The sequence below is a fragment of the Eschrichtius robustus genome, chromosome 15 (assembly GCF_028021215.1).
Source record: "Eschrichtius robustus isolate mEscRob2 chromosome 15, mEscRob2.pri, whole genome shotgun sequence".
In the NCBI taxonomy this organism is placed as follows: domain Eukaryota; kingdom Metazoa; phylum Chordata; class Mammalia; order Artiodactyla; family Eschrichtiidae; genus Eschrichtius; species Eschrichtius robustus.
This window is the reverse complement of record NC_090838.1, coordinates 278,384-350,472: the sequence shown is the minus strand read 5'-3', so window position 1 is coordinate 350,472 and position 72,089 is coordinate 278,384. Positions and strand designations below refer to the sequence as shown.

Here is a 72,089-nt window from a genome sequence, read left to right as displayed (position 1 = left end):
ATGAAGAGGCCGCGTTTCCTGTAAGTTACCATCTCTGAGGATTTGTGGCATGCTGAATAAGATGTGCATCGACTAGAATACTTTCCTTGAAGATCTCAGAAAATTTCAAAATAATATTTCTTTTGTGTGAAGTTAAATAGCAATGAAACTTATAAACGGCATGCAGAGGATTTTATCAGAGTTTTGTCCTGGGAAAGTAGCACGTGTAACGTACTATGTGGGGAGCTAACTCCAATGCCTTGTTTCCCATTCCATGTAAATTAGATATCTGTGTGGTTTGTCAGTTCTACATGTTGGGATCCTTCAGGAAGAGTGTGTAGCCATGTGGATAGTAAGTTTGGGGGGGTGTGTCAGCTGCCCGCATGCCGCTGTATCAGGATGCCCGTCCCTGCCGCAGCCTCGTTCCACTTACAGAGAGGACAGTCTAGGCTCCATGAGTCAGCTGGTTTGCTAGTAAAGGACTCAGAGCGTTGTGGTTTCCTGACCCGCTCCTCCTCCGACAGTCACCAGGCTCCTCAATGCCAGGGCGTCTTTCATTCCAGGGCATTTCCAGTGAGCAGCTGGGCCCCCTAGAATTACGGCTACACAAACGTGTGTGGGTTAAATAAGTGGGTGCAGGAATGGCAGAGAGATAGAAATAGAGAGGTGGATGGATAGATGGATGAATAGATAAGATAGGTAGATAGATAATGTCCTGTCTAAATTTCCTGCTCTGAATTCTGGGATGAATGCACCATAAGTCTCAGTGCACAAAGGATGTCGAGAGGCTTCTGCCATGGCTGTTCAGCAGATGCACAGATGTTCTCTGGACACGGCTCCTCAGTGCGAATGACCCTCGATCTAAAAGCACATGTTGAATTGTGATTCTGTGACAGCATTTCTACAGGGAGCCAAGTTGATGCCATCTGAAGTATGTTTCTTTCTGATGATTTAAGATGATATCAGATTGAGCTCAAAGAAACTAGAGAAATGAAGGATTAGCCTGTCCCGAGGGCCCTACCTGAGAAAGCCCTGTCTCGGATGGTCCTTGACAAGAGATGATACACATCCTGGCAAGTGCCTCAGGAAGCACCCGGTCCTTGCTGGCTGACAAAGAGGCGCCATATGCTTTAGCGATCATGAGGCCAGCCTGACACAGCGCTTTCACTGTGGAGACGGGAGCTGGCTGTCTCCCCGAAGTCAAGCGTGGATTGTGGCCTTATTCGCAGATTTTACTTCTTAGATGGAATAATAGTTTCAAATTTTCTCTCTACATTTTAAATAACCTCGTGTCTTACTAACAAGTCAAGAGGATGACCGAGTTGCTCTCACCCTAGTGTGTGACTCTGCCGTGTGATGCCGTGTGACACTCTGTGTGCCCGTCTCCTCCTCTGTGCCCCTGACACACGAGGGCAGGAGCTTGTCGGTTTAGCTATATCAGCAGTGTTAGGAGACCAGCATTTCTTACTTGTTTATTAATTAATCCTTTACCAAAAGGCTCCGGACGCTAGGTGAGGAAACACTTTTTAAAAAATCTGCTGATTTAAAAAGTGTTGAGCTATTTGACCAGATAGGGAAGAAGGCAGAGAGCACAGCAGGCTCAGGGGATGCTTGGCGCTGGGGCTGCAGGGGGACGGCGGGCGCTGGAAGGTGCTGCGGAGGCACCCAGGTGTCCGAGTCCGCCCTGCAGAAAGTTAGGGACGCTGGGTGAACGTACACGGAGAAGCGACCCGACCGCTTACGTGTTTAAGAAGAGCGGTGAGACCGAGATTAGAAAGGAAAGGGGCTGCGGCAGAGGAGTGCTCCGCTGGGCACTAGGATGACCCAGGCAAAGGAAAACAAAGGCCCCAAATAAAGTGATGCTGAAGGCTTACAGACATTTTACTACTTTTCACACTGTGTGTCTGTATGTTCATGTTACATATATTTTAAATATAAATCATCTCCAATAATTTTTGGAAATAATGAACTTTATATAAATAACATTTTCTCTTTCCCTTAGTATCACAGCAGTTTTCTATAACAAGCCATTGGAAGGCACTGTGTACTTAATGGGACAAAAATTAAGAGGATGGTCCTGTCACTGACTCAAGCCCGTGTCCCACGACACACATGCAGAATCAGAGAAAATGAAATGATTGCTTTTTAAACAAGACCCATTTCAGAGACCGTGTGATGTAGGATTTTACTTTACATTTCTTATGAGGCTCTGAATCCCTCCGTAATGTCACTGCGACGTGTTCTCTGAGATGAACAAGGATGACGGGACATGAAAACCTGCTTAAACTACAGAGAAGGACGGGGCCTCACGCCCGAGCTTCATTCCAGCCCTAACGTTAGCGGGGCGCTCTCCCGCTAAGTCGCCTCCTTCTGTTTCTTCACATGGGAAGGTCCCGGTGGGCGTGGATGCGGAGGCCTGTGAAGACAGCGGTCCCCTCCCCTCCAGGGCTGGTCCCCGCGCGTCTGTGTCTCCAAAGAGCAATCTCTGCTTTTAAAAATAGAAACAAGGCAGGAGCTAGCTTCCAGAAAACGCTTTTTTGGGCATCTTCCTGGCATAGAGCATTTTGCCCTCTTTCTCCAGAGTTCTTCTAGCCATGGAGACGCTTCCAGGAAGGGCTGACCCACCGCAGGACGAGAGGAGTGCCGGGTCCAGCGGTGTGATCGGGTCCAGCGGTGTGATCAGGTCCAGCGGTGTGATGTGAAGCGAGGCTGGACAGCTCAGTGCCTGGAACTTCTCAGCGCCCCCGACCCCCACAAACACCCCCTTCTCCTATCCACAAGGAGACCTGCCCTCAGCCTCAGGTGCGTGACAAGCAGCAAGGCGGGTCACCCCTCTGGAGACACCTATTAAAGTAATACCAGCCGTGTCCTCTTTTTTCCAGTTTTATAAGATGTGACTGACGTACATCTCTGTGTAAGTTTAAGGGGTACAGCTTGATGGTTTCACTCATGTATTTCTGAAACGATCACCACAATTAATTCAATTATCATCCGCCATCTCATATCCATACAATGGAAAGAAAAAAGAAAAGAATTCCAGTGCTGAGAACTCTTAGGAACACTTCAGCCTTATTCTCCCAACAAATCCACAGAAGTTGATGTTTTTAGCCAGTTTTTGAGATGGGGAAACAGAAGGCTGGGAGCAGAGGCCCAGAAAATCTGGGGCCCTGAAAAGACAACGCCGGGCCAGAAAGGGGGCACGGGCTGGAGGGGTGGTCAGCGGCACTCGGCCGGGGATTCTCTGATTCAGGGGTCCATTCAAGTGGCTGTCCCAGCAGCCAGCCACGTGCCAGGCCCGTGTCAGGCCCCGAAGTGAAAGCCCCGTGGTCCCCCCATAAGGAGCTCACAGGCAGATGGAAAGCGCTGGGGAGGAAAACGGTTCCAGTGGAGAACGAGAAACCCAAGAGGTGCCGGCCCAGGTCGGGGGGAGGGTCTCCCCGTCACGTGACCAGGCGCAGGGGCAGCAGGGGCTGCGGGCGCCGGGCCTGACTTCACCGCCCCCCTCCACGGATCCCCTAAATCTCGGCCTCCTGGGATCAGCCCTGAGCCTCCTCTGTGACCCGTCTCGTAGCGGCTGAGACTCACCTCGAAGGCTTAAGCTAAAACCGTAGGCCGGTCACCGCATCCCTAAGTCCTCACTCGGGAGCCAAGTCTTGGATACCGGATCCCCCTTCCAAACCTGGAAAACAAGCCTGTTAAAATGCGCAGGGGGCCCTGTGGCGCGGGTGCCCCCAGCCCTGTAGCTGCTCCTCGGAAAGCGGACCCGCGTCCCCCGCCATCACTCTTGCAGGAACCGGGGATCAAGCCTGACCCCGTGCAAACCCCAGAGCGGGACGGGCACCCTCGGGCCAGTCCCCGAGCCACCGCCCTTCCCGGTGAGTCCCCGGGCTGGCTGACAGGGGCTTTGAGGGGGGCTGGCGGGGGAGAATCTCCTCAGCCTTCATCCCAGCCACGGCCGCCGGAGAACGTCGCAGACACGGCCACACGCGGAGCGAAGTGTGCTGTGAGCGGCGCCTGCCTGGGGATCCGGTGCTGCGGTGAGTCTGCCGCCAGGCCCGGGAAGGGGGGAACCCTGCCCTCCAGAAAAGGCGCGTTTTCCGGGAAGATAAGGTCTGTTTCAGGGCCTTTCACCTGCGTCCATCTTAATAGCGATTTGCTGATTCTATTACAGGCGTGTGGTACAGCGAGACAGCAACAAAAACATAAGAAAAGACCAAAAATACATTTGAATGGGATTACATTTAAATAATTGGGTTAGGGAGGTGCTATTCAGCAGAGATTTTTTTCTGTTTTTAAAAACTTGTCTGACACTGTGATTCACAATTTTAAAACATAAAAAAAAAATCATTTTATAATGGCCATTCTGACCGGTGTGAGGTGATACCTCATTGTAGTTTTGATTTGCATTTCTCTGATAATTAGTGATCTTGAGCATCTCTTGATGTGCCTCTTGGCCATCTGTATGTCTTCCTTGGTGAAATGTCTATTTAGGTCTTCTGGGGCTAGTGAGAGTAGCATCGACATATATACACACTATCAAATGTAATATAGATAGCTAGTGGGAAGGAGCCGCATAGCACAGGGAGATCAGCTCGGTGCTTTGTGACCACCTAGAGGGGTGGGATATGGAGGGTGGGAGGGAGGCTCAAGAGGGAAGGGAGATGGAGACATATGCATGCATATGGCTGATTCACTTCGGTGTACAACAGAAACTAACACAGTATTGTGAAGCAATTATACTCCGATAAAATCTATTAAAAAATCATTTTAAAGGCATAAACTATACAAATCCTTGAAAAAATGCCTTACTTAAAAAATAGTACTTGAAAAAGCTATTAAAAACATTTTTCTGCTTTAATTTTTATACACATCTAATTGATATATATATATTTTAATTATGTATTATACGTCTGTTTCTCAATGTCTCTTTCTTGGTGAATAACCCCACCCAGCTACTCCCTGAAATTCCTTCTGCATATCAGTGTCTTTGGGCTTGTGTGGACAGCATGGAAACCCTTTGGGATTGTGAACACAACTGGAAGAAAAAATGATGGAATTTAAAAGAAAGCTTGAAAAGAAGAAGCAGCGTTCATTTATATTATTTTTCCATCTTCTCATTCTTTCCCTTTTTTTTGCCACCATAACTTTATCTGTTTCTCTCTCAGTAAATTCTTTCCTCTTTTCTTGATCTCTACCGAGAATTTTCCTTTTTTAACTAAAAAAGGTAGGACTACTCAGGATTTCTTTTCAAAATAAGTACAATTTCAACCTTTGAACATGAACAGGTTAGAAAGAAAGACCTTCCACCAAAGGGCTGTCAGATGACAGAGCCAGAATCATGGAGTTTGTGTTCCCCTGGGACCCTGACTCGAAACAAGTCGGACGTGTGCATCGGAATCTGCTCTAGAAAATATCAGTTGACCTGCTCACACTGTCCTTTGATTATCACTAAGTTATTTCTGTGTATTTTTAATGTCATTGCCTTAACGACCACTCTTGACAGCAGCTTGGAGCTCGGTGGGGTGGGAGAGCTGAAGTACCAGGCTCACTCCCCCTGTTTCCCACCAGCCAAACCCCGAAGACGACGTGGCCACAATGAACCCATTCCTGGGGCTGGGACACTTGCTCTGTTCACCCTAACCGACCGTCCTCAAGAGTCAGAGGTACTGGGAGGGCTCCTCCATGAGCTTCCATTGCTAGTGGACCCTTTAATTCACTCACTCATTCACTTGCTCACTCACTCACTCACTTATTCAATCACTCACTCATTCATCATTCACTCATTCACGCACTCATTCAATCACTAACTCACTCATTCATCATTCATTCAGCACTCACGCACTCACTCATTCACGCACTCACTCATTTGCTCATTCACTCATTCATTCACTCACTCATTCATTCATTCTGTTCATGTGTCAAACCCTACTTTGTTTGAGCTGCTGTGAATGGGAAACTCTGACCAGAAAGCATTTTTCTTGCCCTCCTAGGAGCCTAAATTCATTCAATAACTCTTAAGAGGAGAACTTTTTTTCTGAGGTGAGAATAAAACATGTCACAGCACCAAGAAGAACATATTGTTTTAACGATTCAGTTTTTCTCTTACTGTTGCTTTGTGGTCTGTCCACGTTGATACCTGTAACTCTAGTTCATTCATTAACAACTGGATGTTACGAATTGAGCACCATTTAGATTATTTCCCTTATCCCACTGCAATACACATGTAATTATTAAATAACTGGGAGGTGCATGAAAAGTGCATTGTTAATAAAAGTGTTCACCTTCTCCTAAGTTAGAAGCAACCCATGAGAAAAGTGAGTAGCAGGAAGTTGTGTAATGGCAAGAACAGTGTAGGAGAAGTGAGAAGACAGCAGTGGGTCCCAGCCCTGCAGGCCCCGGGCAGCATGAGAGGGAGGAGGGCCCTGTGGATCCGGAACACCTTCCGCGGCAGGTCCACTTTCTCCACTGCAGAAGCCCGGGGGCAATGCTGTTGGTCCACGGGGGGCCTGCAGCACAGACCCCTTAGAGTGCAGGGTGACGTCGGCTCAGGAAGGAGGGAGGGCGCCCAGGTGCGCAGAGCCCCTCAACACTGCACGTAGGACATGGATCTGGCCCCATGTGTCACAGGCTTTCTTGGGGGAAAGGGTCCCAGGTAATATGCACATCAAGGTACTTAATCTTTAAAGCAACTTACTGAGGTGTTTCTATTGTTATTCTATACACAGAGACACTATCACTCAGAGAATTCAGATAACTTAACCAAATCACGTAGATCCACGCGTGGGTGACACCGGCCCCTGTGCTGGGATAAGGTGGCCATTGGTAACCAGCCACAGACAAAGGGCTTCATCAGACAGTCACGTGCAGATAAGCTGGACAGGTGTCAGATGTGGGGTCTGTCCTGGCTGTGGGTCGGGGTAGATGTCCGAGAGGGAATAACAAAGCTTCAACCCTGGTTATGCACTCCTGTTCCTCCAGGATAGCAGGCACGCAGCTGGACCCATGAGTGGCAGCAGGAGAAACTGACTGGCCTATGGCAAACGACCCAGACTGAAATCATCTCACGGAGGCTGCAAAGCCAAGTCTGTTTTGTGCCCGGAGAGTTGATTAATGGGATTCTCATGAGAGTGGCTGATTCCTCCTAAGAATTTGGCAGCCGACGCAAAGTCTTTCTTACAATCAATTTCCCTCTCTGTAGATCTGTAGGGTGAGGCTTATTTGAATTGCCAATTTGGGGTCCAGTTTGATAACTAAGCAGGTGACATGAAGGAATACCCCTAATTTACAAGCCCTCGGCTTTCATCCAAATTCTCAACATCATCTGCTCTGTAATAAGGATTTCATTTCCTGTTACTTCTTCCCACTGAAAAAAAAACTCAGAATATTACATTAACTCATTGTGACAATTTTTTTGTGATAAAAAAAAACCTTTAGTAGAAAATAAAATTGTTCATTATAAACAAGGCTGGTATGTCCTGGGAAAATAAGCTAAGGAATTAGCAAGACAGTTGCTTTCCAAAATCTCACGAACTTTCCCTGAGGATGAGCCGTCTGCTGGAAATGCAGCAGACGTGGACACAAGTGGGCGAGGTCGCCTCCTGCCTGTCCTGGGGCTCGGGGAGGGGGTGACCCACAGAGACACCCGCGATTCACGGGGTAAACGCTGCGCTAAGCAGGAGAGCAGGGACCTCCCGGGCACACGGGGGCCACACAACCCAAGCTGCAGGGCCAGGGAGGTCTCAGGAGGTGACTTTTAAACTTGATTTTGAGGAATCCCTCTGAGTAATTTCAGTGCAAAGTGGTGTGTCGACTGTTATATTCGCAAAGACCCCTCCAGGTGGGAGAGAGAGTGGCAGGTGTGGGCAAACAACCCTGTTTGCACCCCAGCATTATTGCTTTAAGAAAATCAGAATAAACGTTAACACATGCTGAGGACGGAGTGTGTTAAAGCAAAGTGGAGGTGTGGTCAAAACGCACTGCTGTGATTGGCTGAAAAGAGGGTGTCGAATTATTAATGTAAACTGTTCAAATAAAGAAATGTGAATATGAGTGAGTCCATATTAGAAGACAGAGTTTGGGAAAAACAGGAACAAGGCAGTAATGTAGAAAATTACCATGAACAGGTTTTTGCTAAGAAATAAGCCACAATGTGTACTCAAGGAAGTGTCCCCGCCCCCGCTCTGTCCCCAGCCCCCCAAATCCATCCCGAGCTCTGCTGTCCAACCCCCAGGTTATCCCCACTCTATGTGTGTTTTACACAGTCACGCAGAGACATGTGTCTTCCTTTCCATGTTTGAACACGTTTTGGCCCACTTAATGACACATCCCTTTCTGTCTCTCAGCTCAGAGTACAGTATTGCACGGTGTGGACCCAGCCATTTCTTCAGTTTCTCTCCATTGTATGGACATGCAGGTTACTGTCAATATTTTGCAGTTTCACTAAGGCAATCAGTAGCCCTGTGCATTTGTGTTCTGTGTTGCTGAGGTGTATTTTCAGGGGAAGGTCCTGCGGGAGGGATCACTGTACCAGGACGCAGTCGCACACGAAGTGTTGATGAATGTTGCCACATGTTCCTTCAAAAGGGTAGCAGCAGCTCTCGTTCCATGGGCCGTGCAGCACAGTGTTTCCCCCACTGCTTCCCCAGCCCAGTGTGTCATCTCGTTTTTTGCCCAGTTAATTAGGAGAGAAGCGGTAGCTCACTCTAATTTGCATCTCTCAGGTGATGAGCGAGCTTCACGTCCTTTTGTATCTTCGGGTGCCGTCTTCCCCCTTTTAATAACAGCTTTATTGAGATACGATCCACAGACCACAAAATCCACCCTTTCAAAACACGCAGTTTGGGTGTGGGCTTTTGTTTGTTCTGGGTGAATTCACGGTTGTGCTGCCCCAACGGTAAGGATGCTTTCATCGCCCCGTCAGCACGCACTCCTTAACCCCCTCTCCTCCAGGATCCCGGCCACACCGACGCACCTCTGTCTCTACCGAGAAGAGGTGTCTCTCTCGGACGTTTAACATCAATGGGCTCATACAATCTTTCGTGACAGGCCTCTTTCGCTCAGTATAACATTTTTAAGGTTTATCCATGCTGTAGCTGTCATAAGCACTCCATGCTTTTTTATTGTGGAATAATATCCCCTTGGACGGATATAACACATTTTATTTGTCCATTCATCATTTGATGAACTTTTGGGTTGTTTTCCCATTTTACAGTAGATGTTATGAATAATGCTTGTGTGTTTTTGTGGACATATGGTTTTAATTCTCCTGAACATATACCTAGGAATGGAATTATTGAATCACATGGTAACTTCATGTTTACCATTTATAGAAAACACCAAAGCTGGGCTGTTTTCCAAACTGGCTGCACCATTTTACGTTCCCACAAGCAAGGATGACAGTTCCAGTTTCCTGCATCTTTGCCAATGTGTGTTTTTGTCTTTTTGTTTTAGCCTCCTAGTGTTTTGATGTGAATTCTGCCAGGTAGCTTTTCATATGTTCACTGGATATTTGTACATCATCTTGGGAGCAATGTCCACTCAAATCATTTGCCCATTTTTTAAAAAGTGGGACTTGTCTTTTCATTGTTATTTGCAGCTGTTATTCACGTAACCTAGACACAAATCCCTTATCAGATATGTACTTTGCCAATATGGTGTCTCATTCTGTAAATTTTTACTTTCTTTGGATGAAGAACAGATTTTTAAAATTTTGATGAAATTCTGTTTAAGGGGCACAAAAGCCAGTCAGCCTTCTTTTATCTTATCTTTGTGTTATATATGTTATATTATATATGTGTGTACATAAATTCTGAATTTTCAGTTGGGTCAAATTGCGGACCTCTGTCTTTTCCTCCTCCTCCTCCTGTATTCCCAGGTTTCATGTCCTTCCTTCCTTCCTTCCCTCCCTCCTTTCTGGTCACTAGGTGTATCTGGGGACACGATCTCCAGCCTGCTCACGTTTCTAAGACTGTTCCTCGCGGAGCTCAGCATGTTCAGGGTAAGGGACTTCCCCTTTGGCAATGGTTGCTTCTCTGGGTTTCAGGAAAATACATTTAAATCAGGCTTGAAGCAACCTGTTTGCTGTGCCCTGGAAGTGCCATGGGTATTTGCCCTACAACCTGAGGCTCCCCATCCTCTTTGGTGGCAGAGGCAGGAGCAACAGCAGGAGCGTCAGTGGGTCCCAGTGGGCGTTGTTTTTAGTGTGGAAGTCAGCTTGTGCGTGGGTGGCATCTGCTCTTCCTGGATGAGCAGCGCCTGACGAGCCCATGTGCTGCCCAGGCTGCCAGCCTTTCCGCTGGAAGCTCCAGAACTGGGTCCAACACCTGGGAGACAAACAGCCAATGGCCACAGCATGAAGGTTGTTCCTGTGAGTCCGGCTTCAGTCACCACCCATCTTATATTCTCCTCCAAGAAAGGAGGTTCAACCTGAGACCCATGGACATGGCCCGAGGCCCAAGGAGACTCTAATCCCGTACTCCTGCCCATAAATGCAGTTACCGAAATTTGTGACACAGGCAGCTACATCTATAGCAGAGGCTCAGTGAGACTCAGCAAATGCAGCACAAACTGGAACTCTCCTACAGGCAGGAACAAAGCTGGAAGAGCTTTGTTTTTACATACATAGAAATGATCATATTTTCTGTACTGTATTTAATTCCGACAGTATATTATGCTGATTGAGTTTGGGGTGTTACACCAACCTTGCATTCTAGGACTAAATTCCACTTAGACATTGCATTGAATTGTTTTTTATATAACTTACTAAATTGCAATAAAAATTTTAATATTTTTAATTGTAAGAAATTGTCAAAGAGATGAACAGACTCTTCATCAAAGGAGAAATACAAATAACCAGTAAATGTGAAAAAACTGTGCAATATCATAACTAATCCCAGATATCAGATCAAAACAATGATAAACCATTATACATATTTGTAAAGTCACTGGAGAATACATAAATCAGTGTTGGCCTCTGGCTGTTTGTAAATGCAGTCTTAAGTATACTGCTGAAAGTTTCCGTATTTATTACAAACGCTAAAATAGTCTCACTTTTCATTAATAAATTATATAATTATAAAATATTGAATAATGATAATGACTGAGTAATAAAAGATAAACACAAAGATTTATCTATAACAGTGTTCTGAAATATTGTGTTTATTTGCAAAACATTGTTGGAAATAATAAGAGTTAGTTAAATACATTATGTTGCATACAAGGTAGCACCAGGTGGCCACTACAAATGATACTGTAAAAGAGTATTTCATGACCTGGAATGTTATTCACAGTATATTGCTAATAAATCATTTATAAGACAGTATGTATAGTGTTATAGACTGGATGTGTTGCCCCAAAATTTGTATGTTGAAGCCCCAAATCCCACGGTAACTGTATTTGGAGAGGGGGCCTGTGGGCAGGTGATAGAGGTTAAATGAGGTCATAAAGGCAGGAAGAGACCCCAGAGCTCTCTCTCCTCTGTGTGAGGACAGTGAGAAGACTGCCGTCTGCACCCCAGCTCTGACCAGGAACCAAATTGGCCAGCACCTTGATCTTGGACGTCCACCTCCAGAACCACGAGAAATAAATGTCACCCAGTCTGTGGTGTTTTGTTACGGCAGCCCAAGCTGACTAATCCTACAGTATCTTCCATTTTCCATTTTTTTAAAATAAAATCTGTGTGTGTGCGTGTGCGTGCGTGTGTGTAGAAGAAGGAGACAAAGTATTACCTGCAATTTTCTCATAATTGTGGGATTACTGCTAAATTTTGTTCCATTTTCTCTCTTTATTTCCAACTGGGTATACAAATTTTTTAATGAAAACGCAGCAGCTTTTAAATCAGAAGCAGTGAATAAAAAAAATCAAAACTTGCCAAAGTCACGAGTTCTGAACAAAAGAAAGAATTCTGCCTTAACAGTACTCCTAGGTGACACTATATATCAGTTTCTGGGCCTCTACGACCTACCATAAAAAGTAAACATCACGTTAATTTATTGGTGCCAGAATAAATATTAGAAAATTAAAATTTCAAAGTATTTATTATTTTTAAAACATATACACATATATAAACATAATTATGGATATAGAAGGATTTTGAAGAAGTGTTTTGTGTAGAACAACAAAGAAATAAGCAAAACACGATTAGCATCAAATTCTTAAAATATCTGATAAACAACTTTCACGAAAACTTCATCTGGTAAATTTAGAATGGTGATAACTGAAAGAAAACATAAGAATACTGGGTTACAGCCAAGAAGAATCCATTGCTGTAAAATTACATTCTTTGATTTAATATAACTACAGATATCTATTTACACATATACGTGTATTTAAAACACACACATACGTTATATTCAATGTTAATACACAACGTTAACTCTGCCTTCAGAAACAGCTGGCCCTATGTCTGCCGGCAGCCCCAGGCCACCCTCCGGGGCAGGGCAGCACAAACCCCGGGCTGCAGGGCTGGGGCTCCTTCTCAATAGGGAGACACAGGCCATCAGCCAGGAGTGAGACGCCCACGGCTACGAAAAAGTCACGTGTGTCCTTCAGGCTGCGCTGGTTTTCAATATACAGTCATGTTTCAATTTAAACAGCATTGTGATGGGCTCTTCCATTTTTACAGCAGGAGAATGCAAATAATAACTGAGTTTTCACTTTTGTATTCTAAGCCAGGTGGTCCATTCAGCAGTCCCACAGCATTAAGAAAAAATTTCAGTATATTTCTGTAAAATAGAAGGTAGCCATAAAGTAAGTGATGTCTGCAGTCTGTCAACTGTTTTATGATGATTTCTATGTCATTTTGGTCATAACATTTGTGCAAAAGTCACTTAAGCTGCACAAACCACATGCTTCTGATGAATAAAGTCACATTTGCCAAAATGCAAGGGAACGACTTAAAAATTCTTTACGTTGTGCTTTTCAAGTCCTGAAAAGCCTAAGCATCACCTGCGGATCTTTATAAAATGCGTCCCTGTGCCCTGCGCTCCTGAGGACCTCGTGGGTGTGTTTCATGCTCTTCTCTTCACTGGCTGTGACTGGGGTCCCCTCACCGTCTCTGCTGAACGGTGCCCCCCAGTAGCTGCCGAGCTGAGCGCCGCCTCCAGCTTCTCACACCTGCTCTGGCCTCACAGGGGTCTGCGGCCGTGTTTTCTATCATGGGGGCCGGGATGGCCCCACCTGGATAACTGGCGCACCACGGGGATTCCAGCCGCTTCCCACTCTGTTCTCGAATCTGGGACTGACTCGCTGCGTCCTGCTAACTCTGGGGCTGAGCCACAAGCTTCCGGTCCTAACCGCCCCGCCTTCTCCCGCCTTCCCTTCTAAATCCCCACAGCGTGACCACCCCCTGTTGCAGAAGTCAGATTGCTCCTGAGCAGGAAGCCCTGGGGACTATTTACTGATCTGTGCTCACATCAGCCCCGGCATCCAGCCTGTCTGCCTGGGACATTCCCACTTCCATCCGGCCTCCTGAGTCAGCTGTTAAACACACACACCTGTGCGCTGACAAACACCCCCCCCCCCCAAACACACACGTGTGAGTGCACACCCTGGGCAACTGCAGAGTCTCCACCAAGCACTTCACTGTGCACAGAGGAACAGGTGGCCCGTCTTACCCGTCTCTGGACGTCTGCTTATGGCCTCAGTTCCCTTCTGCTTCCTTGTGAGATGGTGTTTTGTGTGATGGCAGACGACCTAATGGCCGGTTAGCAGTAGGAGTGAGGTACATGCAAATACAAAATAAAATAAAATATATCAATTAGAAAGGTGTAGATTTATGAGAAGAAAATAGAAGATTCTTTTATATGTAGAACACTGTAAATTTAAATATGTTTTCTCTATTTAGGGGTTTGTTACTACTCCAAAGAGTACAGGGAATAAGTTAATATTCAAATGTTACTTACTTAGAAAAAATAAGTAGCAAATATGAAAAATTAACATATTTTCTCGGCTGCAACAAGGAGCGACCCAGAGTGCCGGCTACGCCACGGACGTGGCCGATGGTGGGTCACGGCCTCGGTTCGCCTGTGGTCAGCAGTGTCCTTTGTAGGTTTTCTTTCACCTTCACTATGTCTCAGTTCCCTCATGTGCAAAATAGTAATAATAGTATCTACCTCATTGGAATCTTGAGAAGATTCAGTTAATTAATTTTCTTATGCCTAAAACAGAGACTGTGCTGAACACTTGCCAGCTGTGGTCGTCCGTCACCGTTTCTGCTCATCTTCCTCCCCCACCCCTCAGGCACCTACCCCCGCTGCTCCCCGAATCCCCCAGCGACTTACTGAAAGCCCGCCTTTCTCTGTGACGGCCTGTCACTTCACCCGGGAGTCTAATCGACCTGGTCCCCCCGTGACTCACGCCAAATCTTCTAACCACGTCCATGCCTTTGCCCACGCAGAACCCCACCCCCTCTCCAGGGAGAGGCCACCTGGTCCAGGTAATGGTGACTTCTTCCACCTGAGTCAGGGTTGCGTATCCTCTGATTTGTCTACAGGTCCACTCCATCAGGGTCCCATCTCTGTGCTTTCTCCACGCCCCACCCGACTGGACTGATGTTTCTCCATAAGCTACACATCTGACCAAATCTACCCAACTTAGAAACAACGCAATTTCACTGAACCCTGGGTCTTTCTGCTGCTATTTCTTAGAATATCCCAAAAGTGAAACAGCACGAACTTTTACTAACTACCCTTGAGGGTCCCATTATATTGAGGTATTAAAATTTCCAGAGGACCCTAACTCTTCTCTGGGGTATAGAGAATAAATAAAAATTAAAATATCCAAAACAGCTGAACTCATCCCAACAGAGTGGACATTGGTGGTTACCATGTGCTGGAGGTGGGGAGACGGGGAGATGTCAGTCAAAGGTATGAACTTCCATGTAAAATATGAATAAGTCCTGGGGATGTAGTGTACATGTACAGTACAGGGATTACAGTTAACAATGCCGTACTGTATACTTGAAAGTTACTAAGTACTCAGTTAAGATTAAGATCTTAAATGTTCTCACCACCACCACCACAACAAAAAATTGTAATTATGTGAGATGATGAAAGTGTTAACTAACCTTATTTTGGTAATCGTTTCACAATATAGATGCGTATCATATCATAGTATTGTACACCGTAAACTTACACAACGTCATATGTCAATTTTATCTTAACAAAACTGGAAAAAAAAGAATTTCCAATTTTAAATGTACGGATGCACTTTTAGCATATATGCATAGAAATGTTGATCAATCAGACCTTCTGAATGACTCCTGAAATCTGTATAAATCTAAAATTTATTACGTTGTAATAAAAATAAGGTAGATTGCTAAATAGCTATAAGCCGGGTTGAAAAGATAAATGCCAATAGAAATGGACAGTATTCAGATAAGAAAGATAGCATATGAAATTTTGCTGGGGGAAGGGGAAAGAGAAGGGGGTGCTTTGTGGAAAAAAAAAATGGCATCTGAGATAAAGAATGAAAGCAAAGAGAAATCAGAGTCAGGAAAGAATAGATGAACTCAGAAAGGGCCAAGGAATCCAGTGTAGCTGACTGGGTAGAATGTATATAACATTGTAAAGAAAGAAACACTAAGGAATCTCAGTAGCGTTTGTTAAATGTCTCAGAAATGTTGATGGGACCCAGAGTCTAAGGATGCAGGGCCCGAGAACCTTGGGCTACAAGTTTGAGCTGTGTTCTGCCTTAGAACCCGAGAACACTGTGATTCTGAAGCAGTTTGGCTGTCAATCAATGTAGCTTTCCACTAGGGGATGAAATTGGAAACTACCTGTTTTCCATGTTTCTCTCCTCTGGATACGGCACAGCTCCCTGAGGGTGTGGTGACCCCGTGCATCTCCCTCTCAGCCTCCCAGGAGGTTGAATTGCAGGTTCTTTGTGCGGCATCCCAGGTCTCTTCAGAGTGCGCCTGACACGTACGCCTGCAACACTTTTGTAGTCCTAGCACCCAAAAGTCACGATCCTAACTTAGTGAAAATCTACCCAGCTGTTTCCATGTGTCTGTAGAGGTTAACAGATAGAGATTCCATTTCATTTACCTATGCATAGCAGATAGCAAAACTGATAAAAGAAGAAGAAGAATAGACTGCATTTAAACTAGCGATGAGATGGAGGACAGCTCCAGACCCGGGCCAGAGAGAACCTTCCAGCCCTTGCCTGTAACAGCGGGACACACGCTTGCTTACTCGTGCTCCAGCCTTTCATTCTGTGGCCTGTTTGTACGGGGGCCAACCGGTGGGCAATCTTGAGACATTTAGTCTAGGATCTTCCTTTCAGGGGAGTATTTGCTTGAAAATATCCTTCATTTATTTTGGTAGTTTCAATTCAGGCAATGCCAGTTTTTTGGAATAAAGTGTTAGTTTTAAAGTTGGTTTAAAAAGTACAGTGGCCATCTTTATGAGGCAGTAATAAATTAGTAAGATTCGATTACCAATTTAATAGGTTTTATTTACCTTAATTTTCCTAAACAGCAGTGGGTGGTGGGGAGCAGGAGGGGGCTACGCTTCCTGTGAGAGAACAGGCGTCGGCAGCAGCGGGGGACAGAGGTCCCATGGGAACAGGACAGCGGCTGTAGGACACACCCCAGGGTTACGGTCAGTGATTGAAATAGCACTAAAATTACTCAGAAGCATTTCAGTCTTGATCAAAATTGTCTTTTCCTAAAGTTAGAAAACAAACCCAATAATGTCAGACAATTTTGTATTAAAGAAATGCTTGATTTGAAGAATTTGCTCACCAGAGACCCTTATCACAGATGATGCCAGGCCAGGGACACTTCTGCCCTCGATGCACGTTCTCAGGAGCGGGAGGCGGGTGCGCGAGTTCTATTCCCAGCAAATCTTTCTCTGCCCGCAAGACAGATCATTCCTTTCAAATGCGCTCGGTGACTGTCATGTCTCTTCACAGAGAAACACAAAAATCTTTGAAAACTGGAAGATTTTGCGTCTATTCACAGCCACATGCCCACAGAACCCAAAATACCCACAGCATCAACTTAAGAAGGCAGAGCAGAAGCAAAACAACTTTAAACAAAATCGTCTGACGCAGGAAGTCCCAGCTCGTGAGGCCTCTATTTAGAACCTTCTGATTGAGCTTCTGAGCTCCGGCTCTGGCTCTGAGGAAAAACGCAGGCAAAGTTAGACGTAGCAGCTGCTCTCAGCTACGCTCCATTCATGGGAAACTACACTTGGGCTGATTGTCTCTCTTAATAACTATGAGATCACTGTGGAACTGGCTCGAAAAAAATAGCTAAGGGAAATTTAGAAAAACTGTGCAGTAGTTATGTTTTGCATTTTGGAGAAATTTTATATTATAACCAGAAATTTCACTATACTCATTAACAAGCCAAATGCTAGAAATGCAAGCGTAGCTTTAACAGACGTTTAAATCCCAAAAGATGAATTACCACTTTATTTTCTATTCTCTTAACTTTTTGAAAGTTTTTTGGAATCTATTCATACTTCATATGTAAATAAAAGAAAATTAGAGTTTTTAGAAACCAAGTGTGGAACAGGACAAGTGGGGTATTTAAAAACAGAGAAGAGAGTAGGTTTCAGGTGGACATATCACACAGAAAACTGATAACTACGTGAGGAGATGTGTGACACGCTTATTAGCTTGACTGTCGTAATCATCTCACCACGTGCATCAAATCATCGTGTTGTACACCTTAAATAGACACAATTTTTATTTAAAAACATGCAAATACATTTTTAAAGGTTAACAAGAGAGAGAAGTCAGGGAAGGACTGGGGTTCATATCCGTCTGCCTTAAATGATTCGTTTATCTCAGCAGTCAGATTCATTTTCTAAATGAGAAAATTTTCATTCGATAAACATATTAGCCGTAGAATAAACATAGAGTAAAATCATTTATTTCTTACAGGGAATTCAGTAAAACAATTTGTGAATATTCTGTCCATTGATTATTAGTATAGCATCATACTATTATAAAACTGATATAGTATTGTTAGTATCAGGCAGGGTTCTCCAGAGAAACGGAATCAGTAAGATATATATACACACACACCTATGTGTACATATGTGTGAGTACATATATGTAAATGCGTGTGTAGGACTGGCGAGTGTGATATGGAGGCCGCGGGGTCCCCAGGTCTGCAGTCTGAAGGCCTGAGAGCCAAGAGAGTTGATGGTGTTTGCTCCTGTCCAAGTGTGTGGCAAGAGAAGGCCCAGGTCCCAACTTGAAGAGCATTAGGGTCAGGCAGAGACGGAGAGAGCAAGTCCTCTCCTCCCCTTCCTTTGGTTCATGCCTCCACGAGACTGGCCCATGCACCTCACACCGTGGAGGGCAATCTTCTTTACTCAGTCTACTGACTTAAACGTTAATCTTACCCAGAAACACCCTCACAGACACACCCATAATAATGCGGACCAAGTATCTTGGTCCCCTGGTGCCCAGTCAAGTTGACACATAAAAATTAACCATCATAATCAACATGTAGGTGAGTAACTTTACCCCAAATTGGTAATAAGTACATAATTTCCTGAAATTTTCCAAGACTGCCCCACTCTGCTCCGTCACCCAGGCCTCTGTCCACTGCCTGCCCCATCCTCCGGTAGCACAAGCAGAAGTCAGCTCACAGCTCCAGAGGCATAGCTGGGTCAGACCCAGAGACCCTCCACAGGGAGCATACTTCCAGGAGGCAGAGACAAAGTGGGTTGGAAAGAGGAGCTGGGTCAGCCTGCTGAGGACTCTCCCTGGCTCCCCTGGAGCTGGTCAGCCTTTCCAGTCACAGCTTCCTCATCTTACACGGGGGATGGGAATAAGGTGACTCCTAGATTCCTTAAAATTATACTATTTTGGTTTATTGTCTTTCTCATTACAGCTGGAATTGAAATCTTTTGTTACCAACATGCAAGGTCCTTTCCTCTCAGCGGGGACTTGATTGACAAAGCCGTTCTTCTTTATACTAGATAATCAGAACCCTTAATCACCAGATGTCAGAAAATAGTGCCCTACACTATTCCAACGGGGTCCGAGGTCCTTGACGGCCATAGATGGATTCCACTCATCTTCGCGTGTCCAGCACTTATACGGGTTCCCAGAAGATAGTACATGCTTATTACATTTGTATTGAATTAATATGTACTCCTCTGTCATTGAAGCATTTTATATACTTCAGTATTTTCTAAATAGATACCTAGTTTTTATTAAATGCAAACTAAATGTCATTGTTTTCTTAGAAGGTACATATTTTTGCCTTTCTTTGTGAGTGTCTATAACAGAGTCATGAAGAAGTATATTTGAAAGGGATAATCTGGCTTGTAGAGACATGGGAAGAATTGCACAGAAGAGAATAAATCCACGTGGCCTTTACCCTTTTTATTATTATTAGACTCAAAAATCAGATTCCTGTGTTTAAAGATGCTTCTATATGTTTGGCAATATTAAGATTGACATATGTTTAGGGAAAAAACCCTACAACTTAGTAAATATACATGAAAATGGTTAAGATCTTATATTCTAGTACCATTCTGCCTACTAATACTCATCATACCTCTGTGTGTTTCTGTGTTTGTGTTTGCATGTAGACATGCAAATGTGTGTGTTTGATGCAGGCTCAGGATCTTGGGGAAAAGTGAGCTGTGTGATACCTTAGAGTGATCTTTCTGGAGGATAAAGAAAGATGGAGAGGTCTGATTTTTATGATAGTGTGAAAACCTTCATCTCTCTCAGATGAATTACATTTGCATGTCTCTGCTATAAGGGCACTAGCCAAGAGGGTCTGGTTGAACATTTGGAGATTATTAGACTTTAGAAACTAAATTATAAATTTGGCCTCATCACTTATTGCGATGACAGATGGGGCTCAGATACGCACATCATTCTCCCTGCATTGTACTGCTACTACTCTTTTTAATTTTATAAACATCAAAAATGCTTTTAAGAGCATAAAGCCTGCATACACTCACAAAACGCTCCAAACTTCTTCATCTTCAACTTTGAGCCAAGGACAAGTAAGGATAAATAATCTCTCTGTATTGGAATGAGAAGAATCTGGGTGAGGGTCTTTTGAGATTATAAGGTGAACCCTCAAAATGAAGGAAAGAAGAACTTGAAGCCCAGTGACTCTTCCACATCATTCCCTCCATTCATGCAAACAACTCATAGGCATTTCAAGAACATGCCCAGAAGTACCACACCCTATAGCAAAACAAAATAGCATGGGGGTGTCTAGCCCAAAGAAAGATCATGACTCACTCATCATAGTTGAGCTTTTCAGATTAAATTGGAAGAAAGGCAGCAGTAGTCTCTGACCTCAGACCCACCTTCCTTTATTGCCACAACATCAAGCTCTATTACAGAACTACATGGACTACAGGGTTATAGGACCACAGACCACATAGACCACAGGACCACATGGACCACAGGACCAGAGGATCACATGCACCACAGGGTTATAGGACCAGACGATCACATAGACCACAGGACCACATGGACCACAGGACCACAACTCTTTGCCTTGTGACCAGGGATGAGGGAGTAAGATTCAGCTATTCTGAGTTTCCTTTTTCTGTTCTTGCTGTTCTTTACTTTTTGAGTGTAACTTTCCAATATCTTTCTAATAATGAGTTTCCCATGATGAAATAGACTGTCTTGTGCTATTGTTCCCTTAACTCTGGGCTGAATAGGACTCTCCTGATTAAAGGCAGATGATCAAGCGTCCAGGTCAGTGGAACTGGGGTGCAGACATAGAATGTGCATTTTGACAAGATCACAGGTGATGCTCAAGCAGGTGGGTCAAGGGTCCTATTTTGAGAAAATCTCGACTGGAAGCATCCAGACACTTCATTTAAGTGCCCAACTGCAGGGTGAGGAAGGCCATCCATAACATCCCTCTTAATTGTGAGATTCTAGGGTCAAATGATCGAAGCTCTTCTTTGGGAAGACGAATCTATAATATACGTGCAAGATAGATAGGAGTCAGAAATCACAGGAAATGGAAAGACCACCTAGAAAGATTTGAGCTCTTCCAAGTGAGAAATCATACATCCCTGCACTGAACCAGTGGGAATAGAACAATGCTTCTCTACTCCCTTCCCTCTGCTTCTGCACTAATGGAACCAAATGTTAAGTTACTTGACACTATTGTTGGGTCTTGTCCAGATTTCCCAAAATTACTAGATTGTCACTTGGTGTTCTTTGCTGTAATTACCTAGCAAAAAATTTAAATCAAATTGACAAAATAAATGATTAGTTGATTATTTTTCCCTAGAAATTGATCATAGCTCAATGATAAAATAATGGAACACGGGATTGTAGGACTTAGATTAATTCAGTAATGTAGGGAAAATTAACAATTCATTCTTGAGTGCTTAGATGACCAACAACATATGAATTGTACCCCCTTCAGATGGAACACTATTAAAATTATAAAATATGTTAAGGAAGAAGAGTAGATTCCATGCTATTTGAGAAGAGACTGGAAGATGGTCCCAGGGCCCAGGGCTGCTCTGGTAGAGGAAGCCTAGCTGCACGGTCACACTGTTGACCTGGAGGGGATGTCATTCCCTGTTGCTGTTTTCTGTGAAAGTAACACAGCCAAACTGGAAGCATCCTTTCCTCACCCACCGTCTCTCCACCCCTCCAAAAGCAGGTTGTTTTGACATATAAAGACAATAAATTTGATAACATTAAGTAGTCAACCTTTTCTTCGTGTGTCCAAATACGCTTACCTGCTGCCTCGGTCTCCCAGGAAAGCTTTAGAGCCACTCACTTTGAACTTGGACTACGCACAGTATCACCTGTCAGCACACCCGGATGCCTGTCTGCCCTTACCCACACCACCCAGGTCTCCAACAGAGACGGTGCTTCTAGGCTTCAGTTTTGAAACACCGTGCGGCTCTGTGCTGGCCCCAGGGGAATTCCTGCTGAGAAACTCCTTTAACTTGTCAGGGTTAGTCTTGTCCTCTGGACACTGGCCACAGGTCATCTCAACTATTCCAAAGGGACTCAAAACTGGAGGGTTCTTGAGAGAGTCAAGACCTTTAAAACATATTCTGACTCTAATTGTGCTGGAAATTTTCCCATTTCCCTGCAAATACAGCATGTGGAATGTGGACGATTTGCCATTCCTTAGAGCAAAACCAGACTTAAACAGCAGATTTATCTTTGCCATTTTTTAAAGTATTATATTAAGCTTATGAAAACTGACATTGAAAAATGAGACTAACGTTCAGTGAAACACGTGAAGAGCAGAGACAGAAATGTGGGCGCCTGACGGGGCGACAGATTATGCACAGCAGGCACGGCGTTGACCTTTCCGGCCGAAGTGAGGTCATGGCTGCCGAAAACCGTTTTGACCTTCTGGCCATTAAAATAAAACACGACAAAACTTCTCCCTAACATTTCTTTCTTCCACTCATACTGGTGACCTGACTTACTAACGTAGTTATTGCTCAGCGTGGTTGAGACAGCACTCATTTTGCAGTTGTTTTTGTGGGGCCTGCTGTGTGTCAGGCATTGAGCTAAATTCTGTAGAAATAAGAAACCTTGTTAACCTCAAAGCTCTTACATTCCTTTTGCGGAGACTGAAAGTTAGGCCGGGACTGAGAATACCTGTGGGTGATGCCATGAAAATGATTCACACTGTTTATCGTAATGGCATGATAGAGGAGGTCTATTTATAGATTTTTCCTAATTTATTTATTTTCATAAGTACACAGTGTGCTTCTCATCCTACATAATAAGTAATTACAAAGATTTAATTTCAAAAGTTGTTTCGAGTTATTGAATATGACTCAATCCAATGTTCTTGAATGTTCCATTAGTCTTAACCTCTGTGTGTTTTCTTATACAGAAATTGTGGGAAAACACACAACTATCTTTAGAATGATGTATAAAACAGCATCATTATGACAGTGGCCTGTTCTACTGAAATCTCCTAAGAAGATTCCACACAAGATAAAACAATATTAAAGAATACACAGTGTATAAATAAAATACGGTTGGGTTTAAAACTGTCTTATATAACCCATATCAGATGATCATTTTTCTCAAATTTACTATGAGAAAGTCGTTGCCGTGAGGGAAGGCTGGGAGAAAATTCCTTATCTCCAGACCGAGGCCTTTACCCGGTGACCATGTGCTTAGTGGTCACACCCTTTGCTCACGTAAGTGGGTGGCTGGGTGTCGGGTGTCTTGCTGTATCACAGGAAACCAGGCTGACCCAGGCGTAACCACTGTGTTTTACTGAGGTCCCATCTCTTTAGTGAGGTCCAGAGTGTCCTGACAGTTCAGATCAAGTGGACATAATTTTCAGTTGGTGATATTTTAAGTCATTTCATGGAAAGCGTGGCATTTTGAACTGAAAATAAATCGAGAGATTTAGAGGTGAAAAGGTAGTGAGATTAGAATTCTAGGTTAACATTATTTTGTGTGGGTCTTGGCCTGTCTCTAACCCGTGCTGCGGCTGGACCAGCCCTTGTGGCTCTCATTATGGTCGTACGATGCCTTCAGCAGTAGCCATGAGGGGACTGAAAAAATAAAAGTTAGTTGCTGACAGGACCTGGAAATCACACAGCACCCCTGGGTCACACAGCGAGATGCAGGCTGCCAGCAGAGCCCGCGAGGCCCGGGGTCCTGCTTTCACTGGGGTGGAGGCCGGGGCCTAGGGTTTCCCGGGATCGCCCTTTATTGGGGAATGTAAACATAAAGGTGGGAATTTACAGCACAGGAAGAGAAAAAACAAGGGGCCAAATGGTCAGTTACTGAAATCAACCAAGGTCTCTGAAGCGCGGGGGCCTCGTTGCGGCGCGGGGGCCGGGGCCCTGGCTCTGTCTGCTGTGTGGCCGGCAGACTCGTCGAGGGGAGCAGAGCTGAAGTCGGGCACTTGTGTTACAAAGGAGAAAAAACAGCTGTCAGGGTTTACACTGCAAACATGAGTAGAATAATTATGATAAGGGTATAAATTGATCTTGGTAATAGTCTATGCATTATGACATTGGATTTGTATAAAAACTCTATGAGTAGAAGTTTTTGAAAATATTTAATAAAAGAAGTTGGCTTGGAAAGCTGAGACTTTCCCAGAGTCAGCAGTTATAAACCTAGATCTCTGCCCCTAAAGGCAAGAGTCTTCTGTACAGGACAGTCTCCTTTGGAACAAAGGATGAAAACAGCATTTGTCAGAAGAGAAGCACAGTATTTCTGAGAAACTAATGAGAGGCACACGAGCAGAAAAGAGGTGGGCAGAGGGAGAGGCTGAAAGTCCTGAGGAGAAAATCTGACCGTTGTGCTTTAGCTGCCAGGCAAGGGCACGTGAGTCACGCGGCCACGGAGGGTCCCCAAGGGCAAGTAAGGGTGCCGGGCAGTGACGCCCCGAGGATCACCAGTTTGGGCTCCTCATCTCACACCCAGAACCCAAGGTGGCAAGTTGAATAATTCAATGAAGCTGTAAATTAATCTACTTGACGTGTTAATAATGGCAAATTATTAGTGTCACAGACACAGGGCGTTGGCATTTCAGTAATACACTTGTACTGCCATTGTGTCTCATCACAGTTACCAAAATACATTGAAAAACCTATTAAATGTACTCAGATGAGAGGGAAAGAAGAGAGGGAGGAGGGGTAAGGTGGGGGAGGGTGAGAAGGGGGGAGGGAAGAGAGATTTGAGCTCAGTAATGCCGGGCAGCTCTGTCTTCCATTCCAATCAGTCAACTTGTTTCCTGCAGTGAGTGTACGATGGGGGAAAACAGCTGTAGCACACATAAAAGAAGAGGCACGACTAAGAGACTACGGCGTATGAGGCAAGTTCTAGAGAATTACGAAACACGCTCTATTAAGTAAGAACCGGCCCAAGGTGGTTCGGGCCGTGTTTGGTAAGAATTTTGTAGGCTGTCAGATTTCTTTCACATTTTGTTTTTGTTTGGTTGTTAGTTTATTCGGTTAGTAATTGGCCCCAGAGGTTTACAAGAGCCACCATCCCTAACTCATGAACTCTTTACTTGCTTGTTTTAAATTACTTTTTAAAAATTGAAGTATAGTTGATTTACAATGTTGTGTTAGTTTCAGGTGTACAGCAAAGTGATTCAGTTATACATAAATGTATATCTTTTTTCAGACTCTTTTCCCTTATAGGTTATTATAAAATATTGAGTATATATAGTTCTCTGTGCTATACAGTAGGTCCTTGCTGTTTATCTATTTACATATAGTAGTGTGTATATATTAATCCCAAACTCCTAATTTACTTGCTTTACAAGGCAGCAAAGAAGACACCACCAGCCAAAGCTGTGTCCACAAGGCTCCAATGAGGTGACAGTACTCAGTCATAGACCTTGAACCCAGAGCTCTTGGGAGCTGCTGGGTCCTGGCAGGTTCCTGAGGCTGCAGTTATGGGGCAGACGAGCAAGGCTGTGTCTTTCTCCTGCTGTTGACTAAAGAAGACCAGACAGGTCACGGGCCCAGCCTGTGGGTGGCCGTACGCTTATAATCTGGCAAGGATGCCCTCATCCTTGTGTTTGGCAGGAAGCAGCTTTCCCTTTTCTGCGGGAGGACCACGACCAGCAGAGCCCAGGGCTGGGAATCTCACACACCCATGCCCCCGGCACCACAAGGAGCCCCTCAAACGCAGGCTGAGCGCCTTCAAAGCTGCCCCAGAAACCACAACATCGTGTGTATCCCGACCCGTCCGTGGGTGCTGAGGAGGGCGTGCGCAGTCAGACAGTATTTACTGAAAACCCCAGGCACGGTGATCTGCCATTGACTTAAACGTGTAATGCAGAGAAGTTGTCTGAACTCTCCCCAAAGTGCAGATGGTTTTGAAAGAATCAAGTATGATTCCGATGGCTTCGGTTCTTGTCAGAATTGGCATTTAACCCGGGTGCTCTGGATGATCTGTGCGTCAGCGTCTGGGCTCACGGAGGGGCGTTTTGGCTGAGTTTCCACAGGAGCCGCCGGATCCCTGCGTCTGCTGCCCCGCCCTCCTGCGCTGTGTGTCATCATCTCCTCAGCACGATCTACTCCAGAAAGCCTTGTGCAGCTGGAAACGGCATAGTAAGAAGCAGATAAACAGCACAACCGCCGGGAAGGCCTCCTCCTACTGGCCTAACCACCAGAAGACATAATAAAAACAAAAATAAAACAAAGCTTGTTTCTTAGCATATTTTTCCCTTTTCCAAACTGAACATTATCATAGACATCCAAACATCTGGTTCTAACTTTTGTCATTTTTTTCCAGCTCATTATCTGTTGAAAGCATAGTAAACTGAATACTTTGAAAGACGAAAAACTTAAACCTGACCAATGGAAATTATATGAAAACGAATTGGCTATGTAGACTGTTTTAACTACTGACACATTGATTTCCTTATGGTGTTTTGAATACATGTCCAAAGCAAAGGCAGAGAACATTAAATTCCCTGTTTTCGCAAACAAGAACCTGGGTAACCAAGGGTCAGAAGTTTGTGCCTGAGCAGCCAGACTGATTGTCCTCAGAGCCGTGATTCAGGGTAGTGGAGGAACAGAGGTGCCCTCAGGCCTTGAACCGCTTCCCTGGGGGACGGTGCCTCAGTGCTGCGCCAGCACAGTGAATCAGCACACGCTGTGTGCACAGGCACACACCCAGAGACACACACACAAGGTACACACACACAGATAGACACACACGCAATATACATCCAGAGACACACACACAAGGTACATCCACACAGAGACAGACACACACGCAATATACACCCAGAGACACATACACACAAGGTACACACACACAGAGATAGACACACACACAATATACACCCAGAGACACACACCCAGAGATAGGCATACACGCAATATACACCCAGAGATACACACACAGAGATAGGCATACACGCAATATACACACAGAGACACACACACACAGATAGACACACATGCAATATACACCCAGAGACACACACACAAGGTACACACACACAGAGATAAACACACACACAATATACACCCAGAGACACACACACAGAGATAGGCATACACGCAATATACACCCAGAGACACACACACAGAGATAGGCATACACGCAATATACACCCAGAGACACACATAAAAGGTACACACACACAGAGATAGACACACACGCAATATACACCCAGAGACACACACACAAGGTACATCCACACAGAGACAGACACACACGCAATATACACCCAGAGACACATACACACAAGGTACACACACACAGAGATAGACACACACACAATATACACCCAGAGACACACACAGAGATAGGCATACACGCAATACACACCCAGAGACACACACACAGAGATAGACACACACGCAATATACACCCAGAGACACACATAAAAGGTACACACACACAGAGATAGACACACATGCAATATACACCCAGAGACACACACACAAGGTACACACACACAGAGATAGACACACACGCAATATACACCCAGAGACACACACACAGAGATAGGCACACACGCAATATACACCCAGAGACATATACACAGAGATAGATACACAGACAATATACACCCAGAGACACACACAAAAGGTACACACACACAGAGATAGACATACACACAATATATACCCAGAGACACACACACAAAGTACACACACACAGAGATAGACACACATGCAATATACACCCAGAGACACACACACATACAAGGTACACACTCACAGAGATACACACACACGCAATATAAGCCCAGAGACACATACACACACAAGGCACACACACACACAGAGATAGACACACACACAATATACACCCAGAGACACACATAATAACATACACACACAATATACACCCAGAGACACACACACAATGCACACCCAGAAACACACACACAATGTACACACACACAGAGATACACACACAATATATACCCAGAGATACACACAATAACACACACACAATATGCACCCAGAGACACACACAGATACACATACACAGATACACACAGATACACACACATAGAATATGCTCCCCAGCGCCGGGCCCCAGGGGTATGCGGGTAGGCTGAGCCTTGTTCCAGGGCAGACGCAGACCCCTGCCTGCCCGGGGATGTGTCTGTGTCCCAGGGTCTCAAGTGGACACCAGAGGCCACTCCTGGCTGACCTGTCGGCCTCATTCCAAAGCACAGTAACACTACTTGGTAGTCCCTTATGTCAGAAATGGGACTTCAAAAGTGATCAGTTTGTGACTTTCTTAGGGAAACTATAATTTAAAATTATAAAATTAAAATCCCTTACACCGTGAAGAGTTACAGATCTTATTTCCACAGATTATAACTTTGTGAGAGTTTGAGCTTTGCTTTGACCAGCTCCTTACTTCCAGGACCTGGAATTCTGTGAAAAATGACAGGTGCATTCAGTGGGCGTGGGGACCGGGGACAGGGGTCACTGCTCTCGCTGACCAGGGCCTAATAAACGGAGGTGTCTCGGGCTTGGGCAGCAGGAACAGAGATCGTAATGCAGGACTGTCCCTGCCCCTCCGAACTCGGCCCCGGCTCTCAGGAGGCTGGTGCAGCCCGAGGTCACAGGTCTGGTGGGAAAGCTCCCCATCTTCTAGGCAGTGGTTTCGGTCAAGTTCTTTAAACCATCCGTGCCCCCGGGTCTCTGGAGATAGAGAGGAGGTGATCAAATAGCTCTTAGGATGGAGGGGCTGAGGGGCAGGGTCGGGGTCGAGCAAGTCTTCCTGAGGCTTACATGGAAGGATGCAGGGTGGCCAGCACCTAAAATCCCCCAGAATGTCAACTGTTTTGAGTGCATGTCACTGTGTCAGCACCGAGCATTCCGTGCACGGTTATCTCAACAAGGTGACATCACGAGGATGGAGAAGGACACAAGGGACTGATGGAGGCGGTGGGGGAGGCTTCCTAGGAAGAGCAGTGCAGACGACAGGCCCCCAGGCAGAGGCCCCCGGAGGGACGGCACGCGTGGGGGGCGGGGGAGTCGGTTTACAGAAAGCTGGGGACTTGGTCTGGTCCTCAAAACACTAGTCGACTTACACAGACGTAGAAGAGCCAGGTGGGGCAATTCTGTCAGAGGGAACAATGTGGGTGAACATCTTGGGGTAGAAACATGTGGAAGGACAGAAAATTGTCTGACTTTTAATTGTTTTATGCATAATCTTTGCTCCTATGTGATGCCCAAATAACAATAGCGGTACCCTTGAATTCCCCGTATGAGCAGTGTGATTGTCACATTATCTTCTGTAATTCTGATTGACAACTGGATGCAGGAGATACAGATTTTTCATTCTTCAGGTGAGGTAAGTAGGTGCAGAGAAGGTTAACGAGTTCTCTAACCAAGGGCAGCTCATACCTGGCTTTGTGAACCTCCCCAGATCCTATGGGTTTTCCATCTCCCCTCTGCTACGGCCTCTCTCCAGCTCTAGCCAGTGCACCTCCCCTCCTGGGGGCCTCCCATCCACACTTGGTCACAAGTCACAGCGTATCACCTACTTGATGTGTTAATTGTTCATCTCAGATTAAATGCTGACCCTGTGACACTGGCAAGTTACCTAACCTTTAGGAGCCTTAGTCTTCTTGATGATGACATTAATCCTTACCACAGGGCTTTGGTAAGGAGTGTGTGGACACACACAGACATACATGCACACGTGCACGTGCCAGCACACCTACCCACTCACACACACGTGTACCTATCAATAAACATCAGGCCCGTTTCCCGCCTCTTCTCTCGAACACATAATAGGTAAAAGTAACATGATGTTTAGTTAATTAGCAGAAAACGAAGACCCAGAAGCATCCTCTCAGGCTCCTCTCCACACAGCCGTCATCTGAATCTCTGCTGCTGGTCTCTCCCCGGTCAGTGCCGGAGCACCTGGGTCTCTGGAGGAACTTGCTAAGGAAACAGACCCGAGCCTGACACCCTCCCCCATCACAACAGGTGTTCAGACCTTCACCCCATGGACGTGGTGCCGACAGGGCAGCAGCTCACGGAAGTTGTTCCAAATGACAGGCATTTGGGGGGAGGGCCTGGGAATCTCTCCTCCAGGCGGGTGTCAAGAGGGGTGATTCCAGGACACCGGCCCCAGACGCGGCCTTGGGGGCCCCAGGGTCTCCCTGTGGAATTGCTTCTTCCCAGAAGCGGCCGCCCTGGCCCTCCACGCAGGAGGAGCTTTGCCGGACCCTGCCAGCACGTCTAAAGCTGCATCAGCCAGAGAGCCCCGTGCAGTTGGGTCCTGGCAGACCTCACCCTCCTAGGGGAGCCATCCCGGGCCCTCCCTAGAGACACGGGACAATCGGTGCCCAAGTGTTTGACTATTTTTCTATTTTCAAGAAAAAAAAAGCAAAACAGAAGAAAGCCTCTCTAAGGAATGTGCAGCCTTGTAAAAGAAAAAGATGAACAGTTTCCCAGCAAGTTCGTCATTAGAAGCATTTTTGTAACAGCCATGTGCCCAGAGGATGAGGCTGAAACAGGACCAGCCTCGTGGAAACCAAGGCCCAGACATCTAACCCCGCTGCTTGTAATTCACGAATAAACTTGTGGCTTTGAGTTGGACCTTTCCTGCCAAATCTTTGCTTATTTTGTGTCTTCGGCCAAACTACTGACAATTCATTTTTGGAACTGCTTACTTACGAGATACCAACGTAGGTGCAAGGAAAAAATGTGAGATTCTACTGAAAAGCATGATGAATCTCCAAAAAAGGAGGATGAGATACTAATGAAAAGAAATAGTTACTCTATGAAAAGATCACATTTTATAAAGCAGAGTTAGTGATTTCAAAAAGTGACAAAGGGGACTTCCCTGGTGGTCCAGTGGTTAAGAATCCGTCTTGCAATGTAGAGGATGCCAGTTCGATCCCTGGTCGGGGAACTAAGATCCCACATGCCGCGGAGCAACTGAGCCTGCACGCCACGACTAGAGAGAAGGCTGCATGCTCCAGAGCCCGCGCGCCACAAAAGATCCCACATGCTGCAACGAAGACCCGACGCAGCCAATGAAAAAATAAATACAAAAAAAAGTGGCAAAACCCCAATAATACCCATGAAGTAAGTCTCCTTCCATCAAACATTCATTGAAACAGTCCACATCCGGGACCCCAGACAATGTTGGGTGTGTTTGTGGTATCACCTCTTATTAAAACAAGACTCCCCCACCCCACAAAATGGTGTTTGTCTGCATTCTTCTCTCGATTAAAGATAAAAAGTCAACTCGTGGAATTGTCCAGTAGTTGGCAAATACTGAAGTTTCAGCTTCACCTTTAGATACCCTCTCGTTCTGTACATCTCCTCTGTCCCCTATTTGGGTCTAACCCAAGGCTGTCTCTCCTCAAGTCCTGCCCTCACTCCTGCAGCAGTGATTTATCTGGCTTTTCCCCTAATTCATTACCTCAAGAAATATCTGTTAGTAAGTATTCTGTACCAGGCACTGTTCTAAGAACTAGAAATACCCAAGTGAACAAAGAGAACAATCCCTGCCCTCCTTGAACTGGCGAACTGGTGAAGAAGTCAAACCTGTGAATGTTAAATAGTGACAAGTGACGACAATGAATATAAATCAGTAAAGGGAATAGAACACATGGGTGGAGGGCAATTTCAGACAGATTTATTAGGGTGGAAAGACTGTGAGATGAGATAGGGTCAGGAATGTGATTTTAGAAATACTGAGTGAACCATGGCTGTTTGGTACCCAGGGTCGGGATCGCCAGGTGGGACCTGGGCATGTGGGTTCAGTGAGGCGGGATCTGAGGTCCTCAGCAGGTAGTGGTCAAGCCTCGGGGTCAGTGAGTCACTAAGCGAGTGGACGAAGAGACAGTGGTCTGAAGACCAGCCTGGGAAGAGACGGGGTGACCGGATGCATGAGGCTGGGGTGAAGCAGCGGGCTGGGAGGGGCAGGTCTGAGAAGGGGGGCCAGGAGGGCGAGGGACAGAGTCATTTCAAATGGGACAGATTGGTCCACTGGGTCTAACGCTGTCACTATATGCGGTGAAATAAGGACCAAAAAGTACCCATTGAATTTGGTATCTCAAGCTCCTCCGTGGAAGTGGTGAGACAGCTAGGGACCGGAGGCTGAGATGCAGTGAACAGACAAAGGTGCTGTGTCAATCCTTGGGGTTGGGGCCCCATCAGAAGTGCTTCTTCATTTATTTCTTTATTCTCCCATCTTCCAACTTGGAACAGAACAAAGGTCCCTGCGTTTTCTGTCACTTCCTTTGAGATCTGCTTCAGACCACTTCCTCATGATCATGTTTTAAACTTTCAGTTGTATCTGTACTGGAAGTTATAATATTTCATTGTCCAATTTTTTTATGGGTACATTCTCACCGCTTGCTTTTCCTACATGGAAGCTCTCATGTACTGCGTATTTTACCAATTTTAACATTTGCTACATTTCATTTATCTAAAACGTGATCATTGCTCTAGGGTTTCTTGAGGCCCAGGAGTGAAATATCAGCATTTTTAATTCCAATAACCGAGATAAAAACTCTCCTGCTCTGAGAAAGAGGGAGAAGGGGGCGGGAGAGGGGAGGGAGGAGAAGGAGATCAGAAAGGAAGAGGGTAGGAAGGGAGAGAAAGAACCCAGCACGCTGGTCCGTCCAGCTGTCACGTAAACAGCAAAAAGCTGCATTCATCCAGTTAATTGAAAACACAACCGCTGTCAGGGATCAGTTACCATTACATATTACCTTAAGGTATAGTTATTTTTAAAAAGAAACTTCTTGACTCAAGAAACACAAAATTTTACCAACTTAATGTTCCAGAGAAAATCTTCTTACACCAACGCTGGATGATATTCAGGCACAGAAAAGCTAATCTTAAGACAGTCACTGAGAAGGTAGCCCTGCACTGCCCATCAGAACTTCTTTCATTTAAAAAAATAAACCCTGTAAATTAAAGACCTACCACATGCCAAATACTCACCAGGTAAAGGGGCTATGGGCCAGATGCTGGTCCTGCCCTCAAAGAGTACCATACATTCCTAGAGTAAATATTTTGTTAATTTTCAGTTACTGCAAATTTAGTCCAAAGAAAGAATGTGTTTGTCACTCAGGTAAGCAGTGGGATCTTCATTGCAAAATTCCACTGGAAGCTGTAGCCCATTTCTGACCCCAGCTCTTTGTGGACTTTCCCTCTGCCCTTTCTTCTCTCTCTCGATGGGGTACGTCCTTGTCTTGGCTTTCATCTGACCCCTCTGGAGGTTCCTTCTCTAACCCTGTACTGGTTTCTCCTCTTTGGCTACATCATCAATGCCACTCTGCAGAAAGGATCCATTTGTTTTCTCTGTGCTTCATCTCTGTAACTGCCCCTGGCTGACTCACCTTGTGATGAATAACGTTAAATTCCAGCTGAGACCTCTCTCCCCAGACCCGGTCCTGCCCACCAAGCATCGTTACGTAAACTCACGTCATGCTCACCATCACCATCAACATCACGGCAACATTATCACTAACATTTGTAATGTATTTTTAAGTTTTTGAATCATGTTTAGAAACATTACCTCATTTTATCTTCCTAAAACTTCTGTGAGATAGACATTATTTCCATTTGACTCTCTCCCAGTCAGCAAATGTTTACTTTAAATTATCTATGGTACAAATGGGAAACATTAAATGCCACTATCCCTGGGATATGAGGTGATTCAGTCTAGTTGGGAAGATAAACACATAAGCAGATAATTACAATAGAATAAAATAAGTACCAAGAGGTTTATAAGATTGATGGGCATACAGGGAGGCTGGGTCTGGCACAGCTTGGTAGCAGTTTACAAGGTGAGTCCTCTGGAGCTAAGCCCCACATCTGAGTAGGAGGTGCCAGGTGTTCAGGAAACAGAGGAAGGACACAAGGCGTTCTGTGCAGACAGCGCGGCGCGGTCATGGGCACAGGAGCTGGAAACGTCCGGGAGTAAGACGGCCACTTCCGCGGCCTGATGTCCAGGGAACATAAAGTTCAGGGCACGGAGTGGACAGGGCAGCACTTGGGAAAGTCCACGTGGCCGAGCCAAAAGCTGAGGCTGGTTTCAGGTGAGGGGGGCCTGTCAGACAGTTTTCAGCAGTGGTTTGCCGAGGCCTTATTCATGTTCCGAGCAAAGCACCTGGTGGCCGGGTGGAGGGTGTTTCATAGGCACAAACCCCAAAGGGTGGAGCCCAGGCCGGTGCTATTGGAACTGGGAGACGTTCTGAGAGCTGGGCACCCGGCGCTGACATTGACGGGGCGAGGGAGGGCACCACAGGCGCACTTCGGGGGTCAGGGGGAGCCCACGGCTGCAGCGCAGACCTGCTGAGAGGAGACCAGGTCAGGACGAGTCCCGCGTTCCCGTCTGAGCGGAGGGGGAGGGCTGAGGAAAGTGCTGTGTGTCCGCTCAGGTGAGGGCTCGGGAGCCCGAGAGCCCCCTGTGTGGTGATGACCGCTGCGGGGGGCGGTCCTCAGTGCTGCTGGGGAAGCGGCAGCCTCGGGTGAAACCAAGAATCAGGTCAGGAACGAGCTTAATGAGACCACAGAAGTGGAGATGGGCATAACAGTGTCAGAAGAGTCATCTCAGCAAAAGAAACGGTCTGAGCAGAGGTGAAGGGCAAGAAATCCACAGAATATTTGGGGGCTAATAAGAAGGTTTAGTTGGACCGGAATAAAACCTGATTAAAAGGAGTTTTAAGGTAAAACATAAAGAATAAATTAAATGGGACTTGAATAGACTTTACGTTGTAGGAAGAGGAAATCAGTTTTTAGGAAAATGAGTTACGTGTTCAAATTAGCATTTTAGAAAAAATCCACCTTGTACCTATAGAAAATATATTTCAGAAGTGGAAAGAGGAGAGGCCAGAGCTCTATAACAAGGCTAAGAAAGGGTGTGAGAGGTACAGTTACATGGGGTACACAACCGCAAAGTCAAGGAATTAACTCAGACCCCAGGTACCCATCCCTCTCTTCCTGATATGAGGTGAGTAGGTGTGATTAGTTCTCTTATGTCTATATTTGCAGAGCCTTAGCACAATTATAGGCATTCAGCACACGTTCAACCAATATTCATTCACCAAATACGGACTGAATGTCTGCTAAATGTATAACGTTATGCTAGTTCCTTCTGACCAGCTTAGCTACTGTGCCACACAAAGCAAATAAATAATAGCACCAGCTCAGCTACTGTGCCACACAAAGCAAATAAATAATAGCACCAGCTCATGAAGCAACAAGAACCCCAATGTAACCTATTAGAATATTGCTTGCATATCAAAAAGAATCTAGCAAAGTGAGTACAATCCCTAATGACTGTAAGTAAAATAGGAAAGTTTTTTCAGTGCACAAATATTTGAGGTGAATTTTGGAAGGATTTGTGGAGATGGATGGCTGTGATGGGGGCAGATGTACAAGGTGCAGAGAGAGCTTGGGACCAGAATGAAGAAGCAGTCTAAAAACCTGATAACTCACATCCTGCGTGAGAGAGGGAGGCCTAACGGTGAGGTGAAGCACAGCTTGACGTGTGAATGGGACCGATTACCCCACACCTTCCATCCACGCAGGAGGCCGGCACCCACCCTCCCCCTGCTGCTCCCACGCCTCCTGCCTGGACTCCGCCCCCTTGGGCTGCTTTTCTCTCTCCCCACCAGGAACTAAGCCACACAGACACTGATCGCTTCCTTTAACACCTAGAATGACGCTGGACCACCTTAGATACTCGATCAACGTCGGGAGAATAAATGAGGAAAGCACAGGGAGTTCTTAGGGCAGGAGCAAAGCCTGAAACCGCGTGCCCTGCATGGTGGGGCTTGGGGCAGAGGTCACACCTGAGAGATGGCTGCTCGCTTGGCTTGAATCTTGGTCCAGAACCGTGTCCCCCACTTTGGGTCTGTCCTCGGGCCGGCCGAGGGTGCACTTGCAGAACTTGCAGATGTGTTTGTTGAGCCATTATGATGAGCTTGGAACTCCCGTGGATAATGAGAGAACAGAGACCGGCAATATTCTGTTTCTCAATAAAAGGCGGTTTCTGGGTCAAGAATGTGGTTCTAGAAGGATTGCTGACAGGCATTTAGCAGGACGGAGCTTGGACCCACCCGAGTTCACTGGAGCAGTTAGGCCTTGTGGGCTGCAGAGAGCAGAACAGAGGGAGGAGCCTTTCATCTGGGGTCCCCGTCTCTCTCTACATTACCGGCTTTGTACCCCGAGGAAGTCACCTGGTTGACCACTAATGTTAGCATCTGCCTGACAGGATGCTTTTAGACATCAAACGCATTACAAAGGGAAACAAATTTTGTATAAATTTCCACTGTCATTATTGTCATACAGCAAAATCAGAACAAATGTGTCTCCATTTATATTTACATTAATGGGCCTCCTGGTCTCATAGGGCAGGGAGAAGACGCAGATGTGGCATCTGTAGGTAGCGAGATAGATAAAGACAGAGATGTTTCCTCCAGCATCCTATCAGTGTTTCCCTGAGAGAAGTACAGTGTAGCTCTCAAGGGTGGACCCTCGACCAAGCTCTCTGGGCTCAAGCTCGAGCCCACGCTGGTTGGGGCACTCTGCCATGGCGTTGGCCTCCTTGGGCTTCAGTTTCCTCCACTACAAAACAGAGGTGAGAAAGGTACCTACCTCACGGTTTCGTTTGGTTTTAGAATTAAACAAATCAACACCTATGAATGTGCCTAGAACACTCCCTGGAACGTGCTAAGTGCCAGAGGAAGCTAAGGCCTCCCCCAGGTTGTATTGGTTCAAAAGCGCAGGTCACATAACAGTTCAGTGTGGGGATTCAACACACAGACTTCACAAGATGATTCAGAAACTTGTGACCCCACTGGACCCCGAGACTCAGTCTTGTCTTAGACCGTCTGCAGGTGGCTCACATAAAGGGAAAAAGGCAGGTGGGAGGGACTCACTTCTTCTTCGTGACCATTTTGACCAGGAGCTGACAGTCATCACTCAGCTAATTCCATGAGTGAGCCCCAGCCTCACAGCCCCACCTAGATGCAAACAGGGGCTGGGAAGTGTGCTTCGGTGGACAGTCACCCCACAGAAAGGACGGCACCTTTCTGTACGGCCAGCCAGCATCTCTGCCTCAGGACTTACACACATTAGCAATGACTGTTACCTTTACAGCATCTTGAAAAAGATGAGGCGTGTGAGCCATGTTTAGCGCATTAGAGTGACCTCATCACTAACTGAGCTACAGTATTTAAAGAATGTTGCTTTGAATTAATTGGTGAAATTATAGACTAATCGCTCCCTGAAGGACAAAAAGTCAGGTGTAGTTTCATCACACACTTCATGTCTTGCATATGAAAAAGTCTCACAACGTTTTCACTGACTAAATAAGTTTAGAAGATGCCTCCAAAAATGTAACGAACAGTCCTTCATCTGGGGACATCTTCTATTTATTGATGAGTGACCTGAATGAGGAAATGACATGCTAACCAACTTTGACATTTACAGAAATTTAGGCAAAATAAAGAACGGTCTAAGTGAAAGAACTGGGACCCATGGGGTCTCAACCAGCCGAAGTGACATTTAATCGTCCAATAAAAGACCCACCATTTGGTTTCAGAATCTGCAATTGAACAAGTACAGAAGTATTTACAATGAAGATTTAGGAATTGTATTATTTATACTTTTAGCCCGCATCAGTGGAAGCATAGAGCTCAGAGAAAAAAATGTAATGTCTTCAGTACAATTTCTGCTTTCCCAGTGTAGATGTTCTACTCAGAAGGATGTGTACAAAACTGCTGATAGAGCAGCAGGGTGTGAAGCAAGCTGGCCAGGCTGAGCAAGCATCGCCTGACGGGCGGTGGCAGCTCCCACGGGGAGGAGAGGCAGTGGAACTTCCATCGGTTCTCAGAGTTTGAGGGGTGCAATGCAGAACCACGCACAAGACTGACTCTCCATGGACCTGATAAGAAAAATCTGAGGTGCGTGGGTGAAGCTATTAATCACAATAGTGAATTTATCAGCAAATACCGAAGCGAAAGGTCTCAAAGTTAACTGCATTTTTGGAAACTTCCATTTAAACTCAGTCTCTTCTGTGTTTATATAAACACAAACAGTATTTTATTCATGCTGGTTACATCATCAGACTTCTAAGAGGCCCTCATTAGAATTAAAATAATCATGGAGAAAAATAACATATCTAGGCAAGTAACGTGTTAAATTTTCAGTTAGCAGCGTCCCATTTTCTCTGTTATTTATCATTAGTTAATGTCCAAATGTTAGGTTTTGTAGCCACAGGTATGTCAAAGAGTTCTGATCAATTCCTTTTGGGGATACAATTCTCATTATGGGATTACTATTATTGCTATTATTACTGGACCTTTTACACCTAGGCTTTTGTCTATGACATATTCTCAAACTCATGAAAATTTTATTCCTTAAAACTTCCAAAGTATAGAGATTTGTCTCCATCTGTAGTTCCTCATAACACTGGGCTCAAAACCTTATATTTCCTTTATAGAAAATTCATGTTTTAAACACATAACAAGTACTTGAAAGTGGAAATTGCCTGTTGAATTCTACACGCGAATCCACGGGGCGCAGCCGCGCACAGACTACAGCCACAGGGGCAGAACCGGAGCATCAGGCGCGCAGGCCGTTTCCGGCCCCACCGCCCTCTCCCCCCGCCTCTCTCCCAACCACCCACCCCCGCCCCCCCGCCCCCTCCCCCCATTCCCAGCCACATGGCTGCGTCTCGCAGCTGCCTTCATCCTCCAGCTCCACGAGGCTCTGCCGAACTTGGAAACTTCTCTCCTGACCCCCGACGAGGGGCCGCTGCAGACCACTCCTCACTCTGACGCACTAAGCACACGGGGGGGCTGGAGTCTGTGCCTGACTGTTCGGTCCCTTTCCTGAAAAGTCCGTGCCTCTTCAGGATTGCACAAGCGGCCCAACGATTTGTGTGAAAAAAGTCAAGTTATGCCAACTTCCAATCGATATCCTTTCCGTACTGTACACACGAAGAAGGCTTCTGGGTGCTTGGATTCACTTTCAGTCTCTGTGAGACAGACAAGAATTTCCGTCACTGGCAGAGGGCGGGCAGGGGGTCGACCGCCACGCCAGCCCCATTACTCCATTCAGGAAACAACGTTCCCCCTCTCAAAGGTCTTTACAATTATTCCACTACATCTTGAATATATGGGTGGAAGTTATGAAACTGCTTGTCTGGCCTCACAGAACCTTGTAAAAATCAGAATAATGGGCACACACCACATGCTGGTCCTTGAGCTGGGCTCTGGCTCTGCATGTCGACTGCCCCATACACTTGGTTCTGGGGAGGTTCTAATGCAGATTTCCATGAGAACCAAACCTAATAATAATCCCATCATAAATAAGATGGTTCCCACCAATAAGCTACTCTAATACTGACAAAATGTTCATTTCTATCACTTGAAGATCATGGAAATCTTGGGAGTCACATAATTATGCTACATGATCCCCACTTAATTCAGATAGAATGAGTTTCCCGGGGTGAGAGTTGGTGGTACAGTGGCCATAACTGGCCACAACCAGATCATTTCCCATTGTACCATATATAGTTTTCCTCAAGTTTAAATTATGATTGATTTATGACCCAGTGCCGTACTGCATGTATACGTAGGGGAAGATAAATGGGTTATGAAGATGGTCTGAAAATTGGACTTGATCAAATTAGTCCTATATCAAAATTGCCAAATTGACTACCCCTTGCCTCATTTGGAATTAGTGTAAAACAAATAATAAATTTTAGATTTTTAAAGATTTTCTAACAGTGCAGTTAAGTTATGGCACTTTTTCCAGGTTTGTATTGTTTCTTCTTTTGGTACTTTTAACTCTTTCTGTTTTATAATGTTTTTAAGTCAAATGATATATGAAAAATAAACCTGTTCAGTGATATTTATCTATCCAAATCACAGAACCCCAAAATCATAAAATTAGATACACCAGGTGCCTTTGAAATCACAGTGTCAAGTCAGTGAGAGGCAGGGATGACTGAGTCTTCCGGGGGGGAATGTGGACCCCCTCCCTCTGTCCCAACAGGAGCCAGAAAGCCTCCTGTGGAGGTGGATTCGGACCAGCAAGCACCAGTCCTAGCTGAGAACTGAGGCGCACACAGGACGCGAAACATGATGTTAGGCGAAGTGCTGAATTCTGAATGGTTGGGTCATCAGCAGCCTTTCCTAGTCTCTGCTTCCAGGAAGCTGGCAGCTGGTGCGGTAACCACAGGCCCCAACAGCAGAGTAGAGTGTCCAGAGGTCAGAAGCTTGCCCAGAAGATACTGACAGTTAGGGATCACTCCCCAGAATCAAGCGCTCCTACGTGAGCCCCTGAGAGTGTGCCCCCAAGAGCTTAGCCATCCTCCCATGCCTCACTCCTCAGTATAATCACCAGGCACTTGAGAAACATCTCTAAAGTAAACAAAACAAACCAGCAAGAAAAAATAACTTAGTAGAAACAGGAAAAGTAAAAAGAGCAAGGAAAAAACCTTCAAAAAGTAGAAAACTGAAAGCATCCTCATCTATAGAGATAGAAGGAAACACTGCATCTCTGAAGGCTCTCTATTAAGAGAAAGATTGAGAAACGAGAAAAACTATCTTGAAACTAGCGTCTCTGAATACCAGATTCCTAGTTAAACTTGAGTTTCTGATTAACAAGTGCTTTTTTAGTATAACTAGGCCCCATGCAATATTTGGCCATAGTTACAATAATACTAAAGGCTGTTTTTTATCTGAAATTCAAATATAACTGGGCATTGTGTATTTTTATCTGCTAGATCTGATAACCCTACTTAAAACTAAGTATATGGTGGGAGAAATGAAATAAAAATCAGCACAAAAGATGATAAAATAAAGTTGAGGATCTCTTCTGGAAATAGAAAAAATAGGTAAAGAAATGGAAAATGTGAGAGGAAAAAATAGGAACATTAGATACTAGAATAAGAAGTGCAGCATTTGAAAAATAATAGAGTTCCAGAAAGACAGAACAGAGAAAGCATAAGGAGAAAAATATTTTTACAAAATCAAAAGGTTTCCCAGAAGTAAAGGCATAAATTCACAAATGTAGAGGTGCATTCAATATCCTTGGTAATGAATAAGAAAACTCGGACCAAAACAAATAATCATAGAATTTGGGGATGCAAGATGAAAAGGATAGGTTTTCAAAGTTCCAAAGGGAAACAGGGAGACGGTGTGAGTAAAAGCCAGGCAGAAGGACATCGGAGTCCTGGGCAGCAGTGACAGAGCCAAAGGAGACGGAGGAGAACTCGTTTCCGAGGGAAAGTCCCCAAACCAGTGGGGCACCCTGCGCTGCGTCCACACTCAGCAATCTTGCCTCTCAGCCCCGCGTCCACGCCTGAACCCGCCGAGCACGTGGGCACCGCTTCAAGCAGCGGAGACCGGTTCTCAGTGAGGGACACTGGGATGCTGGCGTCCACCGCCCTCTCTCCGATGTAGTCAGTGGCTGTCCCCCTGGAGCAGCGGGTGGTCCCAGTGCCCATCTCCTCCAACACACCCAGCACAGCCCACCTGCTCCGGGAAGAGGAGGGACCAGCAACCCTCCCCAGGGTCTGGGCCACTCTGCAGCATCCTCCCGGACCTCGGGGGCCCTGAGATGCCTCTGTGTCCATTTCCCTGGACTGAGTTCCTTCTGTGGAAACATCGGCTTCTGTTTCTCGGCAGGACCCCGACAGACTCAGCAGCAGAGTGGGGTGACGCTCAAAGGCAGGTTCTGGGGTTGGCCTGGCTAGGTCCTTGCAACTTGTCATGCCTCATGATTCATTAACAGTTAAAATAATGTTTAAAAATTGATGTCTGTGGAGCACAGAGGATTTGGGGCAGTGAAAATACTCTGTGTGATACTATAAAGATGGAGACCCGTCACGCTACATTTGTCTAAACCCACAGAATGAACAACACCAACAGTGAACCCTGAGGTTAACCATGGACTCTGGGTGGTTATGTGTCCATATGGATTCATCAATTGTAACAAACGTACCATCTGGGGATTCGATGATGGGGGTGGGTGCTATGCTCTTGTCGGGGTAGAGAAAATATGGGAAGTCTCTGTATCGTCCTCTTAACTTTGTTGTGAACCGAAAACTGCTATAAAAAATAAAATCTGTAAAGTAAAAGTTAGTAGTTATCTTATCCCCTGAGAGTTTGATTAAAGCATGTCACTAACTGGGACTTTCTTTTTTTTTTTTAGGTAGATCTTTATCATTAACTGATTCCATTTTGTTAGTGGATATAGGATATTCAGTCTTCTATTCCTTCTTGAATCAATTTTGGTAAGATATATTTCTCTAGAAAATTTTCTATTAGGTCTACATTTTCATATTAAATTATTATAAATGTAGTTTACTATTAAAAATTTAATATGAAAATGTAGATCATCTCTGTTTTTCCTTGATTAATGTTGCTAGAGTATTGTGTAAGTCTTACATCTTTTCAAAGAATAAAATGTATAATATGCTGAAAAAACTGGTGGTCTGGTTTCAGAGAGAATGTTCTGTACAGTCTCAGGGTCCACTGGCCGTGAGCACTTTGCCAGCTCGTAGCGTTCACTGTGTCCTTCATTCTTCACAAGATAGTTTTCTTACATTAAGTTTATGGTTTCTTCACAAGATAGTTTTCTTACATTAAGTTTATGGTTAAAAACTAAGAATCAGCAAAAATTACTAAAAATTATTAATCAAGAAAAGACAGAGATACTGTACATTTTTGTATTAAAATTTAACAGTACATTATTTGTGAGCAGTGAGCAGCTCCTTCTCCAATGAGCACACTTGCCATTTATCTGGGAATTGAACTGGCTGAGCTTGTGTATATTGTAGATGAATTTCAGAATTGGCTTTCCAAGTTCCACCAAAAATCCTATTGGAGATTTGATATTTTTAATTGAAGTAATTTAATATTTTAATTGAGTTGATTTAGTAGATTAATTGGGGAGAATTGTCAGCTTTAAATGGTGAATTCTCCGTAAGACTGTCTCTGTTAGTTTAGACATTTGCTTTCTTTATAGGTTTCCACAATTGTAAATCTCCCACAATTCCCGTTAAGCTGATTTCCGGATATTTGAGGGGACGTTACAGAAAAGATTCTTTTTAGCCTTTACAATTTCAAACTGAACATTAATTGCTTGGCTTTCTTTTACTTCACCACCTTGTGTGTCAGCGTGGGGAGAACATGTTGCCTGATCAGGTGGAGACTCAAATATTAATTTCTCTAGTTCTTTTCATTTGGGCAAGTTTTCCCACAGGTAACCATATAAACTTCTGCCTGGAAGCTGAGTTGGAGAGGAGACTGGAGTTCCACTTTTCAGTGTAGGAACTTTCCTTATTCTCCACTTAGGGTCTGGAATGCTCACTTCAGCTGTAGGAGAGTCCCCTGCCTCAGAGGTCTCTGCCGGGGCAGAAGCAGGCAGTGCTTAGACCACACACACACCAATTCGGGGACCCTCCAGGGTGGGGCTCCCACCCCAGCAGTCTGCAGGGCTCCCCAGATTATCCCCGCAGCCAAGTCTGGAAGCACCACTCCGATCCTTGACACTCAGTGTGGTCCTGCCCCCGGGAGCTTATTAAACATGCATCATCCCCAGCCCCAACCCAGACCTATTACATCACCATCTGTTTAAAAGGGATCTGGATGCACATAAAGTGTGAAGAGCACGTCTCTAGAAATTGGACCTCCAGGGTCCTGTGTCTGCAGGCTTCTGCCGGGGTGGGGAGGTGACGACCAGGCTCTCGTGGGCGGGAAGGGGCTCCAGGATGCAAACGTTCTCAAACAGCAGCAGGCCCCCACTCCAGTGAGCACAGGAGCACTTGCAAAGCCCTGGGTTGTATGCACAGGGGCCTCTGATTCGGAGGTTTAGGGGTCAGAGAATTTGCACTTCTAATGGTTTCCAGGCAACGCCCAGGCAGCTATTTGGGGACCACGCTTGGAGATGCACTATTCCACAGGCTGAAACTACTTGTGTTTTCAGCCTTAACTGGACTCTCAGATTCATTGTACCTGTAACCCGCAGTTCCCACATCTTTCTAAAGATTTCTAAATATTTGGGGAGGTGCTTTGATTGCAGGAGCTACAAGGACTCCAGGGGACTCACCTGCCCGGCGGTATTGGAACTCTGAGGGAGCTGGGGCCCTTACCTGTGTGTTGTTCCTCAGTCTTGAGTCCAAGCCCTGCCTTCTTCTCCTGCCTTGCCTGTTTGTTGTGCTGTGTAAGGTGTTTCGGTTGTAAGGGAAGGACCTGGGAGGAATGAGACTCCCCCATCTCAGAGGAAATACAAGTCCTGATGCATCTCTTCTAAGTGTTGGTTTTCTCAAAGGCCCGTTTGTGTTTTCAGTTTCTGGTGGCCACGTGCAGGTGCAGGTTCCAAGCACAAGGGCTCATCTAGCTCAATCATTGTGGAGAATGAACCTGACTTGGCCCCCATTGAGTTGGGCAAGCTTGCAGCCAGACTTTTGTGGACGTATGATCCCCTGGCCTTCCTGGTTAGTGGCTTCATCACTCATTGTCTCCTGTAGCCTCTGGGAAAACTCTGCTGGTGTCCCCCCCAGCTTCAGCACAATTTGGGGAAAGGGCAAGGGCCTGGCTGAGCACCGTGAATGCCCTCCCCAGTGATGCACTGCATCCTTTCCTTCCATCTGTCTGCTCTCAGGCAAGCCCTCCATCAAGGGCTCTTGTCTCTGGGGTGGTCTCACCTGCACTTGGTGCTGAGAATTGGAGTTGCCATGGAACTTTTCTCTCTAAGGATAGGACCCCATCTACTTCCTCAGGTTGGGACACTTCTCAAGTTTTTGGTATGCTGATGGCTCTGTTTCTTGCCTCCCAGCATTTTCCTGGAATTAACTTATTTTGGCGTTGATTGTTTTCTGATATCTGTTTAGGATCAGAGACAAAAGGAAGATGGGTGTGTGTGTTCAGTAGTTGTTTGTTCCATAAATTTTCTTTAAAGTTAGTTATAAATTTACTTGGTAAAAGGGCTTGTAATAATCTGATTCTACCCTTTGAAACATATAGAAAATATTCATTTTTATAAGATAACTGATACGCTAAACAAAAACATGTCTTATTTGTCCATTATTAGGGGCCTTCCAAGAACTTCCCCAAGCTACCAGAACAAAGTGAAGTAAGATTGTCATTCTTAAAACACACACATATCCCCAAACCACTACTGCTGAGTTATCTCAGTAATTGAAATATATTATGCAAAGATATTTATTGTAATTTTATGTATCTTTCCTACCAAGGACATCCTTGGAAGGAAACCATGAGAAGAAAACTTAATCAGTCAAAGTACTCTACTGGGTTTGAGAAAGCAAACTGTGAGGTAGAGAGGTATATTTTTACAATCTGGCCATATGGCCATATGCAAGCGAGCTCAAGCCTTAATTACATGCCTTGTTTTTTAAATTTAGAAAGATATTCATAAAAAATCACTATAAGATTGGGCACATTGATAATGATTTGAGTAAGACAGAAAAAATATATGATGATCATGTCTATTCTGGTCAGTTTACCTCAAACATTCACAGCCAGCCCAGATGCAGTGTGAGCACGAAACACCAGAGCATCAGCCAGGGCTGTGGATGCACCAGCCGGGCAGAGCGCGGGCACCCCCAGGACCATCCGGGCAGAGCGCGGGCACCCCCAGGACCGTCCGGGCAGAGCGCGGGCACCCCCAGGACCGTCCGGGCAGAGCGCGGGCACCCCCAGGACCGTCCGGGCAGAGCGCGGGCACCCCCAGGACCGTCCGGGCAGAGCACGGGCACCCCCAGGACCGTCCGGGCAGAGCGCGGGCACCACGCACTCACTGGGACGAGCTGTAAAGCTGGCCTGGGCTCAGTGTGCAGCAGACTTTGCACGTTCACCCAGCCCTGAGCTCACAGACTTCAGTCAACAACAGGCCTCTCCCAACTGCCTCACAATAGACTTTGGTCGAAAATACTAGGAAAAACTCATAGTCATAGGAAAAATAATACAAAGTCTTATTTATATGAGTTCTGCCTTCAGTACAGAGACCAGCATGTTGAAATCATCCATGTAGAGAGACTCACTTATGTATGAATGGAGCCGAAGAGCTACAATCCCCGGAATTAATGCTACGATTACTAACACAGGGCAAAAGTTATTGTTAGAATGGCCCAGTTACTAAAATAAAAATTTAAACTCCTGATTTTTTTCTTGTAGAAAATAGAAATGTATGAGGGTTCACCACACCAATATGGTTTAAACTTCTATTTTTAAAAACATCTGTCCTCTCCTGAAAACAGCAACTTGTCTCAGCAAGATAGTCACCTCAAAAGAAAATAGTTAGGTACAAAATGAGAACAGCAGCTTAGTGAAAGCCTCAGGATTCCAGCCAACTCACAGCACTACCAAAGGTGCACGTGTACCTGGGCCCCGACCCCGGGATGCACGGGGCAGCCGCGGGGCGCACGCCCTGCCCTTGCGGAAGGAAATCATCGCGGATAAAGCCTGTTCACGCTGAGCTGATGAGAAATAATGCAACACTGCTGTTCCTTCCTTCCTCAGTTTTTATTTGAGGCATCAAGCCCTGCATTAGGTCACTCCCCTCAGAGCCCAAGGCCAGTGTCTGGCTTTCTAACTTCCTGCCCTAATGGGCCTGCTGCACAAATTGGACTTTTCGGGTTTTATTGTCCCCTAAGGGGACTACTGCTGGATTGTGTTCATTTATTCTTTTTCATTCTTTATCTATTATTTACACCAGGAAATATTCCTGCTTCCTTTCTGAAAATCTTCAGTTATTCCTGGCATTAGCGGAGGATTTTTGTCAGTTTTATAAATTACCTATTACTGTAGTTTCCTGGCCGGTTCACAGCACAGTAAGTCAGGACCTAGGACGCGCGGTAACCGAGGCTGAGGTGGGGACTCAGGACCCAGGAGTCGCCCTTTATTTCCCCGATGACGATCCTGGAGCCACCTGGGGCGGAGGTTGCACGCGGGGCCTCCCGGCGGGTCGTGCACCTGCCTCGCAGGGACGTGCGTGCGCACGGCGTCTCCACGCGAGGCCCCCAGGAAAGGGACGGACCCTTCCTCCCCGTGCTGTGCATCGTGACGGCGCGGCGGCGGGCTCAGCCGGGAGGGTCCCTCGTGGTGCCCCTGCGCCCCGCTTCCCGGGCCGGGGGTCTCTGCTGCTCCCCCACCCCGGGCCGCTGCGCTCACACCCACCTCCCTCCGAACCCTGTCGGCCTGTCAGCGTCGAGGTGGCCCCGGAGCTCTGCACCCTCGGTCACACCCGCCCCCCGCGCTGATCACACGGGCTTGGTCGGACGCAGTAGCTGCTCTGACGCGGTTTCCCCCCAGCACTCAGGTAATTAGAAGGCCCCTTACAAGGCCCGGATGAGTGACCTGAAGACACTCGTCCTGTCCCGTCCTCCGCAGGGTCGGGTCCTCTGAGCGGGTCCCGGGCCAGGTTCACATTTACGTTCACTTTCCTGTAAAATGTTTGGTTTGTGAACATATACTTGATCAAGCAAAGACTGTCAGGGGAGTATTTATTCTGGCCATTGCTAAGCTGAAAGAATATGATCCACATTATTTGGAAATCGTGTAGAATAATCCAGTCTCTATACAGGCAGACTTTACAAACCTCTAGACTGGCTTCTTTGTATAAATGATACTTTACTCCCAAACATTTTAAAGCCAATTATTTTCACTCACACACCAGTCAGTGCGTCTTTGTGGAGACCCCTCCACCCCCGCGGGGTGGTCAGCACTGTGGCCAAGTGTCTGGTGGCCACAGAGGACAGCGCCGGGAGAGGTGGCCTGATGTGAGCTGGGCGAGCAGATCCCGCCCCTGCCCCAGTGAGGGGGGGGCACGTGGCAGCGCTGCTAGGTCCCAGGCTGACAGGCAGGTAGGGCAGGACCACTGTCTCCCACCTGAACAGAAATAGAGGCTGCAGGGGAAACTGAGGTCAAGGGCCAGGCTGTCCCGGGGGAAAAGCAAGGTGAGCTGGCTGTCCCGGAAGCAGCTCTTGCCTGTTGAAGAGCCTTTCAGGCCACGAAGTAGGAGAGCGGGCGACTGTCGGGTGAGTCTAACACCCAACACCCGATTCAGAGTCAGGCCCGTCCACCGCAAGCAGAGCAAGATTGGGCAGGTCACGTAACCCCTCAGGGTTGTAGCCTCAATTCTGGTGAAATAAGATGACAGCAGGACCCCTGTGTATGACCCCTGTGTAGGGCTGTCATGAGGTTAAGGCGTTCACAGCAGAGACATGCCCACAAGAGCCTGGCAGTTCATGATCTTATTTCATCAGTGTCTCTCATTACTGTCTTATTACTGCGTTTCCTTCTAATATCTTGAATAAAATCCTCAATCTGAAACTTAGACATTTTATGGTGTGAGTTCGGGATCCGATAACCTGTGAAAAAACGGAAATTCCATTGCCATAAGAATAGAAAGGGAATTGTGAAATGGTCACAGCATGAAGTGATTGTACGACAGCGAAAATGAATGAACAGAAGCACAGGCTGCACCCTGAATGTCCAGAAAAGTGTTCCAGAGTGAGCACTGATCATGGTCTTGGACGTTTCCGGGGCCCCTTTAACAGGTGAGGCTCTCGGGAGACCCCAAGGCAAGAGGCAGCAAAGGGGACCTAACCAGGTGAGGCAAAGGGTGCAGGGAAAGAACAGAGCACGTGGCCTGCAGTTCCGGGGCCCTGAGGACCGCTCCACACCGGCCTCGCACCAGACTTAACTAGTCGAGTTTCTACTGGACATGCCCGCAAGGCTAATGCTCCCTTCTGAAGGGAACCGTGTGGATCTCCTGAAATAGTCAGAGCAAGACATCTGCCAACACCCTCACAGACGCTAGCTATTTGAGTTAGTTTTCAACCTGGACCAGAACACAAGTGTTCTGCCCATCTCCTATCTTTCGTGGAGTGAATAGAGCAGTTGTTTTTTAAAACATGGAGAGTTCAGGATTAATTCAGATGTTTCCCTCTATCCCGGGGACGGGGACCGTGTCTCCAGCAGGTGTCACATGGAGCAATGTGTGTGCTCGTAAAGTGTGACATCTCTTTAAAAATCAAAAGTTTACTTGCAGAAAATACTAAAGCCAGAACACCTTTCATCATATATCACACAAGTGCCAGATTCTTTATTTCAAGCACATTTTAAAGCTACACGCTTCCTCAAATGAGCTTCCTCAAAACCACAAACCTGACGCTAAACAGGTGGATGAGCGGACCCTGAACTGGGTCAGGACGTACATGCTGGGAAACTCGAATTTCTCAAAGACGTGTCTTTTTCTGCTCTACGTGTCAACATTGTTTTGGGGGAGAAACAATTCTCTGGTGAACATACAGATGGCTAAGAAAAATAAGCATAGTCCAGATTTTGCGAATGGAAATAGTAACCAGCACCAGCAAACCCTATTCCTCCGTTTACACACAGAATTAGTTAAATAATTTCGGCTGAGTTTCTAGCCAAGTGTATACTATCTGAAGATCACCATTTTAGGCACTGCCGGTGGGAAGAGTACTTGTCATCAGGTGGAAAGGAATTTAACCCTTTTATCAAGCTGGTACCCGTTAAGGAGGACGTAAAATCCCAGGTGCCGCATCTCCCGCCCCGCGTGTGACGCATGTGCGTGGGTGGAGAGGACCGCGTGGAGCCGCAGGGGGCACACCGGCTCCTTTCTTCTTGGGTCCGGCAGAGGCAGAGTGCCCCGGGGCCGGCATTCCAGCGGCAGCTCCCGGAGGGCCCTCCCTTCTTGAAGGAGGTGAAAGAGGAAGCTGCCCTGGCAGGAGGTTGCCCTGGAAACCACCACCGGCAGCAGAGGCCCTGCCCCTCCAGCCTCCAGGGATTGTGGAAGCACCCCCAGCGCCGGCCCCGAGCCCTAGGTTTGCTTCCTGACCCCACAGGAGTAGGAAGCGCTGACCGGCAGGCTCGGTAGATCACAGAGCAGCGCGCCCCTTGGGCAGACACTCCCAAAGATGCATCAGGGAGGTGGTGGGAGCCCCTCGTGTACACGTGTGAACGGCAGACTCGGCCACCAAGGGTGGCTGCACGGCCTGCGGGGGGGCAGACCACCTTATCTGTGACAAGGAATTTCTGTGATGAAAATGTTTTTCATGCAAAGTTAGACAAATATGTGCAAATAAGAAAAAACTGCAAATGATTGGCTCCACGCTCACATTAATTTATAATCATGCTCGCAGATTCCTGGAGATGGAACTTAGAGGTGAGGTAGCCAGATGGCAACAGTTCCCTGACCAAAACTGTCCAAGAAGGGAAGTGGCTTTGGAGATGCAGGCAGCCAAGGTCAGACACTCAGCTCTGGAATCTGAAGGCCCCGATCGCCCCTTTGGGTCCTGTTGCAGCACTGAATATCCTGCATCCAGTCTTGAAGCTTTTTCTGTTTTGCAGGCTAAGGATATTTTTGGTTTATTTATGATATACCATGACTTTCCAGTAACTTATATAACGTTCAAGTGATTTTACCTGCCTAAGAGAACTAATTAGTTATCTTGTTAAATAATTAATGTAATTTTATCGGGGGTAAATTTTTAAAACTTGGGAACCATATTAACCTACATTTGGTGAAGCAGATGCGTAAAGGTTGATGTACGTTTTCATTTAATTGAACGCTGTCTTATGTTTCCACAAAGACACGTTCACAGGCTAAAAGGGGGATTTTAGGCAAGAGGAGATGCAGGATGGATGGGATATCCTTCAACCCCGCGTCGCAGAGACCCTGCTCCCCATCACTGGAACAGCTGTGTGCTAGGAGCGTATATAACTTACATAAGCAAATAATGTCACACACAAAGCTTTCTCATTTTGATTGGATCGTTTGTAAATAAACTGTATGACGCTTTCTTTGAGGCCATAAACTAGGGAATTTTTCATTACTGCCTTTCCAACTTTTAGAAGTGGTCTGAACACATTTGGGGGAACAATTTTGGGCACTGAGATTTTAATTTGTAAAAAGCCATTCATTAAAATGTTAGCATCAAAACACCCTTTTCCCCCATAAAACTAAAAAAAAAAAAAAAAAAGTGCATTTTATTAAACATTAAAGAAAATTCATGAAGCCATTTGAAAGAAAACAGTGATTTTTCAATTCCCTGCCGGTCCCAAAGGAACATATCTTTCTGAGCACCTGGAAAATGCTGGGTGACGACGCGCTGTGTTTGCCAAAGTAGCCCCTAGCGTTCTGGTGTCGAGGAGCTTATGTTCCTCCACCACACGTGCGGGGCCTATTAATGCTCAACCTAAATCCAAGGGGAGAGCTTCTAACCGAGACAGAAGAGGAAGGGAATTTAATAAATAACATGAAAATACACATATCACCAGGTATCTGTAAAACTGATGTAATTAATGTGGTATTTCATTCAATTAGTTTTAATAAATTACGATATGTAAGGGTATGACCATAGGCTCATAGATACAGTATTAATAATTGTTTAACTATTACGAAACGTTGTTAAAATTCCTTCTAAAGTCAATCTTATAAGAACATTTCAATAAACCAGTACTAAATAAATGAGTAGCTCAAATAGCTGGAATTGTTGCCATCCTCTATTGGAAAATAACAAAATTAAAAACACCACCTCAGATAATTAGGAATAGGTCAGCCAACCAAGCTTGTCAGTTATACTTACCTCAGTTAGAAACACCTACGAACATATGTAACCAAAACGCAGCTTTAATATGCAAACCTCAAGTAATTCAAGAAATCACTATCATTAAACTCGGAGAATCTTCAGTTCACTGTGTCTGAGAAGGACTCTGGGCTGAAAACTTTTGGACATAAGAAGGGTTTGGGGAGGTGGATGCCTTCCACAAAGATTTGAGTGAAAGAGGCCAGATAGACGAGGATGTAGAGTGTATGATTCAATTTACAGTTTTGTTTAAAAAAACAGGTAAAACTAAAACATTTGTTTTTAGAGATGCAGCTTTTATAGCTGTAATAGGAAATCAAAGGCAGGAACTTTTTAAAATCAACACAAAAATATTCCAATCATAAGCCTTAGAAAAACAATTCTCAGCACATGGTCCCTGGACCGCCATCTCCGGGGGACCTGTGGGTGGTTGCTGGAAATGCAGGTCCCTAGGGTCTAAGATCCAGGACTTCCTGGGCCATACATGCAGAGGCAGGGCCCAGGAATCTGCATCTTGACAGGTTCCCTGGATATGTATTAGACTCATCAGAGTTATATGTTCTGAGAGTCCTCTTTTATTTGTGCTTTTGCAGAATCATGACCATAATTTTTTTACTGATACCTTAATCTTAAGATAGAAGGCAATATTGGAAATAAAATTTATCAAACCCGCTAGAGTTCAGTGTGAAGAATTTGGCAGGGAGGTTCAGGAGCGGGTGGTAGAGGGTGACCCCTGGGGAAGAACGGGGGCTAAATGGGTCTGCAGAGCAGTGAGGGCAGAGACGAGGGATGCGAACCCTTCCGAGGCTGCAGGTCATCAGGTGGGAGAAGAGACAGATTGCAGCAGGAAATTCATCACTTTGAGTGTCACAAAATCTATTTTATGACAGATAAATAGATTTGTGATTTTTGATGCCAACTATGACTGCTAATAAATAAAATTTTTTCTTTAGTTTGGCACTTACTAATATTCAAGAGACTAAAGTTAGTTAATCACAAGCTTTGACATGATGTGAAAAGGAGTGACAAATCCTTGATTATGAAAACGTTTTCTTTTCTTTGTGACAAAGCACAGGAAGGAAAACCCTCATTCCCAGGGAACTGTCATCAGCGTGTTTGGTCCTGTAGGTCCATGCCCCGCCCTCTCCATATTTCGGGCACCTGCCCAGTGCTCCTGAGTTCACCCATCATTGGCTGTGAGGCCGCCAACCTGTCAAGCCCTGTCAGGAGACATAACTTGCAATGTCATGCTTAAACCTCTAGCCTTTGATTTGTCATTGTAAACAGTGACTTTTAATTTTCAAGTACCTGAGAGGAAACGGACACATGTGACCTCCTCAAAGCTTCTCTTCCCCACTGGTGTCTGACTTTGTATATTAACATCTTTAAATGCTGCCTTGCAAATTTACATAATGTACTTATTCTCTAAAATTTAATTTATGAGGTTTTAAATTTATATCTGAAATTCTGCTTTGACAAATGCCAGACTCGGCACGCCAATATGCTCATCACATTTTCCCTCCGTGTCCCACTGGTCCCTGTTAACTGTCTTCGTTTCCCTGTCTGCAGCCTGTGTCCTCGGTCACTGGCCATAATCACCAGGGGCGCTGAGAGCTGCACCTGTCAACAGAGGTGCATTCTATGACTTCTCAATTTCTAACCATTTAGTTTCACTTAGCTGTTGGTTTCCTTGATTTTAAGTGATTTTTTTCAAGAAGTCTTCTTGCTTGCTTTATTTAGGTCTTCAGATTTGAGACTAGTGTCCTCTATTGCTTCACGTTCCAAATGATGAACTGATCGTCGAGGGAGTGGGGTGCAGGCGTGTCTCCTCCGTCGTGGAAGAAAGATGGGGCTGTGGTTCCGTCTGCCTGGTTGCCAAAAGGATGCACATCAATAAACGCGCTGCTGTTTCTGTCACTCTCTGCCAAACTCCTCCAGAACATTGATTAGGTATTGGATTCCCTTTGTCTCCATATCTATCGCTTTCCCCCTAATTAAATTGATTTCTTTGTTATTCCCCTTTTCATTTGTTTAATTTTTCTCAAAACTATCCATGCTCCTCATCTTGGCAGAAATTTTCTTTAATGAGCAGTTTTAAGAACTACACCAAGCAATCACAGTTGGTTTTTCTTCTGATGTAAATGTGTATCTGCATTTAGTGCTTTGTGCTACTTTCCTTCGGTTTTTATTTTGGTCCTTTCTACTTACTGCTTCCTGTCTCGGAGACGCCACACCTCCTGGCTCAGTAGTTTGGCAGGATGGGAGATATTGGTGTGACAACTTGAGTTCAGATGAGCCTGTCAGAGCATTTTCTCATCAAGCCTCAGCCATCGACTCCACACGCACAGCCCGTGGTTTCTGAGCTTGGGGACTGGGTCACGTGCGGTGTGTGTGGCCAGCTCTTTGATACCTCCTACCTTCATTTATTTTTCTACACCAATGTGGATAAGCTCCTGTTTTTGCTACACTGCGTGCTCTGCTTCCCACGAGAGCTCAGTGTCATGGGGTTTCTCCTTCGGCTCCTGCTTGCCTGAAAGGCAAGTAGAGGGCCCATCGTCCGAGACGCTCCGCGGGCCTCACAAGCCTGGGATCCTCCCCGTTCCGAAGAGACAGGCCCTTCCCGCCCTCTGGAACCAAGTCCAGCTCCTTTCTACTTTGGGCACCTCTTCTGATGATCTGGTCCAGACTGCACCGCGGTTGGCAGCTCTTCTCTAGGTTAATATGTGTGGATTAGTAGGTGTCTCATGATTCTGCCCAGTTGTGGTTTTCACTGCATTTTGTTCCTGTGATGTTTCAGGGGCAGTGAGGGGAGGACTGCAGCCCCCCGTCAGGCTACTGAGCGTCTGGACTCGAATATAATACATCTCCTCTGAGATTTTAAACACATATTTATGAAGGGCATCAAAGATCTGTACACAGTGTTCTTTGTGAACCACATTTTAATGATGATACTCATAAACTCCAGGTTTGGCCCCTGACTGCTTGTCAGTCACGCAAAGAGCCTGCAGTTCCTAGGACGGGATTCTGGCCACTATCCCGACTCGGTGGGTTTTTTCCTTCCTTCTGTCCACCCCCGACTCCTAACCACGTTCCCTTCCTTAGATTCCCTGCTGTCAGGCGGTATGTGTTCCAGCGACAGCACGGGGGATGGGAGGACGGGGGGGCAGTAATAAACGGCGGCTGATTCGAGATTTCTCGGACTATCGTAACGTTTACAAATACACCCTTTTCCAGGGTACAGTTATCCAGCCGATTTCACACCCTGAGGAGAAGAGTAAGCTTTTACGAGGCTTAACAGAGTTGCTCTGTAATGCCACCCAAGATGTTCTCTATTTTGTCCCAAGACAATGATTCAGGCACTACTTGGAAATATGACAATGGCACATTTCAGAAATCCAATGGCTAATTTAAATGCCTTATTTACTATATATATTAAACATCGATTAAACTTTGTTCTTTAAACTTTTAACGGTTGTGTTCTCTAAACTCAAAACTTTTGAAGTCAAATTAATGATTTTTAAGTGATGTATTGGTGAAAGTACACCCCGGAAATAAAATATCAATAATATAATATTAAAAATTATTCGACAAAGAATGCCATTAAGCAGGGCAGAAGACACTGTAGTACCTGGCAAACATTTTCAGTTTATAATCCATTTTTCTGGAAACAACCTCCAAAATAAATTCTTTTAAACACATTATTCAAGGATGTTTGCGTAAAGCCCTCCACTTCTCTACCAGGTATTTGCTTCTCTTCCCTCCTCCCAACCATGGGTCCTTCTCATCAGCTGCAACTGCAGTTGCTACAGGAAAATGTCAACCTCCTGCAGCTGCCGAATGTGAGCTCAGGAAATCCACAGCTTCCAAGGGCGGAATTCACCGGTGGGGGAAGGTCACTCGCTCTTCTGACGGCGGCTCGCCTGGCTCAAGGAGACGATTTCTCATAGGAGAGCGGGTTTCCGAGCAGCGTCCGCACGAGGCCCTCGAGGGCCAGCTCCGCGGTGTCACACTGCCCACGCTCGCCGCTGACCCGGGGCAAAGGGCGAAGGTTACAGCGATGCGCGCAGGACAGGAGGTGCTCCCCACCTCGCGCTGTCCACGTGCGTTTTCATCAGTTATCCTCAGCCCAAAACACAGGTCACACACGAATAACCATGCAGTAAAGTCGTGGAGCTGAGAGGGAAGAGCCGGTTACTCTTCAAAGCCTCACAGCCTGGCAAACGGGGCAGAGCGAGGCGAAGAGGCGGAGGCTCACAGCCTCGCCTGGGATGGAGCCTGGCACGCGTGGATGAAATCCTTTGCAAGTCAAATAAAGATGCAGAATCTTGGAAAAGATGTGCTTGTAGTGATGCTTATTGGTTATATTGTGCTTTTTACATTTGGAGCTCAGCATCTCTGGGATCTCGGTCATGTTTTAATTCAATGCTACACAGAGCTCTTTTAATTACAAACTACAGTTTTGGTGGAGTGGAGCGCGGAGGGAACGGGCTGACTGCAGCACTCCGGCCCTGCACCTGCCGGCCCAGGCTCTACGCCCGGGGCACGGCGGGTACGGTGGTAGCGGCTGCTCTGGAGATGTGGTTTTGGTGGGAAGCTACCAGGAGGACCGCAGGGCCTCTTGGGTCAGTTAGATCACAATCGTTCGAAGAGCAAATCTCTTGTTATGTATGTAACAACCATGTGGTCTGTAGGTCATGAGCTAAGACACCCAACTGCAGACTGAGATGCTTCGGGGTGAGACCATTTATCTCTGCATCACCGGAACCCATCATGATCACCACATGGACGAACGCTGAAATGACTATTGGTTATATGAGTAGCTCAACATACGAATCCAAAATCACAGATACAGTTACACTGGATCAACATTTAGTGAGTAAAATTTTTCCCCAAATGGGATATTTCCCCATGAAGATAAATTTCCTTCTAAAAATAATGGCAAATTTTGACTTTCAATTGAGACCCTTCAGAAAAAATGGAGAAGAGGTGAGACTATAAAAGTTTATACCATTTTGCTGTGCAGTAGCAGCTAACACAACATTGTAAAGCAACAGTACTCCAATAAATATTAATTTAAAAAAAAGTAAAATAAAAAAAAAGTTTATACCAATGTTGAAGCAACTGGGTAATGAACCATGAAATAACACACAGAAAATACAATAGAAGTTGGTTATGATGGTTATATGCTAAAAATCTATATCTCATATCCCAGAGCCTCCTTCCAGGGCTAACACTTTATTTGAAAAGTCGAAGAAACATAGGAAAAAATGTCCTCCTATTAACCTAAAGTCATATCATCCTAATAGCACTTCCCTTTCACATCTAAGATGTACAGCATTTACTGCATATCAATAATATATCAAGTGCAAATGCAGTCTTCAAAGTTCAAGAGAGTAATAACACATTAAAACTACCGTGTGTGTGATAATTAAAAGAATGAGAATCTAGGATTCATCAGAGGCGAAGGCACGAGTCAATTACTAATGCAGTGGGCATAGCACAATTCTGACACAAAGTCCTAACAGCCCCTGTATCTGAGCTCCCGAACACCCATTTACTCCCAAGTTCTTTGCCATCTCTGATCATTTTTCTAGAGAGTTGTGATGGTAATTACGCCCTGAAACAATGTGCTATTTCCCAACACACCCCCTTCCTGCGGTTTGTCTCACCGCAGGCGGTATCACTGGAGAGCTTTACGGTAACTGCAGCAGGACATGCTCCCAGGGTCTTACAGGCAGTGATGTCACGTCCTAAGGAGAGAGGAGGGCACCTTCCAACCCAGCCTCCTCTGCGGGGAAGGAAGCTCTCTGCTCCTCCCTCCCCACCCCTCCTCGTTCTTCCCCAACGTTACGGGTCAGATACGGGGTGCTGATGTCCCAGCTCGGCTGAGGGTTGAGCTACTTTCTGGGTCTCTCCCTTTTCCTCTTCCGTCTGTGCTGCTGAACCAACCAGGAGCACAGCCCACGGGGGAGAAAACTGAGCATCTTTCTCTCTCTCTCTCTCTCTTTTCCTATCTCCACGTCCATCTCTATCTCCACGTCCATCTCTATCTCCGTCTCTATCTTTCAGGTTCTGACACTCTTCTTGTCTTGGGAACCCATAGGCAGCCCATGATAAGACTTGGGCTTGAGCTAAGGTGATACATAAACACCTTACAGTTCCCTGTGCTTGGTTACTACAGGTTCAAACTCCATTTTTAATGTCTATTTTCTTTTTGCCATTCTTCCTTTGTATACATCACAATCAGAAATATGAAAAGCAGCAGAAGTCAAGTATTCCTGGATAACATATTAATATCATGAAAGCCTAACCATGAATTATAGTTGTCAAGAATTGGCTTGGTTCTCGCCAAAAAAAAAAAAAAAAAAAAGGCTAAGTATGTGAGGTGAGGTGATAATGTGTTAATTAACTCAAAATCCTCTTGCGATGTCTGTGTATATCAAATCGTTACTTTGTGTACTTTAAAAATATTACAATTTTACCTGTCAACTATATCTCAATAAAGCTGAAAAGAAGAATGGCTTGTAATTAGATGAAAATGAGAATGTGAGGTGAACGATCTCGCATATAGTGAACGGTTTCAGCGTTAAAATCCATCCAACCTTAGAAGATAAAAGTAAAACAAAGGTAAAGAGCAAAAGAATAAAACTGGACTTAGACAAAGCAAACAAGAAAAAGGAAGCAGGCTGCACAAATGCTGTCACCTCTTCTGAATATGAACAGAGACCTATTTTCAGGCTCTTGTCTGGTCTCCTAAACCCCTGAATGGGAAGAGCCTCTCTTTTCCTCACCAGAGGCATGTCCTGGGCATCCCTTGTTTCTGCCAATGTAACAGAACCTTTTTTATCCAAAATACACAAGTAAATTTCCTTTGCAATAAGGGCGTGATGGGAAGGCTATTAAAAGCAAAGAAATAGAAGTTTAAGTTCTATTTTGCTAAGTTAAATTACATCTTGTGAAGTGCACACATTTTAAAGAAAAGTCTAAAGAGGAGTCTGGCACTTGTATACACACAAGCAACTATATCCCAAATAAGATTTCTCACCCCAAAAAGGTCCTGTGTCTTTTTTCCAGGCAACCCCACCCCAGAGGCAACTACTGCTTTGGTTTCTAACACCTTAGATCACATTTGTCCGTATTGGTAAATTACACATAAATGGAATCATGCAATGTGAGACATTTTTGGTCTGGCTTCTTTTGTTCAGAAATATGTCGGTGAGAATCACCCTCGAAGCTGGATGTATCAGTAGTTCGCTCCCTTTAACCACTGAGCAATATTCCATTGTACGAATACATCTCCAGTAGTTTATTTATTCTCTTGCTGATGGGATTCAACAAGTTTCTGGCCATCATGAGTGAATTCACTATGACTGTGCCTCACAAGTCGTCTCTAGACACGTGTCTTCATTTCGCTTCAGTCAAAATCTAGGAACAGCATGGCTGGCCATAAAACAGGGGCATGCTAACTTTTAAGACATTACCAAAGCTTCTCACCTCCCACCAGGAAGGTGATAGTCCATTTGCTCACCTCCTCGACATTCTTGCTGCCAAGAAGTGGAGTAAATCCCGATATTTCTGGAAATTCATCGTGCTTTTAGGGAGAAACTTAGGACGTCAAACACTTGCGACAGCATGTGATCTCCAAAATCAGAGGCAAGGTGAGGTTGGCAGGCCCAACTGTCCCGTCACCCCTGATAATCCCCCGCCCTGCCAGTTAAGCTGGGGGAGGGGAGGGGAGGGGCTGCAACCATTTAGGTGAAGGGGTGACACGTGGGCTTGGAGACCTAGGAGCAGTGGCATCACGACAGCAGCAAAACCCCCAAGGCTTCCCAACGGATCCTGTGTCTGCCTCCCGATATGACTGCAGCAGTCAAGACAAGCAGTGTCCTGCTAACAGCTCCACGGACAGCAGGAGGGGACAAGTCAGGGGGAGGGGGACACTGCAGAGAGGAAAAAGACACGGGGGCGGCCTGATGTGAGAAGTGAGTGAGCTGGCGGAGCGACCTGGGCAGCTTCTCTGGTCTCTCCAGGCACCAACTCCGTGTGAAGAAAGCACTGGGCTGACAAATAGACAGCACGTTGCAGATTAGCTGTGATAGTTGTGAGTTTCTCACTTCACAAGTAACATACCAGTAACTGCTGTGCATTTTATCTTCAAGAAAGCCCCGGGCTCCTGTTAGTTTGGCCACCGTCTTGCCAGTCCTTACAGAAACTTCATAACCTTCGACCACTGCCCAACAGAGTCTCGCTGCGTGTGGGGTCACCGCCTTCCACCTCCCAGATGGGACAGGGAAGGTGGGGGGTGGTCAGCCCTGCAGGAGCCGCAGGTGCCCAGCTTTGTGCTGCTACTTCCGTCCCCGTGCACTTACTTGCTCGCTCACCAGGGTCCCTTCTAAGCACAGATTCATTTTTAAATAGTTTTCAACAATTGACCCTAGAATTTTTAAGCTGATAAAAAGTTAATCTGCTTCTTTTTACATTTTTTGTGGTTTTTAATTCCAGTGTCATGTTTTCAACGTTGGCCTTATAATTAAAAAAAAATAATAATGAAGAAAAAGCATCATAGATAATGAGACTATAACACATTACACTTAAATCCAAATCAGTGTTTTATTCCTTTCTCTCTTGATGATTGTGTAATAGTGTCGTCAAAATGAGGGAGAAATGTGCACTTTTCCCACTTGCTTTCCGGTCTTGCTCGTTTCACTTTGTTCCTGGGGAAGTGCTCTGTGTTCAGAGACATTGTGCCAGGTTCTGGAGATTCCTGGAACTTACTACTTGTAAAACTACCCATAGATACATTCACCAGATTTGCGTAGTATTTATTAGGCGCTGGTGATGGGGGTTGTGTACTTACTGTATGTCTAAGCCCTACGATGCTGGAACAATTAGATGAGTCGGGATAGGTCCGGCGATTGCCACGTGCTGGCTTCCAGCCCTACGATGCTGGAACAATTAGATGAGTCGGGATAGGTCCGGCGATTGCCACGTGCTGTCTTCCAGCCCTAGGATGCTGGAACAATTAGATGAGTCGGGATAGGTCCGGCGATTGCCACGTGCTGTCTTCCAGCCCTACGATGCTGGAATAATTAGATGAGTAGGGATAGGCCCGGCGATTGCCACGTGCTGGCTTCCAGCCCTAGGATGCTGGAACAATTAGATGAGTCGGGATAGGTCCGGCGATTGCCACGTGCTGGCTTCCAGCCCTAGGATGCTGGAACAATTAGATGAGTCGGGATAGGCCCGGCGATTGCCACGTGCTGGCTTCCAGCCCTACGATGCTGGAACAATTAGATGAGTCGGGATAGGCCCGGCGATTGCCACGTGCTGGCTTCCAGCCCTAGGATGCTGGAACAATTAGATGAGTCGGGATAGGTCCGGCGATTGCCACGTGCTGGCTTCCAGCCCTAGGATGCTGGAATAATTAGATGAGTCGGGATAGGTCCGGCGATTGCCACGTGCTGGCTTCCAGCCCTACGATGCTGGAACAATTAGATGAGTCGGGATAGGTCTGGCGATTGCCACGTGCTGGCTTCCAGCCCTAGGATGCTCTTCTGTAACCATAAGGTGTGCGTCACGGTCAGCCTGTCCTCAGGAGGCAGCCCACGTGGTAAATTATGTGATGGCTAACGGGGTCCTGTCAGCTGGAGTAGGAAGTGGGGTACCTGGAAACTCTCCTCTGCCTTCCAGGAAGACACAGTCTGTATGGCACTCGCATGTGGAAATGGCATAAACCTTTTATTATCTCAGTTTAGCACGAAAGTGGATTGTTACTGGTTTTGCAATACAGTGAAGAATTGATATTCGGTTCAATAAGCCTACGGTACAGCTACAGGAAGACTCACGGAGATGAGACCAGTTTTTAACCTTCAGATAAAACAGAAAACAGACCTCATCCTCCGCCCGCCCTGCCGCGCTGTGAGGACAGGCTGCTGCCTGAACCCCGGGCCTAGGCGCCAGCCGCACTCATCTGGTGTCAGGACTGAGGTACTACCCAACCCTATAAATACCACTCGTTTATGGGCGCTTTCCTCCAAAGGATGTTTTCCCGCTTGGGTGTCATGCATCTTGTCCAGGGCAAAATTAAATTTAAACATTTATATCCACCAATAAACCGAACTTCTTTCTTTGGAGATAATACGCATCAGCCAGAGCGAGAACATCTGAAGACGAGAACACGGCACCCGACGCCCAGAGGGCGGAGGCAGCTCCCTCGCCGAGCACCCCGGCCCCTCCAAAAAATAAAACTGTCCCCACGGGGCTCCCTGAGCCCGAAGCCAGGCTCCGTGACCTGCCCCACGGGCGCCCGCTCCGGCCCAGGGCGGAGACTGGAAGCTCGCTCGCGCCTGGAGGCCACCGCAGTCGCAAACGCCCGCCCGGAGGACCAGCCGCCTCGCTGCCCTGGAGGGACCGCAGCGAAGGGCACGGCCCCCGGGCACCCCAGCTCCGAGGAGGTCTGGACAGACGTGTGCGGGGTCGGAAAGAGGTCCTGCAGGCACTGGTGGAAACGCGAGGCAGGGGAAGCAAAGCCGGTGCTGGGCCGAGGACGGGCTCCGTCCCTGCCGGTGAAATGGGGGTCACAGAAAGTGAGAGGCTCGTTCACAGCCGCAGAACAAGCGACGGGAGCAGAGCTGGACTCAGCCACGAGCCACCCCGTGGTCTGCGACTCCCGCCAGGCCTTCGGCCCGGATGCGCTGCAGCAGGAGGGTGGCCGTTGCTCTCAGGGTCAGAAACGTGTGGTTCCCATCTCAGTTCTGCAGCTTCTCTACCCTCCTGGCGTCTGCTGCCTTCTTCTCCGGGATGTGGTAGGCGCCGCCCCTGGGAGTTGGGGCGCAGATCTGAACCTGCCCGGCTGACGCCATGGCGCCTCCTGAAGGGGGGAGCGCTCCTGCTGCAGGTGCTGCCCAGGTGGCATGGGCCTCCCTCGCAGCTCCCCGAGGGCCAGGTCCCAGGAGAGGAGCGAAGGTGCGCAGGGCAGTGAGGGCTTTGCCTCTGACCCTGAAACGGGGTCGCCAGGAGGAAAGGCAAAGGAAGCACCTGGGATGCGAGGTCCCCAGGCCCAGGCCGTCTTTATGCCTCAGGCAGAGCTGATGTTTCCTTGATCTGGATCCAAATCCTGGTTCTGTTAGAAATGAAGCGGGTGCCCTAGACCAAGTGCCTATGACTCTTTAAATCCCAGTTTCTTCCTAAGTTAAAACAAAACAAAACAAAACAAAACAAAACCCAGAAACTAACACAAGTGTAAATCAACTATACTTCAATAAAAAATAAATTAAAAAAAAAAAAAGAACGCGACGCTTCTTAGGTGCTTAAAATGACCTCAGTCCCCATTGTTCTGAAAGAATGTGGGACGTTTTGCGCGGAAGCTGGATCACAGCGAGTGCTAGAGAGATGATAATTGTCATCAGCCATTTAAAAACATTGGGGTGGCCAAAATATTTGTTACGGAAAAACCCGAACAAACTTTTTGGCCAACACAATATATATATCTGCTTAACTCTGAAAAGCAGAACAAAGGGGTCTCTTCTCTGAGCAGAGAGAGCCCGGAGGGCGTGGAGTGGCTGGGAGAGGCTCCAGGAATGGGACCGTGTCTTCCTGTTGCCCTAACTGGACGCTGGCTGCATAGGAGCCTGAAATCCATGCTCAGATGCAGAAAAAGTGCATCTTTCTTGGGTTTTCTAAAGCTAGTTTGCAGGTAACGATCTGTTACCGCAGCTCCACTCTCGTTACTTTAGGAGACGTTCTCCCGAATATTTCCTAGAATAATCCCACCAACCCTCAGCTGTCAAAAGGCTAATGGGAAAGGCTTGCCCTCTCAGAGCAACAGGAAGTGATTTATCCTGGTGGTTTCTCATTGAATCACAGAAGCCAACCTCCATTAAGTTCATTATGAGTGTGAAATCTGTTTTTGAAGGGCTCTACCACTGAAGACAAAACAATGTACTTGAAAAATTTTAAATAATCTACAGTTTCCTAATTACCCTCAATGTTGCCTCAGTCAATTTCTATGTTATGTGAGCATTTTGAGGAAAGTTAGCTGCCCCTTTTATAATGTAAAAGACTGAGTTTTTTTGAAAATAAGTCACTTGAACCGAGTATGAACTGCTGGCTGTTGGGTACGAGTCATGAAACAGAAGGGCTGTGATGGGACTTCGCCCTTCGGGGAGCTTGTGTTGACTTGGGCACATGAGACAGTCACGCACACAGGATCAGGCTTCTCCCTTTAATCGCTGCTGAATTTCCAGTGACCTCCTTAGGACGCAGATCGATTCCCTAGATCTGAGGTCCCCTCCCTAACTCCACCCAGGGTGGGGCCTGTCTGGGACACAGGAGCATACACTTGGGGACAAGCTGTAGGAGATACCGTGGATGGCGGGGAAGAACGGGGCGACCGAGGTGTTGGCGGAGATTTCCAGAGGAGCTGTGAGGGAGCCTTGAGGACACCAGAGCCTGGCCCAGGGCCCCAACCTCTTGCTCAGCCGAGCCGGTGACCTTTAGGGACCTAAAACCAAAAATCCTGGATATTTATAGTCTCACAGGAAAACATTTTTGTCATTTTTTTTTTCAGTTTTATTGAGATATAACTGACCTCCAGCACTGTATAAATTTAAGGTGTACAGAAGAATGATTTGACTTATATACGCCAGGAAGTGATTATCACAGTAATTTTAACGAACATCCATCATCTCATATAGATACAAAATTAAATAGAAAAACCTTTTTGTGTGATGAGAACTCACGATGTACTCTCTTAGCAGCTTTCATATACAACACACAGCCGTGCTAATTATCTTTACATGTTGTACATTCCATCCCTAATAATGATTTATCTTATAACTGGAAGTTTGCACCTTTTGACCATCTTCATCCAATCCCTTCTCCCCCTACCCCCCACTTCTGGTAACACAAATCTGATCTCTTTTTCTATGAGGTTGTTTGTATGTGTGTCTGTTTGTTTTTGAAGTATAATTGACCTACAACACTATGTTAGTTCCTGTTATACAGTGATATTTCTATACATTTTAAAATGCCACCAAGATAAGCCTAGTTTAGATCTATCACCATAAAAAGATATTACATGGTTATTGACTGTATTCCCCACAGTGTGCATTGCATACCCATGACTCATTTATTTTTCATCTAGGAGTCTGTACCTCTTAATATCCCTCACTTATTTCTTTCCTCCCCCAAACCCCCTCCCCTCTGGCAATCACCTGTTTGTTCTCTGTATCTATAACTCCATTTCTGTTTCATTATGTTTGTTCATTTGCTTTGCTCTGACTTATTTCACTTAGCATAATGCCCTCTAGGTCCATCCATGTTGTCACAAATGGCAAGATTCATACTTTTTTATGGCCGAGTAATATTCCATTATAATATACCACATCTTCTTTGTCCACTCATCTGTTGATGGGCACTTGGGTTGCTTCCATTTCTTGGTTATTGTAAACGATGCTTCAATGAAAATACGGGTGCATATATCTTTTCTAATTAGTGTTTTTGTTCTCCTTTGTCATAGATTAATAGCCCGTATGAATATGGGTTCATTTCTGGGTTCTGTATTCTGTTCCATTGATCTATGTGTCTGTTTTTGTGCCAATATAATACTGTTTTGATGACTGTAGCTCTGTAGTATAGTTTGAAATCAGGGAGCGTATTATACTCCCAGTTTTGTTCTTTCTCAAGATTGTCTTGGCTATTTGGGGTCTTTTGTGTCTCCATATAAATATTAGAATTATTTGTTGTAGTTCTGTGAAAAATGCCATTAGTATTTTCATAGGGATTTCACTGAATCTATAGATTCCTCTGGGTAGTATGGTCTTTTTAACAATATTAATTCTTCCAATCCTTGAACACAGAATATCTTTCCATATATTTGTGCCCTCTTCAATTTCCTCCTTTTACCTCCTTAGTTAGATTTATTCCTTGGTACTTTATTATTTTTGATCCAACCATAAATGGGATTGTTTCTTAATTTCTCTTTCCCATAGTTTATTGTTAGTGTGTAGAAATGCAACAGATTTCTGTATATTAATTTCATATCCTGCAACTTTACCAAATTCATTGATGAGCTCTAGTAGTTTTTTGGTGGCATCTTGAGGATTTTCTATGTATATTATCATGTCATCTGCAAACCATGACAGTTATACTTCTTTATTTCTGATTAGAATTCCTTTTATTTCTTTTTCTTGTCTGATTGCCATGGCTAGGACTTCCAATACTATGTTGAATAAAAGTGATGAGTGGGCATTCTTGTCTTGTTCTTGATCTTAGATGAAATGCTTTCAGCTTTTCACTGTTGAGTACGATGCTAGCTGTGGGCTTATCATACATGGCTTTTATTGTGTTGAGGTATGTTCCCTCTATACCCACTTGCTGGAGAGTTTTTATCATAAATGGATATTGAATTTTGTCAAAAACTTTTCCTGCATCTACTGAGATGATCATATGTTTTTTTATTCTTCAGTTTGTTGATGTGGCGTATCACACTGATTCTTTTGCAGATATTGAAGCATCCTTGCATGCCTGGGATAAACCCCAGTTAGTCATGGTGTGTGATCTTTTGAATGTATTATTGGATTTGGTTTGCTAATATCTGGTTTAGAATTTTGCATCTATGTTCATCAGTGACCTTGGCTTGTAATTTTGTTGACATCTTTTTCTGATTTTGGTATCAAGGTGATGCTGGTCTCATAGAAAAAGTTTGCAAGTGTTCCTTCCTCTGCAATTTTTTAGAATAGTTTGAGAAAGATGGGTGTTAACTCTTCTGTAAGTGTTTGGTAGAATTCACCTGTGAAGTTGCCTGGTCCTAGACTTTTGTTTTTTGGGAGTTTTTTATTACTGATTCTATTTCATTACTGGGGATCAGTCTGTTCATATTTTCTATTTGAAGAAAAACATTTTGAAAACTCACATCCACATTGCAAATTATTAGCTTTGTTCATATTTGCCAGTGCCTTCTGCATGCCTGGACTCGTGATTGGAATGGGAACACAATGATGGTGAACCTGGCCAAGTTCTCAGATGCAAGGAACAGACCACAGAGATGTCCAGCCAGCGGACAAACAAAGAGAAGAAAACTGCATCATCTGCAACAGGCAAAAAGACATATCACAGCTATACAAGAGTCCCTGCAATCAATAAGGAGAGACATTAGACCCAATAAACAGACACAGTGTGAAGACACAATTCACAGAAGAAGGAATTAAACTGGCCAATACATGAAGGGGCCTTTTCCTTGTTAGATGACATCACAAAGTAAGGAGTTGATGCCATCCCAACACGGCAGGGATGTGGGAAGGGGACCCCTCTTGAAGGTGATGGGGACTCAGGCATGTACCCCACTCACAAGGAAGAGGGGGGTGCACGGTGACAAGCTGCCCCACTTCTGGGACACCACCCTCACACATCATGATGTGAACCTATAGAGCCACGTGGGAAACAGTGTGAAAAATGAAACTGGCCTCTTATCCTCCAACTGGGAACGTCCAAGTAAACCTACGTGCATCCATATGAGGGAACGTGCACACTGAGCAACCAAGAAGAATGAGTTGAAGATTGAGGTGTCAGATGAAAATGTCTGTAATATTTGAAGTAGGAAAAAGCAAATGCTTATAGACCTATACATATAGCACGCTCTGATTTTTAGCTAGAAATATACACAGAGAGAGAATTGAGGTCAAACATAGAGTAAATACAGCAGACAGACAGCGTGGGAGAGGCTTACACCCGCCTTCAGCAGCATCTCCCTCTGGAGTTCGGCCGGAGAATGACAGGGAATGTACGCATCTCGACCTCCTTCACAGTGTGGGCTGGGTTCTTGCCTGAGGGGTGTCCAGAGCACTGCATTCCTAGCCTCGCCCACTGATGCAGTAGCCCCGTCCCCCAGATACAACATCCAGAACTGTGACCAGACCTCACCCAATGTCCCTGAGGGCAAAATTGCCTCCTGGCAGAGAACCACTGAGAGGGGGACACACGCATACAATTGTGGAGCTGTGGTTATTCAAAACCAAAATGTAAGGCCGGGTGAGAAATTGTATTCATGTGAGTACAAGGAGAGACATCAAACCCACCAACTTCCTTGGTTTTCAGGCCTCTGTTCCCTCATCTACAAAACCGGTATCATGCAAACTAATGTACAGAAATCATGAGAATAACACTTGGCGCACTGCAGGCTCTTAAGAAATTTCAGTTCCTCTCTCCCTCTTTAATCTTGGGTGTGGCCCCACCTCTCCTACTTTGTGCCAGGCACATAGTAGGTGCTCAGTAAAGTATGCCAGAGGGTCAATGGGCAGAATCCCGACTGGAGAAGAAAAGCCAGTCAGTACATCTCAAGGAGCAGAAGAGCCGTGTGCCCCCGGGTGTACAGCAGCCTTGTAACTATAAACAGATGAATATAGGGAACACTTAGAAGAAATTGTGGTTACTTTACTGAAAAAGGATCTTACAAAAGTAGATGAAATGTTTAAAATTAGCACTAAATAACAAGAATTTGCTAATTACCGATATGAAACATTAAGTGGTCTGAAAGAACAATGGGAAGGAAATTGCAGAGCAGAAATCACATTAATGTCCAGAGGAGACACATTAATAGAATTGCACTTTGCTGTTAAAATGAATCACTGAGAACAGGCTGTAAGTGATGCAAACAGGTTTGTGCACCGACAGCTAAGGCAGAGCTTGGGAAATCGAAGCTCATTGAGAAACTAACCATGTGGCCTGGGTTACTACACAGCTTTCTTATGCCTTCTCTCTAAGAAACGTAATCTGGTCTAAATCTCTCAGGTTCAGGGAAAAGGATCTCAGTGTATGTATAGTATGGGATGGGATGAACCAGAATTCTAAAAGTAATAAGGCACAAGAAGTTAATAAAACCAGCTTTCACACTCTGTTGGTGAAGGTATGTTAACACACGCTGGTTGCTGCACACAGTGGTACCAAACTTCTGAAAAGCAATTCAGCAGTTCTGTCAACTTACATAAGGTGTCTGTACCCTTTGACCCACTGTTTCTACTCCTGGGAATAGATTATAAGGAAACAAGTAAATGACTTGTAGGTCCAGGTTCCCCTTTCACAGGAAAACCTTACACACCCTAGTAATACCACGTGATCCGTAACCCACTGGCTTTGGGCTGGTGACAGGGGTGTGAGCAGCCTGTGCTCTCTCTGCGGATAATTTGTAATAAATAATAATCAAACCAACAAAAGCAGCGGCTTTGTCTTATCGCTAGGGGCTGGAATGTTAAATGATGTCAAGCATGAAATACTCCTCTCCGAAACAGCTTTATGCTAGTCTAAGCTCTAAATAATTGCTTGGGCTCCTACTGAGTTTTAATAATATATGTAAACTTCAAATTAGCATCTTTTATTGTGCATTCTTTCATAACATTGTATTCCACGCGAACGTTGATTCTGAGAACTCACAGCCACATGCAGACGTGTTACGCACAGCCCTCCCATTTCAATAGTAGGTTCGTCAAGGCTCCCTCCCTTCTGGGGGTGACACACCCCTGCTTTTAAACAGCAGACTCAGAGTAAACACAGTAACAGTGATTATAAACACAAAAATAACATAGAACATGAGACCGTGAGACGACTCACTCAGAATCTTTGTGTTTAAAATTTTAAATGGTGAAAAAAAAATTAAAAATGATGGAACAGTGTGAACTTTGAGGCATAATGTTTTGGTTTGGGAATTTGAGTCAAGCAATGAAACCCTTAATGAATTGGAACAGCATCTTCAAAACGGACTTTTATCCTTTTTCAAGCAGTAGTTGCTGCTTTAAGATAAAAGAGCAATTCAAGAAGTAACCATTTTCAGTGATTTTTGCCTGATTACTCACAGCATAGAGGAGGGGGTGCAGCCAGCCGGCCCCAGTGGAGCCAAACCCACGAAGACCAGCACTGGCAGCCCCGGGTGGGGGTGCCTCACGTGTGCAGTCCGCTGGCCGCGGGGCCTGGCTGGCGTCGGAAGAGGGATGAGGAGGGTGTCGGAGCAGCAGTGCTCGGTCCTGAGGAACCTGGGGAAGGAGCGGATGAAGCGGAGGATGGAAATGGGAGAAGGACAAGCCTCTGTTACTGAGAAGGAGAAGTGAAGATGTAATTCAGGAGGATTGAGCGTGTGGCCGTGGAGCCACACGCACGTACACACACGCACACACACAAGTGTACACACGCACACACACAAACCATGGATGGCTCTGGGTGTGCGTGTTACCTTAAAGCTAAAGTAAATTGTAGGCATCTCATTAAGAGAAAACATGGATGGATGGTTTTGTAACCTATGATGCAAAATACAGAAGCAATAGGGGAGATGTGGCGGGTTTAATGGTATTGAAGTTATTTGCAGAGTCAGCATTGATGTGTAGACAGAGCAGGTCTACTCCAGGGAGGCTTTGTAGTAGCCATGCAAGTCAACAAACACACAGACAGACAAACCGGAAAAACAGCCCAGACGTCCATCAAGAGGGGTCTGGTTGAAAAAAAAGGCATGGTCTTTTTATACGATGAAATAATGTGCAGTGAAAAAAATGAATGAGAAATATCTCTAGTACATATTAAGGGAAAAAGCAAGAAGAAGAAAAGCACTTATTTGCTTGTACTGAAAAAATGATAAAGTATATATTGCATTCCCTAGAACCTATCACCCAGTTATTAATTCATAACTCATCTTGTCTCATCTATAACACCCTCCTTCCCAATATTTTTGAAGAAAAATGTCAGACTTCTTTTAGTTTCCTCGGGCTGCCATAAGAAATCACCACCAACTGGACAGTTTCAAACAGCAGAAATCTGTCCTCCCCAGTTCTGGAGGCCAGGAGTCGGAAACCTTATATCCGGATCCTTCTGTTATTCCACTTTTATTCTTCATTTTTGGCTATGATTGTTTCTTGAAGATAAATTCCCTAAAAGTGTAATTGCTGAGTTAAATGACATAAAATTTTCAAGAGTTTTGAAAGTTGTTTCCAAATTGTTTTTCAGCGAGTTCACATCGGTTTTTGTTTTTACCACCAATGTACAAAACGATCCCTACATTTACAAAATAATAAAAATCAGACTATGGATTTAACTGATTTAAAGGATCCCAGGAAACCTAGTTGTGTGTTTCTCTGACCATCAGTGTGCTGGTTTCCTGGACTCTGGAACACCTGCTGGGGGCTGAGGGCCCATCTGGTGAGACTGTCTTCACCTTGATCACATCCGCAAAGGCGCTATTTCCAAGTAAGGCCACACTTACGGGCTCAGGGTTCCATTCTCTATTTTCCTCTTTCCTCTCGTGTTTTACTGTGAGCAGCAAGAGGAAACCAGGCTGCGGCCTCCACCGTGTTTGGAAGTCTCAGCTGAAGTCCACGTTCATCACTTAGAAGCTCTACTCTGGAACAGTGGACACAGTGCGGCCGGGGTCTCTGGCTCCTTGGAACGGGGCCGCTCTCCCCCACGTCCAGACCCCCAGCAGTGCCTTCTGACTGGGGAGGCACATGAGGCTCCGAGACAGCACAAGCTGCCTCCTCTGTGCCGAGGCCTCACCCGGAGACACTTGATGTCCACGTTTCAGTCAACAATCTCTTCAAGCTACTCTGGGCTTATTAATCAGAATTCTTCCAGCCAGTACTGCTGCCCCACCCAAAGCCACATCCACGTTTTCCAGTATTTGTTACAGCGGCAGCCGCATGCCAATACCAACAGGGCTGCCGTAACAGAGACCCACAAACTCGGTGCCTTAAAACAGCAGAAATGTGTTCTCTCACTGTCCTGGAGGCTGGAAGTCTGGGATCAGGGGTCCTTCTGCAGGTCTTGGGGAGGACGCTTTCTTGCCTCTTCCAGCTTCTGGTGGTTGCTGGCACCCTTGGCCGACAGCTGCTCCATCCCATCTGCCGTCATTGTCAAATGGCCTCCTCCCCGTGTCTCTTCTTCCTACAAGGACACCAGTCACACTGGATTAGGACCCACCCTAACGGCCTTCTCTTAACTGATCACATCTGCCAAGACCCTATTTCCTAATAAGGTCAATTTACAGGTACCTGGGGTCAGGGCTTCAACTAATCTCCTTGGGCGACACAATTCATCTCAACAATGAGGAAGAAGACTTGTTTTAGTCATTTGTTGTTGCTTCCAGAAATTATCATTATCTGGAATGACCTGGAATTATCTGGTTCCTCTTCTTTACTAACTGTACTTTGGTGATTTAAGATTGGATGTGTGGACACGGGTTGGTGGGGAGGAAGGGGAGGGTGGGATGAATCGGGAGATTAGGTTTGACATAAATACACTACCATGTGTAAAATAGATAGCTAGTGGGAACCTGCTGTATAACACAGGGAGTCCAGCTCAGTGCTCTGTGACGACCTAGATGGGTGGGATGGGGGACGCGTGGCAGGGAGGTCCAAGGGATATGTGTATACATGTAGCTGATTCACTTCATGGTACAGCAGAAACTAACACAATATTGTAAAGCAATTATACTCCAATAAAAAATAAAATAAATTAAAAAGTCTTCAGCAATTTGTACAAGAAAAGTCTACTGAAAGTGGCATCAATTTGTTATTTCGCATTAAAACCCCAAAAGTAATGTAGCTGTAGGG

At 45.6% G+C, this 72,089-nt stretch overlaps 1 long non-coding RNA gene across 1 annotated transcript; it reads right to left on the bottom strand.

The window, feature by feature from the left end:
* Positions 1-38,600: 38,600 nt before the first annotated feature.
* Positions 38,601-45,552, bottom strand: LOC137778091 (uncharacterized). Its single transcript, XR_011076735.1, has 3 exons — positions 45,394-45,552; positions 44,575-44,752; positions 38,601-38,892 (listed from the first exon to the last, which is right to left on the bottom strand). It is a non-coding gene; the product is annotated as an uncharacterized lncRNA (long non-coding RNA).
* Between the last annotated feature and the right edge of the window lie 26,537 nt (positions 45,553-72,089).